The 58193-nt window shown below is 41.7% G+C and overlaps 1 protein-coding gene and 1 non-coding gene across 2 annotated transcripts; both read right to left on the bottom strand.

Annotated features, from left to right (window-relative positions):
- Positions 1-28657: 28657 nt before the first annotated feature.
- On the bottom strand, positions 28658-28729 carry TRNAQ-UUG (transfer RNA glutamine (anticodon UUG)). The gene has a single exon. It is a non-coding gene; the product is annotated as a tRNA-Gln (tRNA).
- A 1490-nt stretch (positions 28730-30219) lies between these two features.
- Positions 30220-35587, bottom strand: HEB1 (ARM repeat superfamily protein). Its single transcript, XM_086509118.1, has 6 exons — positions 34135-35587; positions 33547-34014; positions 32372-33448; positions 32103-32277; positions 31034-31995; positions 30220-30505 (listed from the first exon to the last, which is right to left on the bottom strand). Exons 1-6 carry the CDS (start codon positions 35206-35208, stop codon positions 30362-30364), a joined length of 3900 nt encoding a protein of 1299 aa, XP_086365244.1. The 5' UTR covers positions 35209-35587; the 3' UTR covers positions 30220-30361.
- Positions 35588-58193: the final 22606 nt, after the last annotated feature.

Genomic DNA, 58193 nt, shown 5'->3' on the forward strand with positions numbered 1-58193 from the left:
CTTGGGCTGGGTTCTCACCTCAAATACAGCTCTAGCATCTAAAGCATGTCAAGCACCTCAAGCATCTCAATCATCAAGCACCTCAATCATCAAGCATCTCAAGCACCTTAAGCGTGGGCCCATTTCCCACCGCAAGCACAGCCCTAGCTTACCTAAGGTCAAAAGACTTTTGCATTTATTATTGGAGGTCTTCAATGAAGCTAACCCTAAGGTCTTATGCTCCATTGGTTAACCTTGCTCTTTGATAGACCATCTCTCATTTGAGCCCCTATATAGTTGGCCCCGTGTTAAGATAGATCTAAAAGCACATGTCTATATCTTAACCCCTGTTTCTGTTTATTCTCCCATATTAATTGATCAGTTTAATTTGAGAAAATCATTTGGGTTGGTTAGATATTAGATTTTATGACATCGTCTCTCTCTTGAAATCATAGTCGTCCTCGACTATGAGGTAGACGAGATAAAGCCATAGTCATTAGTCAATCTTACTTAGCGGGTAGAGGATCCCTTTTCACCCTACGACATCTTTCCAAGATGGATCACTAATCCATTTGGTGCTTGGGAGACAGTTGCCCGCAAGCATGTGTGCTCTTTAGTCCATTTCATTCTCCCAAAGTAGTGACAAATTCTACTGGGTGTTTGAGAGATATCGCTATCTCACAAGTATGATTCTAAGCATGCATACTATTTAAATTTGTGTACAATTAAAAAGAGAACTAGTCTTATAAGACAAAAACATGGGTCATTTTTAAAAAAATTGTACATTTGCTTAAGCATTGTAAGCATTGACGAGGTTCATGCTATCCTTAAGCTGTATTCCTTGCATCCATCTAGCATCTTCAAAGGGATAATTTTTGAACTTAATAAGATACCGTCGGATAATCTTACCATGTCATTGTATCTAGTCTTCATGCCGAAGGTTTGTAGCACCTCTTCTTGGTCTTCAACTTCGGGAAGGTCTTCAATAATTGATTCATTTGGTGGCTCTCCTTTGTAGGGCTTGAGTAGGCTCACATGAAAAGCATTGTGTATGAGCCAATGATTGGGTAACATGAGTTGGTAGACCGTCTCATTGATAGGCTTCAAGATTTGGAAAGGATCATAGTATCTTTTTGCTAGTTTAGCATAATACTTTTGATGACCCGTAGGATTTTTGCCCGTCGTTTGCCTTAATCAAGCCTTAGGAAACTTAAGTAAGATCCAATCATTTTCCTTAAATGTGAAGGTCCTTTTGTGCTTGTTAGCAGCAACTTTTGCCTTTGTTGAGAGATGGATATAGCCTCCTTAATCTTTTCAAAAGATTCTTGTAGGTCACGGCTATACTCATCGACGACGAAGATCTTCCCTTGTACTTTGAGTAGCGAGAGACTTTTAGGTCTTTCTTCAATGATCTCAAAAGGTGCTTTTCCTATAGAAGTATGTACTGTATTATTGTAGGCATACTCTACAAGTGGTAAGTACTTTTCCCATTGTGAGTGTTGATCTACTTCGGTAACATAAGTCTTGAGTAGATCGAGTATCGTAAGATTGGCTATCTCACTTTGGCCATCCGTTTGTGGGTCATAGGTCGAAGAGAAATTCAATTTTGTTCCAAGATTTTCAAAAAGACCTTTTCAGAAATTACTGGTCATTCTAGATTCTTTATCTGACACAATGGATGTGGGTAATCCATGGTGTTTGAAAATCTGAGATATGAAGAGAGTTGCCATTTGGTGTACCTTTATAATCATTTTGACAGGAATAAAGTGTGCTTGTTTGTTAAACTTGTCGACTATTGTCCATATTACCCTTGGATAGACTTGGACAATTTAAAGATGAAATCCATGGATATACTCTCCCATGGTTAATTTGGGATAGAAAATGGCTGGAGTAATCCACGTTGCTTCTCTCTATCATATTTGATCTTTTGGCATACTACACATTTTGAAACATACTCTTGTAAGTCCACTTTTATGATAGGCCAACAGAAATACTTCTCTACTCCTCGAAGAGTAGGTTGAATATCTCTATACCCTGCATAGGGCGGAGCATGGGATTCATACATAACTTTCTCACAAAGTGAATGGGTGACACATAGCCCATTGTCGTGGAGAAGATAAGCATCCTTCAAGGTGAATGGTTTCTGTTTCTTCCCCAAAGCAAGGGCTGAAATTATGTCTCTAAAGTCAAGGTTAGTAGCATACTCATCTATAATAGAGGATAGATCATTGTGAGTAGCTATAGACACTACATTAACTTTTGGTCGTAGTGCATTAACTTTTGGTCGTAGTGAAAGTGCATTGGTCACTTGATTGTGCTTACCAGCAATGTGAGCAATATGGAAGTTAAACTGCGAAAGAAAATTTGCCCACCTCATTTGTTTGTCGGAAAGCTTGGTTTATGTCATGAAATACTTGAGACTTTGGTGGTCGGCTCATAGAATAAATGGAGTCCCCAATAGGTAGTGATTCCATGTGTCTAGGGCATATAGAACAGCTAAAATCTCCTACTCATAAATGCCCAAGACTCGTTCATCCATATTGAGCCTTCGGCTCTCATATGCTATGGCATGCCCTTCTTGAAGCAAAGCTGCTCCAAGGCAATCACCACAAGCATCACATTGGACCTCAAATGGCTTTGAAAGATAGAAGCATGAGGACTGGTTGGGAGGTAAGCTTCTCCTTGAGCTTATCAAAAGTATTTTTCTCCTTAGCAGTCCATACATACTTAACGTTCTTCTTAGTTAATTAATGTAGTGGTCTTACTATTTGACAGAATTTTGCTATGGAGTGTCTATAATATGCGCACATACCAATAAAGCTTCTTATCTCATGTAGATTCCTTGGATTAGGCCATGCTTTTATTACCTCTAACTTTGATGGATCCATACGGATGCCATCTTGAGAGATAATATGACCTAGATATCGAATCTCTTGAAGGAAAAATTTACTTTTTTTTGTTGAGAAAAAGCTTATTCTCCCTCAATGCTTGAAAAATCACTTGGAGATGTTGCTTATGTTCCTCCAAAGACTTGGAATAGATGATGATATCATCAAAGAACACTCCAATGAATTTACATAAGGTCTAAAAATTTTCTCCATTAGACGATTGAACGTAGCTGGTGCATTAGTCAAGCCAAAAGGCATGACTAATTATTCATAAAGACCAAACGTTGTGTGAAACGCGGTCTTTAGGATATCTTCATCCACTATCCTTATTTGATGATAGCCACTTTTAAGTTCAATCCTGCTGAAGTAGGTAGAGCCTTGTAGCTTCTCAAGCAGATCTTTTATCCAAGGCAGGGGAAAGCTGTTTTTGATAGTGATATGGTTTAGTGCTCGATAATCGACACACATACGGTATGTACCATCTTTCTTTTGCACTAAAAGGATTGGAGAACAAAAGGGAGAGGAACTAGGCCTCACCATCTCTTTGTCTACCAATTCCTATACTTACCTCATGATCTCCTCTTGTTGAGCTTGTGAGACTCGATAAGGAGGCTTGTTAGAAGGTGAGCTTGGAAGGAGCTCAATGTGATGGTCATCATCCCCTCCTTTTGGAGGTAAGTCCATAGGGATATCATCGATGAACACATCTTGGAATCCTTTTAGAAAATTAGACAAGCCTAACTCTTCTTGATTCCTTCCGTTTTTAGGATCTTTTAGAGACTCTTTGACAAAAATCATGTACACAGAAACTGAGCTCTTCATTGACTTATCAAAAGCAAGAGGATTTAGAAGTGGAATAGTGCGACCACGCTCACTAGCATCTATATACATGTTCTTTTCCCTGTTGGTGAAGTAGATTCTCTTATCAAGGAACTTCATATTGACAGCCATGTGATTAAACCATGGCGCCCCTAGGATAACATCCTCAAGTTGGAGAGGAGAGATGAAAAATTCTTCTTTGTTGACATAGCTTTGGACATGAAGCCTCAACTTCCCAATCAAGGGAGTAACGGAGGCTTGCTGTTTCTTGAAAGCTGTGTCAGCCGTTACCATATCTCCCGTCCTGAAAGCTTGAACGCCCAACTTGGTGGCCAACTCCGTTGATATGAAGTTGTGAGTAGAGCTAGGGTCAAACAAGATGAAGGCATCATGATCTCTTACCTTTCCCCAAGCATAGGAAAGTGACCATTCTTTGCAATGAACATCCTCTTTTGGAGCTTCGATGGTGGAAGTCCTAGGAGTCTCATTGCGAGCATTCTTTTTGGGGCAAGAACGATATCCATGTCCTTGCTCCCCACACTTGAAACACTTATGGTTCTTGCGAAAAGCTTCAAGATCTTTAGGAGAGAGTTTGTTTTTGCCTTTATAAACTCCCTTCTCCTTGGACCGATTGTTGTTGTTGTAATTGTTGGAAGTGCCTTGGGGAAGAATTTTGAGCATTGGTTTTTTCCTTTGCATCATTTTTATCTTTGTTTTTTTAGACTTGACATTCTGTCTAGCCCCTTGATGGAAATTGATGCGTGAAGCAACCATGGTGTACTGGATTACTTTGCTAATAGTACCAAGCTGTTGAGAGTTGATGTGTTCGGCCATCTCTTCAGGTAATACCGCATAGAATTGCTGCCTTTGCTCGGCAAAGTCTATCTTTTGAAAGACAGTAGCCTTGAGATGTAAATCCCAAAACTTGTCTACATACTTGTGGATAGACTCATGAGAGCGAAGCTTCAAGCTTGCTGCACCATTTGGTAAACACTTTGTCTTTTGCATCGCTTGCAAGGAATTGCTTCATGATGGAGACTCGTAGAGTTTTCCATGTCTTTGGGGCTTTTCCGTTGCCACAAAGGCTAGCCCACCATTGACAAGATGATTTTTTAAAGTGCATAGCTTCATGGCGTAGCTTGGAGGACTTTGTGAAGCCCTCGTCTCCAAAGGCCACATCAAATTGCTGGATGAAGGCCAACACTTAATCAGTAGCACCAAAGGTGCCATCATAGGTGAGAAAAGAGATACTCTTTCCTCCCTCCTTGAACCTCTTTAGCTTTTGGGACCTTTGCCATGCAGGGAATGATTTGCGATGTCCTCCCCTCTTGTATTCTCTAGGAGAATAGCCATAGCTTTAGTCGGAAGAGGAGGAAGGTGAAGTAGAAGGAGAAGAGGGTGAGCTCTTCCTAGCCCTTTTCTTCCATTGTTTCCTCTCTTCTCTTTTGGAATGATGAGGAGAGGGACTGCATGTTGATCTTTTGCTCTTGGGAGGAGTGGGCGATTGTCTAGACCGCCGTCTTCGTGGAGGCACATCTTTAGAGGAACTTGAAGTTTAATTGCTTTCTTGTTCTTTGGATCTCTCCTCTTGAATGGGAGAGAGTCTTCTTTTGGGGGTCTCTTCAAGAGGCCTCCTAAGCTCTCTCTCCTCTTGGAGAGGAAGGGAAATTCCATAAGCACGAAGTTGTTGAGTAACTTCGGCTTGCAAGCAGGGTTGCCCATAGATTACTGCAACCTAGTGACGAGATAATTCACAAACATGGGGGCATCATCATTAGCACCTTCATGTGCAAAATCAAAACTATTAATATTCATTCTGCTCTCTTGATTATTGTCAGCCATGTTAACAAAATTTATGTATGTACTTAGTGTATGCTTTGGCAATTCAAAACCTTAGTTGCCACTCCTCTAAGCCTTTGAAAATTGGCTCTGAAGTATCTACAAGCACGGCTCGAAGTGGTTAATTATAGAGAGTAGTGGAGTAGGTCCAACATAGTAGAGTTGCCGAGTGCTAGCTAGTCACCACTTCATAAATTTTATGCATTTTTAGAAACTCAAATGACAAGATGCAAACATGTAACTGTGGAAAGCATCGATAAAAGGAAGTAGTACACTTGATATAATGGAGAACATCTGTTGCAACATGTAAATATCCATTGTCGTTGTTCTTCAAAGGCATCCTTATGTAGTCACAAACTGCACAATAGTCACCACCAAACCTCCACCTTCCAGAGGCACATCAGTGGGAAGAGGTACCAACCTTTATTGAACACAATTAAAAAACATAAGGAACCCTAACCTAATTATTTGCACTCCCCCTACAAAGTCCAGGGAATAGGATATTGTAGAGATTGGGGGGGGGGGGAACCCTAAGGCTAAACCTATATTCTTGGTGTGCGTCGAGAAAAACAAAGTAATCATTTGGGAGACCATATGTGCTATCTGTGTAATCATGTAAATCGTCTTCATCATTAGAGGCACAAATGTTTACTAAGAAGGTCACTAGATGCCTAGTCATTTTGGTCAAGAGGGTAGTCTTGTGCAATGGGAGAGACGCTCTCTACTAAGTATGGATCAATCGTGGTCAAGAGACGTATCAGTCATTCTAGCTCCTCAAAATTCCTCTCACATGCTAGCGTACCTACCAAATCCCATTCACAAGCAAGCACCGGAAAGACCATGTGAACATTTGTGAAAAGTAAAGAGAGTACCTCTCACCCAAGGCAGGAGTGGATGACTCTAGCGTACTAGCCATATTTGTACACACAGATAGATGATGGTTTGAGTGCAATATTATAAGGGTCGTCTCTAAAGGTCGTATCCTTGTGCATAATGTGTTTTTATGATTTTGGGTAATGTAGTAGAACTTGTAGGTTTTCAAATTTTTGTTTGGTGGCTCTTGCTCTTTTACTTTTTTATTTTTGTCTTGTGAGTATAAGGCATTATATATACATTTCCTAAGATTGGGAGATTGAGAGGCCATTCAAGAAGGTTGAGAGGGAAGCAAGTATATGATGGATGTCAGCAAACACTCCCCCCTTCCTTGGGTAGATGATACCTTTTGGAATGATGTCGTCACATTTTGAAACCAATTTCCAAGTTGTTATGGATGAAGACTTTGACCAATAGGTTTCAACCGCCCTAGGAATTTTATTTAGTTGCAAAGGGTGGTAAGGTACTCTCCCATGATTTTATTTGCTACGTTGTTGTAGGTGGTGAACTTACAATGGGATGTGCAAACTCTCCCTTGTTTGTATGGATATGTACAATGGTAGGTGGAGGTTGTGTCACAGCTTCTATTTCCGTATAGGAACTACATGAAGAGCAAGAAGCTTCATTTGACTTCCCTGTTCCTGAGCTAGGTGGAACAAATCGTTCTTTCTTCGGTACCCAAACTAGCTGTGGAGCGGGTGTGTAGCATTTCGTGATTTTTTTCTTTCCGCGATTGTCAATTCTTTTTGGAGCTACATGATTGGGCTCACATGGGTCAGGTGATGACAGGTAAGAGCACATTTTACGTTTTGGCACCTAAATTTGATCATTTTCTTCATAGTAGTCTTGGGCTTCCAATAGTTTTTAAGGAATCCAACGTAATGTTTCTTTAGATTTCTTTGGGCGAGTGGATGTCTCTTACCAGGCTCCTGTCTTTTAGCACTAGCTATGGTCGCTAAAGAAGCTTTAGGGACCCACTTGTATGTTTTCTTTGTTATATTAGGATGGGTCTTGTGTGTCTCAAGCTTTAATTCAACTGCAATAGTTGAAGCTTTAGAGAGTTGAGCTATGGGGACATATGGTTCAACCTCTTGGACATGGAATGTTTTGGGTTTTATTTTCTTAAGAGGCAATATCTCAAGGACTATGGCTTGAGTGGCAGGGCTAAGAGTTGGTTTCTGCATTGTGACACCCCCATTCCCTCCATCAATAGTGTATTTGGTGGTTATCATCCACGTGCGTCCTAGGTTTATATTACCCTCCATAGTTCTCGCAGGCATGACCAAAAAGTATTGAGCTACAACCCCATTATTATAACTGACAGAAGTGTGCCAGATTCCAAAAATCGCAGTTTTTCTCTTGTTGACACCCTTGACTTGGATAATACTCTCAGATAGAGGTGGCTTCCCTAACTGGCACCACACCCCATATGAAGCAGATTATACTTAACACCCGTGTCCAATAAGGCGTCATATAGCACTTTTCCATAGGTGCTATTTAGCTCAATAGGTTATCATAGAGGTGCATCAGAGTCCAACCAATCATCCTCTGTTTCAATGTGGAATGCATGTGTAACTCCAAGGTTGACCTCTCGTTGGCTTCTTATGCATTGTTGTCGCTCTTTAGCCTCAGCTTGAGCTTGTATCTTCTTCAATTCTGTTTGTGCCTTGGCTGCCTTTTTTTTAATGGATGGCACGTAGTTTCTCGGCTTAAAGGATCATAGTATCTTTTAAATTTGCTACCATTGAGGAATCCAATGGTTTCAAATCCATCAAGAGTCTCCATACGAATGGTTCCTTGTGGGGTGATTTCACATACTCTATATGGTCCTTTTTCCGCATATTTCAACTTTTTCTTTTCGTTACGCCACTCCATACATAAGGACTTTATCACCAACATTGATATCTTTGTTCTTTAGATGACGGTCAAACCATTTCTTCCTCCTATCTTTCTCCACAAGTGCGTTTTTCACAGCCAATTGCCTTTCTTCAGCTAACCTTTCAAGGATATATAAGCGCTCAACTAAAGGGTTACCATACGAACCTTCTTGTGAAGATACATGTAGACTAAGAATTACAAACTCCCATGGCATAACTGCTTCTTGGCCATATACCATTTTGAATGGTGTACAATTAATAGCCACTTTGTAAGAAGTACGATAAGCCCATAGAGCAGATGTAAGCTTTAAATCCCAATCTGTACGATGATCTTCCATCGTTTTGGTCAAGATAGAGATTAAGGTCTTGTTGGTACTCTCAGCTTTAGCCATTTGCTTGTGGATAATAAGGTGTGGACTTATGGTGAGCTATCATGAAGTTGGTAGTGAGTTCTTTTATCACTCCATGTCACCCTGGCTTCTGCCCACTTTGTTACACAGTCAGTGGCAATGATAGATCAAGATTTAGTGCTACGAACTGTCGGACTAATTGGGCCTACAAAGTGTAAACCCCATTTTTCAAATGGTTAGGTCACTTTAACAAGATGTAAGGGCATCTTATCCTTTCGTTGTGTGATCTTGTAACGTTGGCATTCATCACATCCTTTTGCAAAAAGTGATGCATCCTTGAATAAGGTAGGCCACCAATAGCCTGATTGCAACACCTTTCTAGCTGTTAGTTCCCTTGAGAAATTTCCTCCGGCTATACCCATGTGGGCTTCTTAAAGTATGTATAAATACTCATCCTCACGAGCACAACGTCTAATAATATCATCCTTCCCTAGCCTGTAGAGAGTTCCTGCGATGAGAGAATAAGGTTCACACTCTTTTAACAGTTTTTGAGCTATGTCCTTACGAAGCTCTTTGGGTGGAAAACCGTTAACTAAAAAGTTCACAATCTTCTCACTCCATTTAGGTATGGTCTCGACTAGGAATAGAGAAGTATCAGGCAACTCATCATCGACTCTAGTAGGGGCTTCACCATTGGGTAAGCGAGACAAATGATCCGCCATGACATGTCTTTTACCAGGTCTCACCACAACGGTAAAATCAAACTCAAGGAGAATTAACAATCATCGTGTAATTCTTTCGATGGAACAAGGTTTATTTACTAGATATAACAAGGCTTGATGATCCACATAGAAAACAAACTTGTTGGCCAGAAGGTAGTAGCAAGATTTCTTTAGCGCATAAATCATTGCGAAACCTTCTTGCTCTGTAGTGGTGTAGTTTCTCTCGGCATCATTCAATTGACGACTTGCAAAGCTAATTGGGTAGTCTAGTTTATGTTCTCCTGGTTGAGCTAGAGCACACGCAATAGCAAAGTTCAATGCATCAATATGCACATGGAAAATTACATTCCAATCGAGCACTCGTAGAATAGGAGTGCTAGTCAAGGTCTTTTTCAATGACTCATAAGCATGGTCACACTCCGCGGTCGAGCGAAACTCAATAAGAAGTTTGTACAATGCATGAGCTATCTCGAGGAAGTTTAAAATAAACCGCCGGTAATTACCAACATGGCCCATGAACCTTTGAACTCCTTCGTAGTTTGTAGGTAGTGGCAATTCAGAAATGGCTTTAATTTTGCTCTCATCTGTGAAAATCCCTTTTTTGGACACTATATGTCCTAAAATGACTCCATGTTCAACCCAAAATTGGCATTTGAAAGGGTTTAAGGAGATGCAATACAATCTGCACTTCTCAAACACTTTCGTAAGCATGATAGATGTTCTTTCCAAGAGAAATAAACACAAAGGTCGTCTAAGAAAGCTTCGCAAAACTCCCTCAAATATTCTCTAAAAGCAGTGTTTATTAATCTTTGAAAGGTAGGAGGGGCATTGGTTAAGCCAAAAGCCAGACCACAAAATGCAAACACTCCAAATTCAGTTATAAAGTTTGTTTTAGCTTGGTACTCTAGCACAATTGTGATTTCATTGTAGCCAGAGTACCCATCTAAAAAGCTATTAGCTTCCTTCCTTGCAACTCTTTCAAGCACATGTTCTGAATATGGCAAGGGGTAATGGTCCCTCCTAGTGGTGGCATTGACCTTCTTGAGATCCACGCACACTCTGAGCTTCCCATTATTTTTTGGCACAATCACTATTGGAGAAACCCATTTTGAGTGCTCAACAGGATATATGAATCCGCATTTCACAAGATTTTCAATCTCTTCTTGAACGATCTTTCAATGCTTAGGATTCATTGGGTAGGGTCATTGTTGAGCTGGTTTAGCCATGCTATTCATGGGGATTGTGTCTTGCACCATGAAAGGTGGAACACCTTTCATATCATGATATGCCCAAGCAAATATATCCATGAATTCCTTGAGAAGTTATTTAAGTACACACTCCTCAGTCTCTGTTAGATCTTGGACAATGAAAACAGGTTTGGACTCTTCTTCTGAGTCTGCTAACTCTATTTCCTTAACTATCACTAGACATAAACTCCATTGCTTCCATCGATAGGTTTTCTTTGAGCCTTTGTATACACAACCTTAGGTTCCTCTGTGGTGTAGGATTTGAAATGTTCGGATGCAGGGTGTAAGTCTGTGGGGTCTTGTTGTTCTGTGGACTGTGATTTCACTTCTGATTCCTTTTGTTGTTGAGCTAACTCTCAATTTTCTCGTCTCCTTACGGTACAACTCAGCTTTGGATTCTCTATAGCCTCTAGTTGTGCGATGTCAATGGGTTGTGGACTGTACACCACATAACGCTTTGAAGGTATTCACCCCAGTTATCTACCAACTTCCGATGAGCATCACATGTCCCTATATAATCAAGCCATTCTCCGGTAGATTTCTTTTCATTTATTCTAGCACATATATTTGCTTGATATCGTCGTCTCTTATATCTCTTACTTTTCTTGTCTAATTTTTTATTAAGGCCGATCTCTAGTGAAGAGTCACTAGATAAATTGCTACTTGTGTCCTCTGCTCCCTTGGATAGATTGTCATCTAGGGTACCACTAGGCCCTGAATGGTTTGTCCCTATATTTGCACAAAGATTTAACTCAGATTCTTCATCCTCATAGTCAATTTCAATTGATGATTCTGACCCCAAATCGTATGGGCTATAGTCTTGTGAGACGCTACTGGTCCCAATGCCAGTTAAACCTTCATCCTGTAGGTCATCAAAAGCTATATGCATTGCTTCTAGCATATTTAAGGGTATGGGTGGTGGCATTTCATTCCCCTCAGGTGTTACCTAGGTCATTCCCATGTTTCTCAAGTGTCTATGGTTGCTGCTAGGTGGACCCAATCCACATTGTCTGACTCGGTCATCCTAGGTAGAACATCCATATAAGGAGAATCTTCCGCAACATTAGTGTCCATTTTACATGTGTTTGCAATGGGGCCGAGTGAACTGCGGTGTTAGATCTATGATCAATTATAAATCTGTTTCCTAGAGGATGTGCTTGACCAGTTACAAGATCCACTCGAATGACAGAATCTTGGAACTGCAAGTAGACATGGTTTTTACACCAGTCATGCACCATTTTTGCTTCCCTCATAAAAGGACGTCCTAAGATCATCTCAGATGTCATAGTGTGCTTGGAGAAATCGATACCAATGAAGGTATTTCTTATTTTATGTCCAAAGACCTTCATCTTGAGATCTTCTAGCATCCCAATAGGTTTAACAATAGACCCATGGGCCATCTTTACTACTATGGTTGTGGTCCTAAGGTGAGGTCTTCCCATAGTTTCCTAGCAATTTTTAGTCCACAATGCTCAATGGACTCAGGTTGCAGCACCTCTTCTTGGTCCTCAATCTCAGGTGGGTCTTCAATAGTTGGTTCTTGAGGTGGTTCTCCTTTGTAAGGCTTTAGTAGGCTCACATGAAAAGCATTGTGTATGAGCCAATGACTTGGCAACTTGAGTTGATAGGCCATCTTATTGGTTGGTCTACGAACCTGGAAGGGACCTTAAGACCTTTTTGCTAACTTAGCATAGTACTTTTGGTATCCCGAAGGATTCTTGCCTGTCGTATGCCTTAATCGAGCCTTGGGAAATTTAAGCAAGACCCAATCATTTTCTTTAAATGCTTGGGCCCTTCTGTGCTTATCAGCAACAACCTTTTGCCTTTGCTGTGAGATAGAGATAGCATACTTAGTCTTTTGGAAAGATTCTTGTAGGTCTCGGCTATACTCATCTGCAACAAAGATCTTCCCGTGTACCTTAAGAATCATGTGACTTTTAGATCTTCCCTCAATTACCTCCAAAGGTGATTTTGTTGTGGAGGTATGTACAATATTATTGTAGGCATCTTCCACTAAGGGTAAGTACTTCTCCCATTGGGACCTTTGATCTACTTCCGTTACATAGGCTTTTAGTTGATCAAGAATTGTTAGGTTAGCTATTTCACTTTGGCCGTCTGTTTGAGTGTGATAGGTTGAAGAGAAGTTTAGCCTTGTCCCTAAATTCTCAAAGAGACCCTTCCAAAAATTATTGGTCATTCTAGGATCTCTATGCAACACTATGGACATTGGCAAGCCATGGTACTTCAAGATTTGTGATATGAAGAGGGTTGCCATTTGATGGGTTTTGGTAGTCTTTTTGACATGTATAAAATGAGCTTGTTTGCTGAACTTGTCTACTATCGTCCATATTCCCATATTCCCATGGATAGACTTAGGCAATCCAAAGATAAAATCCATGAATATGCTCTCCCATGGTAAATTAGAAATTGGCAAAGGTTGAAGCAATCCAGGCTACTTCCTTCTATCAAACTTTGTCTTTTGGCATACCACACATTTAGTAACATACTCTTGTATGTTTGCTTTCATGGTAGGCCAATAGAAATATGTTTCATTCCTTTTTAGGGTAGATTGAATTCCTCTATGCCCCACATAAGGAGGAGCATGAGATTCATACGTTACTTTCTCACATAGTGAGTTAGTAACACATAGTCTATTGCCATAGAGAAGATAAGCATCTTGTAAAGTAAATGGCTCCTCTTTCTTCCCTAATGCAAGGGCTGAAATCACATCTCTAAAATCGGGATCAATAGCATACTCATCTATCATAGAAGATAGATCATTGTGAGCTGCTATGGAAACCGCATTCACTCTCGGCCGTCTTGAGAGTGCATCGGCTACTTGATTATGCTTGCCAGCAATGTGAGCAATATAAAAATGAAATTGCAAAAGGAAATTTACCCACCTCATTTGTTTGTCGGAGAGCTTGGTCTGCATCATGAGTACGTAAGGCTTTGGTGATCCGTTCGCAGAATGAAAGGAGTCCCCAATAAGTAGTGCTTCCACGAGTCTAGGAGTTCCTTTTCATATATGCCTAGAGCTTTCTCAACAAGGTTGAGCCTTCGACTTTGATAGGCTATGGCGTGCCCTTCTTGGAGCAAAACAGCTCCAAGGCAATCACCACAAGTGTCACATTGGACCTCAAATGGCTTTGAGAGATCCGACAGTGTAAGCACAGGTTGAGGGATAAGCTTTTCGAAAGCATTGTTCCCTTTGGCAGACTATGTATTCCTAACATGTTTCTTTGTTAGGTCATGTAATGTCCCGCGATTTGTGAGAACTTTTCTATGAAGCGTCTATAGTATGCACACATACAGGTATAAAGCTTCTTAGTTCATGTGATTCCTTGGATTAGACCATCTTTTTACTACCTCTAGCTTTGATGGATCCATTTGGATGCCATCTTGAGAGATAATGTGACCTAGATATTGGATGTAAGAAAAATTCACTTTTCTTTTGATTAATATAAAATTTATTATCTCATAGAACTTGAAATATTTCCGAGAGGTGTTGCTTGTGTTCGTGTACTAAATTAAGTAGATTATAATATCATCAAAGAACACTCCAGTAAAGGTTCGGTGGGGCTTGAATAGTTTCTCCATCAAGCGGTTGAATGCGGCTGGTGCATTGGTCAAGCCAAAAGGCATGACAATGTATTTATAAAGACCAAACATAGTGAAACGCGGTCTTTACAATGTCTTGATCAACTATCCTTATTTGATGGTAGTAACTTTTTAGGTCAATTCTACTGAAGTACGTCGACCCTTGTAGCTTATCAAATAGGTCTTCTACCCGTGGAACGGGAAACCTATTCTTGATAGTGATCCTATTTAGTGATCTATAGTCGTCACACGTACGGTATGTGCCATCTTTCTTTTGCACTAATAATACAGGTGAGCAGAATGGAGATGAGCTAGGCCTAACCATGCCCTTCTGAACTAACTCATGCACTTGCCGCATAATCTCATCTTGTTGAGATTGAGAAAGTCTATAAGGAGGTTTATTAGGTGGTGAACTTCCTGGAAGAAGTTCAATTGCATGGTCATCATTGCCTTGTTTAGGAGGTAGTTCACAAGGGATTTCTTCAATAAAAATATCTTGAAACCCCTTGAGAAAATTGGATAACTCTAATTCCTTGTGATTGTTTATATTTTCTTTTGCTAAAGCATTAGGTTCATTTTGAGAATCTTTAACAAAAATCATGTGCATGGAAATAGAGCTCTTTATTGACTTATTGAAAGCTTGTGTATGTACAATAGGTAAGGTGTTACCCAACTCCTTAGTATATATGTACATATCTTTTTCCCTGAACCTAAAGTAGATTCTCCTTTCAGAGAATTTAACATTGACAGCCATGCAAAAGCATTAGGTTCATTTTGAGGATGCAATCAAACCATGGTGCCCCTTGGATTACATCGTCGTGCTTGAGAGGAGAGATAAAGAAGTCCTCTTTGTCCACATAGCTTTGGACATGGAGCCTCAATTTCCCAATTAAGGGAGTGACTGAAGCTTCTTGCCCCGTGAAAGCACCATCGGCGAGTAGGACATCTCCCATCTCATAGGCTTGGATGCCTAGCTTGGTGGAAAACTGTGTGGATATGAAATTGTGAGTAGAACCAGGGTCAAAGAGAATAAAAACATCATATTCTCTTACCTTTCGCCAAGCGTGGCATAGAGGAGATCCTTTATGGTGAGCTTCCTCTTCTTGGATTTCGACCAAGGTAGCTCTAGGAGGCTCATGGCGAGTGTTCTTTTGGGGGCAAGCACGGTACGCATGCCCTTGCTTGCAAAACGGTTATCTTTACGGTAACGCTCAAGCCTTAGGAGAGAGTTTGTTTTTACCTTTATAGACTCCCTTCTCCTTAGCTTTGTTGTTGTTGGCGTTGCCTCTAGGAGACTTTTGGACATTGTCCTTCCCCTTAGGCTCATTGTACAGTCCCTGTTCTGTGTGGGCTTAACATTTCTCTTAGCCCCTATTTGAAAATTGATTCGTGAAGCCACCATGGTATGGTGTATGACCACAGATATGGTGCGTGGCCTTTGGGAGTTGACATACTCCTTCATATCTTCAATTTAGCCCGCACAAAATTGTTGTTTCCATCTTTTTGAAGACAGTGGCTTTGAGATGTAAGTCCCAAAACTTGTCTACATATGTGTGAATGGATTCATAGGGAGAGAGCTTCAAGCTTTGCCATTCGGTGAGTACTTTGTCTTTGGCATCGGTGGCCACAAACTGCTTCATAACGGAATCTCTTAAAGCTTTCCATGTTTGTGGAGCTTCATTGTTTGCCCGTAGGATAGACCACCATTGCCTAGCGGACTTTTGAAAGTGCATAGCTACATGGTGTAGCTTAGAGGACTCAGTGAAGCCCTCATCTCCAAACACCGCATCGAATTATTGGATGAAAGCCAAGACTTTGGCCGTAGCACCAAAGGTGCCATCGTAGGTAAGGAAAGAGATGCTCTTTCCTCCCTCTTTGAACTTCTTGACTTGGACAATCTCTTCCACACGCGGCATAGATTTACTATGGCCTCTTCTTTTTGGTGGTTTGAAAGTTGCACCATCACTTTCTTCAGAGGAATCAAGAAGAATTTGAGATGGATGGAGAAGAGGGTGACCTATTTCTCGCCTTTTTCTTGCCTTGGTCTTCCTTGTCTCCACCATCCCTTTCTTCATAAAAGGAAGAAGATGAAGAAGAGGGTGACCTCGTTTTCGCCTTTTTCTTCTCTTGTTTTTTGTCATCCCTCTTTGAATTATGGTGTGGAGAAGTAAGCGATGGTCTTCTCCATTTAGGAGGTGATGGAGAGCGTTTTACCCGCCGTCTTCGTGGAGCCATCTCCGTTGAGGTGGTAGGAGACTCACTTCTTTCTCGTTCTTTTGGTGGGGGCTCTTGAATTCTCCTTTGGGAAGGAGATACGTCATCAAGAAGTAATTTTTTGAGCCCTTCATATGGATCCTTTCTTCTTCCCGAATCGGAGAGAGGAATCTTTTGGAAGTCTCACAAGGAGGCTTCCTAGGTACTCTCTCTTCTTGGTGAGGAGTTTGAAGAATCTTATGAGCACAAAGGTGTCGTTTTACTTCACTTTGGAGGGATGGATTGCCCGTGGCTTGTGGAAGCCTAGAAACAAGGTGGTTAACAAGCATAGGGGCATCATTAGTATCTTGCTCATTAGCAAAATCAAAGCGATCAACATTAATTTCACTCTCTTTATTATTGTCATCCATTCTAACAACTCTTAGGTGTAAAATTTTTTAGGTGTACTTTGGCACTTCAAGCCCTAGTTGCTACTCCTCTTTACCCCTTTAGAAAATCACTCAAGCTCTTGTACCCGTGGCTCAAATATCATTAATTACAAGGAATAGAAGAGAGGGTCTTTCAACACCAAAACAGTACCGAGTCCTGTCAAGCTTCTAATAGCTCAATAGTGGTTAAGCCGTAGGCAAGCCCCGTAGGACTCCACTATTAAGACCATAGCTCTCGACGGTGATGCTCCGTTATCTGCATGAAGCAGGCGCACTGCAAGGCTGAAAAATCCCTATTCTACTTACTTAATTGCAATTAATAATACCAACCATTTATAGCTAGCTTGAAGACCTCCCTTCTTGAGCAAGAAAAGAGAAACCTCGTGCTCTGATGCCAATGTAACATTTAATGGCCTAGTAAGTTGTGTGTAGTGGAAAATAGCATAAACATAGTGAGCATTTCATTAGAATAGATTCCTAATGAGCATAGAAAGAGTGCTTGGATGGAGAGAGCAACAAAAAGCATAACACCTAGTTAGATAGGCATTAACAATACTTCAAAAGAGAGAGAAATTAAGCTATTGACAATAGTTGAGGACAGGATTTATATGGAGCTAGTCCCCCCTCCAAAAGGCTTTGTATTATAGGTTTCCCCCATCAAGGGAGACATTTTACAATACAATTCTTGGTGTTCCTTCAATAACTAGCTAGTGCAATGAAGATGGAAGCTTCAAGCACTAAGAAAATACTTTAAAACACAACATCAATTCCTTCACGATCTCAGACCCAAGACCTCACACACCTTCAAAGATTGTGAGAGCTAGCGGGGTATGAGAGTACATTGAGAGGAAGAAGGAGTATCCTTATGAGAAAGAAGTATATCTCCTCTCATAATCACTCATAATAGCTTAGCATAGCTTAGTAATTAGCATGGTAGAGGAAATGAGCATGCATTGAAGCTTGGCTCTTGGTTGGATTTGCATCACAAAGCCAAGAGTTGTTGATGTAGGCCTCCCTTCTCACAAGCTTGGAGTAGATGATGAGCTTTCCATTAAAGCTTGAGAAGGAGAGAGAGTCTTCTTGCTTCACATGTGAGATTGTGTGTGTGTGTGTGTGTGTGTGTGTGTGTGTGTGAGATAACACCTTGACAAAATCAGTCCCCCTCTCTCTCTTGGTCGACCCCTCTTGGATTTTACTCATGCTGGCACCCCATTGGACCCTGCAAAGCTTAGCCAATGACAATTGAGAAGCATAAGTGATAGCCTTTTCACATGTGTCCCCCTTTCCCTTTTTGTGAGAGATTTGGGTAATTAATTAATGTAATTAAACTCTCATTGGACCCCTTTGTCTTCTGGCCAATAGGAATCAAGCAAGCCATTGGGCTGCTGAATGCTCATTGGACCCCTTGGGAGATTGTCCAATAGTCTTCTAGAGAGCTTAATTCTTATTGGTTCTTTTATCAAGTTTTTTTAAATGAATTAAACTAGATTTACTCTAGCCTAATTCTTATTGGTCCACCTCTATGGCCATCCAATAGGATCTGAGTGCACCTTGGGGGCAACTGGGCTAGAAAGCTAACATGTGTCCCTTGTGTAAAGGGCTTGCAAGTGTGTGTGTGTGTGTGTGTGTGTGTGTGTGTGTGTGTGTGTGTTTCTCTCTCATCCCATACTAAAAGGGCTCGCCCCCTCCTATGTAGGGATCTAGGAAGACTTTGTGTACACTTAAAAAGCATCCAATTTCCCTGAGGTTTGACCATTGGACTTTACATTGAATTTTGGAACCTTAGCATTTTGGAAGTCTTAATGGGCTGAACCTTAGGGTCTTTGAAGCCCATTTTGCACATTGCTCTTTTGCAGATGGCCCCCCCTTTGGATCCCTATTTTCCCTCCTTTGGATCCCTACTGTGGCCGGTCTGCTAGCTTAACCAATATTCTAGCTTTTTCTCCCCTGATACTTCCCATATTAAATTATCAGTTTAACATGAGAAAATCATTTAGGAGAATTAGATATTAGTTATTATGACACCCATGCATGCCTGGAGTAGTCAATGAAAGTCACAAAGTACAAGTACGTTTCCAAGGATGGAGTTTGCACTATGTACAAGTTGCAATCTGCATGTAGCACGAACTGACCCATCCTTTGGAAACTTAGCACGTTGCATTTTACCCAAAATACAACCTTCACAAACATCTTTGACAGGTGCTTCAAGAGGTGGCAAAGAAGGAACCATATCAGATTTTTACAAACGCAACAAACTAGCAAAATCCAGATGCCCAAAACATGCATTCCACAGTTTTGCATCTGAAACACCCCTTGAATTTGCAACTACATTTGCAAAATTTTGTCCACACTTGTCATACAAAGTGAGCTTATACAACCCACGACACAAAAGGCCAGATGCAACAATTTCATCACCAAAACTGCGATCATGAACTGTACATTTTTCCTCCACAAATTTGACTACGAGACAAGGTCTAGCAAGTGCAGATACAGACAAAAGGCTCTTTTTTATCCCAGGTACATACAATGCATCAACAAGTGCGAAATAATTGCCATTTGCAGCAGTAAGCACAATCTTTCCAACTCCTTGAATAGGATAAGAGGCATTGTTGGCACAAGTCATCGTATTCCCATGAGAGATAGACTCAATAGAGGTAAACAAATCACGATGCGAGGTAATGTGCTTTGTAGCACCATTGTCAAAATACCACACTTGTGAATCTGCAGCAGCTGACATACATGCATCATGGACAATAGGATCATAAGTGCACTCTGCACTAAATGCCCATTTCTCATCAACATCAGCATCACAATCTCCTTTGACAGAAGACTCTACAATCACTGCACTTGTATTGGACCCTGTAGTGGATCCATCCTCTTTCTTCTTAGCCTCTTTTGCCTTCAATTTTGGACACTGCTTGATCAAGAGATCATTAGCTTTACAATAATGGCAATGCATCTTCTTTTTGCCATTATCACCAAAATTGTTAGATGAAGTGCTGCCAACAAAAGAATTAGGAACATAATTTTTTCTACTCGCAGCAGAACCATAAGAAGTGGTTACATTGTTGTTCCCACATTTCAATAAAACCCTGTTCAACCGCATGCTGCCTAGTCCTTTTTTTTTTTGGAAAGTGAGACTTGCAACAACAATGTAATGCATCAAACTTGACAACTTCAGGGTTTCCTTGGGTCATAAGTCTCCAAGTACTATAAAAAGTCTGGTAAGAATCTGGCAAAGCATCAAGAATAGTCTGCACAAGTGAACTGTCAGAAATGACTTCTCCTGCAAAATTAGTTGCTCATTAAACATCCTTGACACCAGCAAGGAAAGTGTCCATTTCATCTTCCTCATGCATAATCTTCGATTCTAGCTCTTTACACAGCAAAGCAATTTTAGCCTCATTGGGGCTTGCGTAAAGACCTACTAGAATATCCCAAGCCTATTTTATAGATTTTGCTACAAATTTTGCTGAACAGATGTGAGGAGTGATAGTGCGCTTCACAGACAATGCAATCAATGCATGAGCCTATGCATCTCTTACATCCCAATGAGCGTGCTCAACCGTAGGCAAAACAGCTCTGGCAGTAGCAACCCTAGCAGCATAACCTCGAGCATCCTCAACATTGCATGCATCCATAGTACAAGGACGTACATCAATGCCCTGCACAATGTTCCAAACTCCCTTTGATACAAGTACATGTTGCATCATGTAAGCCCACATAGGGTAATTGTCCCCATCCAATATGTCCTCAACAGCAAACATCTTGAACACATCTGTGTTGTTGTCAGCCATGGTAAATGTTACACATGATGTGAAAACTATACGAAAAGAGGAGAAACAAAGCGAGAACAACACGTGCTATATAGCACAAACCGTAGAAGACTGTAAGGTCATGTTATGCAGAAAATGGGACTGGAAAAAATTCTGCACAAAATGACGAAATAGCATGTGCAATACTTACTGCCTGTAGTGGAAACGGAGGCCGAAATGAGCCCAAATCAAAACTCTGAGTAGAATAAGCTCTACAAGCTCGAGCTAGCCCAAAAATTTTGTTGACCTGCGAGCACTCGCCAAAGCTCACTAAAATTGGAGAAAGTGAGCAGGCGTGTGCTGGAGCTGTTGGTGACTAAGTCCGGGAGGACGTAACTTGCTCTGATACCAATTGTTAAAATTAGGGTTGTAGGGAAATGCACACACCTTGGAGAAGACGAAGGAAGCTGAAGACACACAACAAAGAGTGTATTACTTAGTGTGCAATGGAAAGATAGATAGCCCTAGAGTGATGGACGCATATACAATGCACGGGGAAAAAAAACTCCTAAAGAGGGAAAAAATGCCCTGGCGGTCCTAGTGTGTTCACACACATCACTACCACATGTATATGGTAACAGTGTGTCCTCTCATCTCATCCAAGAAATTTGACACGTGCGATAATTGTCTATTTGCAGCACCCGATATGTAGTGATGCGCAAACTGCTTTAGAGGTGGTCAAAAATAGAATTTTGTTATGTGATAGTGAAGTTTGAATATCAAGAATTGAGCCTATAAAATTTGGTGGATTTTGGAGTCTGTTTTATGTTTTCTCGTAAAAAATGCCCATCGAGGGTCCAAGCGGACTGGAACTAGCCCTAAAAAAGATAAAAAATGGTAAAAAATGGCCGAAAGCTTTTGCAATGGTTTGAGAGAGGCGTTTTGTGGCTGAAGTTTTTGAGTTTTTGATGGTTTTTCTTGTGTCTTATGATCGCCATCGAGTGTGATTCTAAGCCTTGATCAACTCGATTCACATGTCTGCGGGCAGCAGGCAAGGGCTTCTAGGTCGAGATGTTTGGAGCTTGAATTGGGTTTGGGGGGAGGATTTTCATTGAGTCCTCGAGTTTTTGTGTGTGAGGTGAGGACAATAAGTGAATTCTTTGTGTTGTGTTAAGGTGCGAGGGTGTGTGAGAGTGCGAACGGTGTCTTTTGCTCTATCAATTTCGTCACGAAATCGCAAGGGCGTTTGCGAAAATCCAACACTACTAGAAGACAATAGAGTTGTCATTTGTGAAAACCCCTTTGCTCGCATGATGAAGGAGCCTAGTGCTTCAAAGCTATGGAAATGAATATAGAATGCAAGCCATGGTGCTAGAGGCGATTCAAGAAGTTGTTGAGGCCCACATCATTTTTGTGTTAGAGGATACCAACGTTTGTGACATACATACAAAGAGAGTGACTATATAACCAAAGGACATGCAACTTGCATGCCGATTGAGGTGCGACTTCAAGCATTAGCCAAAGTGGAATATATATTTTTGTATTAGCCTCCCTACTTTTGTATCCCAACATTTTGTTGATGATTAAAGCAATAGAATCAATGTTCAAAATCATTTATGCTCTTCAATTTCCTCATGTTTTAAAGTTAAACATTGTCTTCTCGTTGCACAACCTTTGGGTCCACCGGTGTCAATGGGAGGGGGTAAATGTATGGATGAACACTTGAAATTAAGTGATTTTTGTGATTTTTGGTGTATTCGGGGCCACATAAGTACTCAAAATGCAAAAAGGCAGGGTGGCCACAAGGGTGCGAAGCAGTTGTGTGGCCCCCAGTACACTAGAAAAATACAAACTTTACTTAATTTCAAGTGTTCATCCATCCATTCACCCCCTCCCCCTTTGACACTCATATCGATTATAATAAGTAGAATTTGCAAATGACAATTCATAGTTAACCACGCTTATAAAACATAATTGAACATTTTCCTAACCTATATACTAACTTATATACTAACCTCATGGTCTGTATTGCCTAAAGGCGCGTTTCAAATCAAATGTTCTATTACCGACAGACCATGAGGTTAGTATATAGGTTAGTAAAATTTAAATATGCCACCATGTGGCACTTTTAAAAAACCCTAGGCTCTTGAGCAGTACGCAGGCGAGGCGAAGACCACGTCTCACTAGCTCGCTCTCGGCTTGTGTGCGCATGACCATGCTACCCTCCTCTGTCTTTCCGTGGTGCTGAGCACCTCATACAAACGGACCTCGGCACACGAGAGAAACAAAGAGAGAGCCTGCGGCAGTTTATCCAAGCAGCTCGCTGTTCCCCTCCCTCACAAAGATTGGGGCCTTGCTACCTTGCGCGCGCGCAGGCACGAGAGAGAGAGAGAGAGAGAGAGAGAGAGAGAGAGAGAGAGAGAGAGAGAGAGAGAGAGAGAGAGAGAGAGATGCCTTCACACAGGACACAGAAGGGCAAGCATTTTCGTCAAACGGTTGGAGAGAGAGAGAGAGACGATTTGGGGGGCGGTTAGTTTTTTTCAGCCTTCTATTTTTTTAAAAATAGAAACTTCTCCACCCTTTCAATTTTGCAAATTGAAACGGAGCACTCAGCTGAGGATTGCCTCAGATTCCATGTTACCATATACATGTGGTAGTGATGTGTGTGAACACACTAGGACCGCCGGGGCATTTTTTCCCTCTTTAGGAGGTTTTTTCCCCCGTGCATTGTATATACGCCCATCACTCTAGGGCTATCTATCTTTCCATTGCACACTAAGTAACACACTCTCTATTGTGTGCCTTGAGCTTCCTTCGTCTTCTCCAAGCTGTGTGTGTTTCTCTGCAACCCTAATTCCAACAATTGGTATCAGAGCAGGTCACGTCCTCCCGGGCTTAGTCGCCAGCTGCTCCAGCACACGCCTGCTCACTTTCTCCGATTTCAGTGAGCTTTGGCGAGCGTTCGCAGGTCGACAAATATTTTGGGGTTGCTCGAAGAGCTTGGTCTGCTCAGAATTTTGATTTGGGCTCATTTCGGCCTCCGTTTCCACTACGGTCAGTACTGCACAGGCTATTTCGTCATTTTGTGCAGATTTTTTGTCAGTGCCGTTTTCTGCATAACAGGTGCCTTATAGTCTTCTACGGTTTGTGCTATATAGCACAAGTTGTTCCCGCTCCATTTCTCCTATTTTCGGGCAGTTTTCACCTCAGGTGCAGCATTTACCATGGCTGACAACAACAACACAGATGTGTTCAAGATGTTTGCTGCTGAGGACAGGTTGGATGGGGACAACTACCCTATGTGGGCTTATATGATGCAACATGTTCTTGTGTCAAAAGGTGTCTGGAACATTGTGCAAGGCATTGATGTACGTCCTGGTGCTGAAGATGTAGGCGATGTTGAGGATGTTGCAGGTCTTGCTGCAAGGATTGCAGCTGTTAGAGTTGTTTTGCCTACGACAGAACAAGCTCGTTGGGATGTTAAGGATGCGCAGGCTCATGCATTGATTGCGTTGTCTGTGAAGCGCACCATTATTCCTCACATCCGTTCAGCAAAATCTGCAAAACAGGCTTGGGATATTCTAGCAGGTCTTTATGCAAGCCGCAATGAGGATATCAATGAGCAACTCATTTCTGCAGGTGAAGTCATTTCGGACAATTTCCTTGTGCAGACTGTTCTTGATGCCTTACCAGATTCCTACCAGACTTTTGCTAGTACTTGGAGACTGATGACCCAAGGAAATCCTGAAGTTGTCAAGTTTGATGCATTATGCACATTGCTGTTGCAAGAGTCACTTTCTAGAAAAAACAGGACTAGGCAGCGTGCAGTTGAACAGGCTTTTATTGCTTCTCAAAGAAAGGGTGGTAACAGTAATGCAGCCACTTCTTATGGTTCTGCTGCGAGTGGCAAAAATTCTGTTCCTAATGCTTCTGGTGGCAGCACTTCGTCTAGCAATTCTGGTGATAAGGGCAAAAAGAAGATGTGTTGCCATTATTGTAAAGCCAATGATCACTTGATCAAGTCGTGTCCTAAGTTGAAGGCCAAAGAGGCTAAGAAGAAAGAGGGTGGTTCCACTGCAAATGCTGGTTCCACTACAAATGCAGCCATTGTTGAGTCTTCTGTGAAAGGAGATTCTGATGCTGATGTTGATGCAGAATGGGCTTTTAGCGCAGAGTGCACTTTCAATCCTGCTGTCCATGATGCATGCTTGTCAGTTGCTGCAGATTCACATGTGTGGTATTTCGACAGTGGTGCTACAAAGCACATTACCTCACATCGTGAATTGTTTACCTCTCTCGAGTCTGTCCCTCATGGGAATTCAGTCACTTGTGCCAACAACGCCTCTTATCCAGTTCAGGGAGTTGGAAAGATTGTGCACATTGCTGCTAATGGCAGTTCCTTCACACTTGTTGATGCACTTTATGTACCTGGGATCAAGAAGAATCTCTTGTCTGTATCCGCACTTGCTAGACTTGGACTTGTAGTCAAATTTGTGGATGACAGATGTACAGTTCATGATCTCAGTTTTGGTGATGAAATTGTTGCATCTGGGCTTTTGTGTCGTGGGCTGTATAAGCTCACTTTGTATGACAAGTGTGGACAAAATTTTGCAAATGCTGTTGCAGATTCAAGGGCTATTTCAGATGCAAAACTTTGGCATGCACGTTTTGGTCATCTGAATTTTGCCAGTTTGCTGCATTTGCAGAAATCTGATATGGTTGCTTCTTTGCCGCCTCTTGAAGCACCTGTCAAACATGTTTGTGAAGGCTGTATTCTGGGTAAAATGCAGCGTTCTAAGTTTCCAAAGGATGGCTCAGTTAGGGCCACATGCAGGTTGCAGCTTGTGCATAGTGATGTTTGTGGGCCCATGCAAACTCCGTCCTTGGGCAATTACCTGTACTTCGTGACTTTCATTGATGATTACTCTAGGCATGCATGGGTATTTCCGCTTAAAGCGAAGTCTGAAGTTTTTATGTGCTTCAAACAATTTTTGGCTATGGCTGAAAATGTCTCAAAATGTACTATGGGCACCCTCCGTTCCGATAGAGGGGGGGAGTATATGTCTCATGAATTTAATGCATTTCTGGCTAGTCGTGGGATAAAACACCAATGTACAGTGCCTTATACACCTCAGCAAAATGGTGTTGCTGAGAGGAAAAACAGGTCACTAACGGAAATGGCACGATGTATGGTCAAAAGTCAAGCTTTGCCGCATTCTTTTTGGCTTGAGGCCATCATGTGTGCCACTTATGTACTTAACAGGTGTCCTACGAAAGCTTTGCAGTCTATTACTCCATATGAAGCATGGCATGATAGAAGACCTTCTATTGAGCACATGCGTGTTTTTGGCTGTTTGGCATATGCTTTGGTGCCACAAGTGCAGCGCAGAAAATTGGATGATAAGGCTGTCAAATGTATTTTTGTTGGTTATAGTGCTGAAAGCAAAGGTTACAGGTTGTATCATCCGCAAACAAAACGTATTCTGGTTTCACGGGATGTAGTGTTTGTGGAAGACTCTGTTCAGCCCTTGCTGTCATGTACTAGAGACAGTAATGTAAGCTCACAGGACATTTATGACACTTTGTTGCCTCTTTTCAGTGGTGGAAATACGAATGTAAGTTCCAATGAGGCAAATGTACAGCCTATGGGGGTTTCTGAAAATGTTTTAGAACAGCCTATTACTGATGCAGATGTACATGATGTACTTGATGAGAAAAGGGCTGAAAATGAGCAGGCTAGAGGTATGCCAAAATGGCTAGTGCACACTTTGCGTGACAGTAAATTGGATGCACCTTTATCTAGTCGTACTCGTTCAGGCTCTCGCCATAAGTGGATTGCTGCCATGAAATCAGAATATGATGCACTTATAGAGAATGACACATGGACTTTATGTGATTTGCCTCCTGGCAAAAAGGCCATTGGTACGAAGTGGGTTTACAAGTTGAAACGCAAGCCGGATGGTGAGATCGATCGCCATAAGGCTCGACTTGTTGCAAAGGGTTATGCACAACAAAAAGGCATAGATTATGAAGAGACTTTTGCTCCCACTTGTCGTATGACTACTGTGCGTTTTCTATGTGCATTGGCAGCTCATTTTGGTTGGGATGTACATCAATCAGACATTGTTACTGCTTTCTTGAATGGTGACATATTTGAGGAAGTTTATGTAACGCAGCCTCGCGGTTTTGTCATAAAAGGACAAGAGGACAAAGTGTGCAAATGTAAGAAGGCTTTGTATGGGTTGAAGCAATCTCCTCGTGCTTGGTATGAGAAAGCTGACACTCATTTGGCTAAATGAGGCTTTCGTAACAGTCCAACAGAAAGCACATTGTATGTAAAGCGTGAGGATGATGTATTTCTCATTGTGGTTCTTTATGTTGATGATTTGCTGATCACTGGACCAAATGAGAGACATATTGCTGAATTTAAGGCTGATTTGAATGCTACTTTCAAGATGAAAGATTTGGGGCTGTTGCATCATTACTTGGGTATACAGTTTAAGCACTGTGATGGTGGTATTGCCTTGTGTCAGAAAAGTTACATAGAGACATTGCTATGTATGTTTGGACTTGAGGATTGCAAACCTATTGCCACTCCCATGGAAACAGGTTTGAAGTTGAGTCTACATGATGCTGGCGATCCTGCTGATGTCACTCTTTACCAAACTGTAGTTGGCTACCTCATTTATGTATGCAACACGAGGCCAGATATTCAGTTTGCAGTCTCGCAGGTCAGCAGATTTATGCATAGCCCAGGGTCTAAGCATTGGCAGGCTGTCAAGAGGATTTTCCGCTACCTTAGTGGCACTTTACATCTTGGCTTGTTTTATCCCAAGGGGGGAGCATTGCCGCCAGACTTACATGCTTTTTCGGACTCAGATTGGGCTGGTTGTTTTGACACGTGAGTGTCCACAAGTGGTTTTTGTTTCATGCTTGGCAGTTCATGTATATCATGGTTGAGCAAGAAGCAACCTACTGTGGCCACTTCGAGTTGTGAGGCTGAGTACAGGGTAGTCTTCACAGCTACGGTTGAGTGTGTATGGCTCAGACGCCTTATGGCTGACTTGGGTGTTGGACAGGACACTGCCAACACTATCTACACTGACAGTCAGAGCGCATTGGCAGTTGCGAGGAACCCAGTTTTTCATGCTCGCACAAAGCACATTGAGGTGCATTACCACTATGTCAGGGAGAGGCTCTCAGCAGGAGAGATCAGCTTGGCTTATGTGCCAACACAGGACAACCTTGCAGATCTTTTCACAAAGGCATTGTCTCGTGAGAAGCTTGAAGCTTTCCGCAAAGCTTTGGGCTTACTCCCCTTTGTGGACTGATCCTGTCCTCAGGGCATGGCACTTCCCTTTACTCATGTGCCAGCTCTCGTTCACCGCATCACTCCAGGGGGGATTTGTTACCATATACATGTGGTAGTGATGTGTGTGAACACACTAGGACCGCCGGGGCATTTTTTCCCTCTTTAGGAGGTTTTTTCCCCCGTGCATTGTATATACGCCCATCACTCTAGGGCTATCTATCTTTCCATTGCACACTAAGTAACACACTCTCTATTGTGTGCCTTGAGCTTCCTTCGTCTTCTCCAAGCTGTGTGTGTTTCTCTGCAACTCTAATTCCAACATTCCACACAAAACTTCACCTCCATGATGTGGCTGCTCTATTTAAACATAATGTGCGAGATAGAGAGTCAATTGCATATATTTCATTAATACTTCAATGGAGAGATATTACATCATTCATCTGGGGTGTCCATAATTTTCTTGGCCATTTCTCTTGTACATAAGGCGACTCCGTGGAGTAAGAGGGAGTGTGGGGTTAGTCGAGCCAATAGAAGCATGTATCCCTATTTGGGCTAGCACCTTGCTGTAGAAGCCAATCCCAATTGCAGTATATGGCGGGTACTTAAAATACACATTATTTAGTGAAATGAACATGTTAAAATTTCATATATGAGCAAGAAGGGTACATAAAGTAATGGGGTTCTTTCTTAAAATACACATTATTTAGAGAAATAAACATATTCAAATTTCATATTTCATATATGAGCTCAAAAAAGGTCCCGCTGGGATTCGAACCCAGGTCGCTGGATTCAAAGTCCAGAGTGCTAACCACTACACCACGGAACCAAGCACGCCCGTAACGAGGACAGTTTGCTATATAACTATTATATTTGCTCTACCTACATAAGCGACTTTGATAAGGTTGATTCAGAGGCTGGAAACCCTACAACTGACTGCGCGTCTTTGAAGCTTAGTGGACATGGTAGAAAGTTCTGCTGCTGCGGTTTCGTGATGTAGTTCAGGCACATGCGGGTCCTTGCGGGAAGAGGTTGAAAGACATGCTTCAATTTAGTGAAGAAGGCTCAACTCTTGTGACTGGCTGCCATGCCCACTAAGTCGCACTTGGTGCTGTCTTGATGGCATTATCTGCATTGGATGGATTTCACAAGAATAGACATAGGCCTAGATACGTATGTGCGTATGCAGAAACCTTGCACGAAATCAAGGATTTGGGTACATCTCTATGTATACATTTGTGCTTGATCAAAGATTTGGCTAAGTATCCATGTTGAATACAGAAAATTATTAAATAATTATAATTATTATTATTTAGTAGCAAATCGCACATATCCCGTGCGAGGCAATACAACCTTATGAGCGTTTTGTCCATGAAAAATCACCATTTTACGATCACAAAAATGTCTGTGAAGCCCAATTTTGAGGGATAATCTGATGACAAGCATTTTTGGTGAAGTACCTTAGGCTTCAATGTTCAAACCCTTGGCAGATTTCATTTTGATAAATTTTTGGCTGATTATTATTATTATTATTAATCTTTCAAAGAGACCTCGATGCCCTATCCAACACATCTTGAACCCCAAGAGCTTGCACTGCACAGAGAAATGGGCCACCCAAATCAACTGCTCCGGCGATATCCAATAGTGGTGTTCTGCCGGTAGACATAGCACTTTCAGCCATGTGGTTACTCTTCTGCCCAAGTCTGGTTTGCACTAATACTCTCCAATTACAGGCATTTTTCGACCAATACATATGAGAATTAATTTTGGGGTCATGTGTTTCTCTTTTCTCTCGCCAGAAGATCTTGGGCATCTACAATCAGCCTCAGTTTCAATTAAGAGGAGAGAAAACCTACAAAAACTCAATACTTTAGCATAGAACCCCTCCAATCCAATGTAGCCAGTTTACCTCTAAAATTTTCCACAATACTGTTTTTCAAAATTTTGAACAGTACCAAGAAATGCCTTCTCTATTTATGTTTTCTTAATTTGTTGGAACTGCCGGAGGCAGTTGCTAATGCATCGTTTCGATGTTTACTACAAAAATGTGGCCTTGTATCTAGGGCCACAAGTAGAATTTTCTAGTTGGCCCCCTCCCCCCCCCTCTCTCTCTCTCTCTGTGTGTGTGTGTGTGTGTGTTCAAGCTGTGTCTTCATATCAATTGATTTTCCTCTTTCTTCATCTCTACTCCATTTGTCCCTATGGACACCTTGTTTGAAATGTGACCACTTTAATGGTGTAGGGAATGGTTCCTTCCTGATCATTCCCAAAAATCCATGGCAGAGGCCGGGAGTCGTGCGGAAGCATTAATTTCCTGGGGAATGGTCAGCAAGGGATCATTACCGGCTGTCAAGCGTCAAGGCTAGGGGGGTCAGTCACAATGATAACAGTGCTGCAGAGGGGCGACAGTTATGCACGGGGAAGGAGCTTCAGAGATCAGAAAATTCTCCGTGCTGAGTTGTCACTTCTGATTGAGATCCCTCTGCCAACACTGTTCTTGCTTCATTCCAGGTGCTGATGTGTCAAACGGCGATAACATCCCCGGTGCTGAGGTGTCACCCTCTGAGTTGTGGCCAGCAGCTGACATGGTTAACATCCACAACGGCTGCAGCTCTGATTACAGCATTTAATGACTGTCTGTTTGACTGCAATGACATGCAGTCCCCCAACCCTCGACCTTGACGGTAGAATCAAGCCTCTTTACTCTTGACTGATGGCTACATTTCGAAGCGCTTAGCTTGCTCCCACAAATACAACTTACAAGGTATGCAAGCTAACTCCTGCTACATACCATCAGATTTTGTGTACAGCTTTCAAAGTGACCTTTAAAACATATTGCCATTACAAGCATTAATGCAACAAGCAGACTCATGGAAAGTGACACCGAATGACACACAGAGATTTTGATTTCTGGACACCATACCCAAATGAGCTATACTCCTCTTTGTAACTTAACATAGTACATTATAAAGGAAATCTCTTCAGCAGAACTTATGCAAAGCTAATTTCCACCCTAAAGTTCATTATAGTCTGATATTGATACAAGAACGGTGTGCAAAAGGTCCTTTACTTTGTGAAGGTCCTTGCTATCGAAGTGAGACTGTGATTTCCCTCTATCCATCATCATATTTACCTGTTTGTCCATCTCCTTGAAAGCTGCTACAAATGGCTCTGAAATGAATGTTTTTGGGCCTCCTTTCTTTGGGAGCCTGCAGCCCAAGAACCTTTGGCAGACAATGCGCAGCGCCCCAACTGCTGCACTATAATCCTCAGTATTTAAGGAGGCTGCAGCATGCCATAAGAAGAGAGAAGATATGCCTTCCAAAACCAGACGGTCTCCCCTTTGTAGCAGTTTGCCGATCCTGCCAAGAATTTCCCTTGAGAAAGCAAGCTTCTGATCCACCTTTGAAGCAGGTTGCAAGTATTCTTCAGGCTCTTGACGATCTTCTTGACCAGGGTGCTCATCTTCTGCCATTGGAGAACCGGGTTCATTTTCCTCTTGATTGCTTGTTTCAGAAGCAGACGCAACAAGACTAGCAACCCAGGGCTTCAAAGATTTTTGGCCGAGGCAGACCAAGTCATTGAAGCAAAGGCACGAGGCATCGGCCTTCTCTTCACTTGAGATCAAAGCTACTGTCAAGGATGATATGCTGATTAAGAGGTCTGGGAACCATGGGTTTAGGGCTGCAAGCAAGGACATTGATCCCTTCGAGCCAAAAATGGATTCACTGAAAACCAAAAATTTCAGAAGGCTATTTGCTAAGTCTGCAAACTTGAGAGCTTCTTCTGTGTTGTTTCTCAGCGTAAGATACAACATCTTTCCACAATGAGATACACAAGTTTTGATGTATGGAAGGATGTCCTTGGCTTTGAAACCCAAAACCTTACTGCTAGCCTCCACCACTTCCCATTTCCTCAGCCAGCTCATTATCCATTCCATCCACTTCATTGGATATTCTAAGCAAGCTCCCAGAAGAGCACCATCTTTCACCAGCTTCAGTGAGACAAAATATAGAAGACTCTCAAGTGAAGTGTTCAATAGATTGACCCTGCTTACAAACACTTCAGCCTCGGAGCTGTTCTTGGTGCTTGCACCTGTGAAAGAAACCCGTTAAAACATGTAAATGCTCTACAATGAATCAATACAACGTTAATTTGAAAAGATGGCAAGAAAATAGTGCTTGACTTGAAAGGGCCTATACCACAAGGAGTGTTGTTTGAGATGTCTGTAAGAGCCTCTCTACGTTGAGCTTGGCAATTTCGAGAGCGTTTGGCTCGTTTTTTCATTTGGAACATGGGGGTGGTTGGTTGAGGAATATTTCGTAGACTTTCTGTCCATTCAATCAGCTCCTTAGAAACTTGAAGTATAGAGTTATTCTGCAAAATTTGGGAAGCCATATGGATGAGAAAATAAGTGACATGCAGATCAAGACTTGGGATGTTTGCGTAGAAGTTGCTTCAAGCTACTCACTTGCTCCATTTGTCTTTCCTTGGCATTTCCTGTCTTCTGTCCAGCATTCTCTTTCAGCATCTTGTGGACCGCTAAAGTTGCATAAGCCCTTATTGGAGACCCTTTTAAGAAGTCAGAAACAGGAATCTCCATGCTGCTATGCAAAACAAAATGCACTGCGTTCCTTAAGCCCGATACAAGAGTAGGTAAGCTTTCATGGGCAAGAAGTTCCTGCCTTGTTTCATCCACCTCTACAAGGTTCTCAAGATGCCAAGCAGCACCTAAGGCACTTTGAAGATTATCCAATGGTCTAGGGACCTCCACACCCTTCTTGGGTTTCCCTAATGTGACTTTTTTCTTCATAGACTTCGTCCACGGAGACTTGCTGTCAGATTTCTTCTTCTTTCCGGACTTTGCAGAAACAAAGGTCGTACCCAGCCCTTCATTCCCCTCAGAAACTTGGGCAAGAAGTTCAACAAGCGTTTTGACAAGGTCATCAAAGCCACCCCATGCAAGCATTAAAGAGTGAACAGACCTAGCTTCATTGCAGTTAATGGAGCTAAGAGTAGCCTTCGAGAAATTAGTTATAATCTGGCTACAATACTCAAAAAGCTCAGGCACGTCTGTTGGATTGATGATCGAAACCATCTGTACAATGGAGGTGCGTGAACTGGAAGTGGCAGCACCGCTCAAGAGTGCCCTCAATTTTTTGCTTGTCAGAATTTCACCCAGTAACATCTTCAATTCTTTCTGATTTGCAAGGGTGTGACAGAGCTGGTTCAGGACAGCAAAAATACTTTCTTGCGCTTCAGCTTCTAGCCCATGTGGAGAGGTCCCATCTGGAGAGGTCAGTAGATCAACAAGAACCCTGACAAGCTCCAATAGAGAGCTTTGAGTAACCCCTTCAGCTGAAGCCCACTCGCAGAACCTTACTCCAGCCTTCGGTGACCGCTTTATCAAGGCAACACAACGATTGCACGCTTCGAGTACAGGGACTTTTGAAGGAAAATAAGAAGGGATTAACAGCTTGGTGAGCCGCCTTGCAACTGCCGGCTTGTCGCTTTCAAGTGCAGATAATAGCAATTCCAGACTTGTAACCTGCGGCAGATAATCAATGACGCAACATGCTGATTATTTGAATGTGTTTAGGTAAACAGAGGAACGACAAAGAACGCATAGTTAGCCAAGTGATTTACCTTCAAGAATGAGATTGCTCTGATGCCTTTCAATGCTAGGAGCATATCCGCCATCTCAATACGCACAGACAGATTACAATCAGAAAGCAAAGGTGCAAGCCTTGGGAGGATTACTTTCAGAAGATCATGACTCGCTGGATTTTCTAGCAGGTATGTGACTCCTTGTAGGACTGCACACCTTACTGAGCTACTGGAGTAGTCATGGGCAACCTCATCAACAATCTTGGAGAGGAGTTTAACAGTTAATCCTGATGGAACCACTTCCCAAAACAATCGGAGCACCCTACAAACACCTTCTACAGCTGTGACTCGAACATCTGGACATGAATCAGTTAGCAGTTTTTCCATAAAGAATAACTGCTTCTCTAGTAGTAGATCATTCTCCTCTTTTGAAGCATTGGGATTCTCCAAAGGAAACATATCTATCAGCAAAAGCAGAGCGTTCCGCCGAACATTTGAATTTGCTACCTATCACATTTTCCAAACCAGAACAATTAATATGATTACTTGCAAATAAACAAGTCGTCTGTGCTAATACTAACTAGAGCTTGTTACATACAATGACTCTCGGACCAAGAAACCGCTAACCTGAAGGGATCTAAAAAGAATGGGCTCTTGAAGCGTGAAGAGTAAAGTTTCTACTCCATCCTGAGCTCTCTGGCAAGTGAATGCCGCCAAAACCTTTCGGATTGAGGATGCCAAAGTTTTGGAGGACGCATAGACAGCACCTTCTATCAAGCCCTGCACACATGAATCCTCGATCTCTTGCAAACAAGGGCCTGAAGCTGTTCTCCATGCTCGAAAAATTATATCCCCATAAGCCTCAAGGATTGACTTTCGACCAAAAGGAATCTGAGACCTCACCATCACAATAAGCTCCTTCGTGAGTTGGACATTGATGTTGAAGAGAAATGATATAAAACGCCAGCCATCAGGAGACCGCAGATAGGCAGGTGTGAGCATGCATCTCATGAGAAGATGCTTCAAGTCCTCTATGGTCTCATCAACAAAATCAAACAGAACAAATGCTTCGCGCATGCCGTATACACGATGAACATTCACCTTGCGACCAACCTCCAATGACTTTGAAAGCAAAAAAGGCAGGGACTGTGCAATTAGGGACTCTCTTCCAGGGAGGTTATCTTTCCACCAATTCTCACAAAGTGTAGCTATGATATCCTGTAGCTCCAAATCGTCTTCAAAGAAGACAAGCTGATCATGGAGTGTTTGTACTGTAGGGAATAGATCACAAGGCTGAAAAGCCTTGAGAGGATGTGAAAGCCCAAATTGAGCTATCATGGCACACGCCTTGAGGCTGGCCATGACAAATACTCGTCTTCCACTATTTCCACTGTCCTGACCTCGGCCTTTTGCCCCTGCTGCGGGAGAAGAGCAAGCTCTCTTTCTTCTCTTGTGCTTAGGAGAGGGTGTTTTGAAGCAGTCAACATGTTCAAATTGTGAGTTACCTAGGTTTTGAAATGCTAAAACTTGGACATTTGCAAAGCGGGCAAGGGCACTGCAGAGACTAGCAGCCTGCTTCTTGGAGCTTCTGTGGATGGCAGACTTGAGAGCAGCTTTGTTTGGGCGTGTCTGGTTCTTCACAATAAGAAATAGCAGCTCATCAGGAGATGAATCCAAGGCAGCCAAGAATATCTCCTCCATTTCGCTATGCACAGTATCAAAAGCAGCTGAACCCTAATTTCTATCTGTTGTTTGAATCTGCATAGATGTGGAGAAAGCGCCAAATCTAAGCACAATGGAGGAAAATTATATTTCATGTTACCGAAATTCCCACTCTGCATACAGTGGCGTCCACATACTGGCGCTCCTCAAGCTGCATTGCCGAAATGCTTTAGCCCCTACTTCCGTCCAATTCCGAGCCTTGTAGACAATTGAGGAGGCTCCAGCATGCTTTAAGCAAACATTAAGATATGGCCTGAGTAGCGATGGATTCGAGCCAGCAAGAAAGAAACTGTAAGTAAAGTTCACCTCTGGGGCTGTACATGGCGAGGGAACAATTTGAATGCTCCTTTTGAGACGAACGGTCATTACTCAAACAAGGTGAAAATACACGGGGGGCCTTCTAGACTTAAGAAGACATTCCCTTAGCACGGCCTCAACACTAAGGGGCACGGGAGCTTTGAGGAAGTCCAAGTGGTGGGATCAAGGGCGCGAAAGTGGGGCATCGTGATTGAGGTCATCCGGGCGCTACACGTGGCTAAAAAAAGTAAACTTGGACGGGGTTTGGTAAATGGGGACGTAAGGAGGTAAACTCGGACGGGAGGATGACGTGGGTTGGAAACGTGGCGCGAATGGGCTAAGGTGGAGTCCTAGGTGGCATATAATGGGGTGGGGGTGGGCTGAGGTGGACGGCTTGCATGAGGCCTCATGAGGGTCTACCTCGTACCGCGTGATGGGGACCTGAGGATAGGGGCTGAGTGAAAGCGTTCTGGGTGCGGGAAGTTTTGCTGCTAGCTGATGCGAGAGGGCTTGGGGGAGGGCCTACATTGCGTTGGACGAGCAATTTGGGGCCTCTATACTAATTTACACAGACAAAGATTGGAGCCAGGGCGCAGGCCTCGCAGGTCCTCTCGGAGGTGGAGATTGTAGCGCAGGTGCAGATTGGGATGGTAGGCAGGACTACCAGGTGTGTGTGTGTGTGTGTGTGTGTGTGTGTGTGTGTGTGTGTGTGTGTGTGTGTGTGTGTGTGTGTGTGTGAGAGAGAGAGAGAGAGAGAGAGAGAGAGATGTGTCCCTCTCCCTTCTCCTTCCTGCATATTTTTGCCCGAATGATTTGTCCTGCTTGTCCGTGTATGGTGAGGATGCCCATTATGGTGCTTGCATGTTTCCATGCTATGATGAATGGCTGTTGGTGTTTCTTACAATAAAAGGTTCATTCTATGGTGATCACCATAGGAAAAACTATGGAGCCAAGAAGGCCACATCAAGAGGTGCATGCAAAGAAGCTGGTTGGAAAGAAGCATGGGCCAGATCCTGGCAGGGGCACGGGGGAGGCTTTGCCTGTAAAAATTGCTCGTTGTAGCCCTCGGCTAAGGGAGAAGGAGTTAAAGAAAATGGAGAATCAGCCTTCTCCATGCTCAGGCAAGATGGCCCAAGTGGGGACACCAAAATCAGCGAATCCGCGCCCAAGAAAGAAGTTGGAAGGCATGTTTGAAGGGCATGATCAGAATGAAAATCTAGTGGATGAGAAGAAGGTTGGAAGGACTAAGGAAAACCAAAAGAATCTTGGTAAAGCAAAAGTTGGTGAAGGCAAGAGGGATCAACCGTGCGTCGAAATGGTAGGCGACGGAGTGCAAAACAATATGGATTCTTTGAGGGGAGAAGGAAACAGAGGGATTGGTGCATCCTTAGCCATGGCTAAACCCTTGCCATATGTTGAGGTCTTCTTGCCTAATGGAAGGCTTGCACAGCAATGTCGGGTGAGCGACAAGTGCCCTCAGCAGTTCCACTTTGAGTTGGTTCGATTACGGATGGAGAGGCATCTAAAGATAGAGCATGAGCTTGATGTGGCCATTCCCCTTTGCAAGGGAGGTAGGCATTCCAATGCTGAATTGGGCTCAAGAGCAAAACCGCCAAATGCAAGAGACAATGCACAGTGGCGCAAGCAAGCGAAGATGCGATAGAGATAGAAAGTTTGCATTAAATCTGAAATAACAGAGCGCCTTCATCGTCTTTGAGCAGCTGAGAAGTGGGATAAGCTCAGGCCTGAGTTTAGAAGAGTCTCAAAGGTAGAGTTTGTTGAGAAGATTGTGAAAGAGCGCATGGACCGCAACCAGCAGCGAATTGACGAAGGCTATGAAAAGAATGTAAGCACCATGGACACTCCATTGAGTTTACATATTATTGCATTGTGCTTCATTATTACATTTGTTGTGGCATGTTTCTTTGTTAGTCCTAGTTCACTTGAAGGTGGATTGTTTGCTCGAATGCGGTCCTGGTTTATTGAGACGGGTTTAGGTCCACATTCAGATTTCTCTCGTTAAATGGCTGATTTAGGCATAATCACCTTGGAGGATTATCCTTGCAAACCATTTACCATTAATGAGTTGAGGCATGTTTGCTTGCCTAGTCCCAGCTTATCTTAAGGTGCATTGTTTGCTAGAAGTTGTCCTAGTTTATTGAATGGTCGATTTAGACACAACGAAGTCTATGATTACTTGTGTTGAGGCATGTTTGCTTTCTTGGTCCTAGTTTACAAGGCAGTGCATTGTCAACGAATACTATCCTTGCTTATGATTAATTACTTGTGGTTGAGGCATGTTTGCTTTCTTGGTCCTAGTTTACAAGGTAGTGCATTGTTTGTTGGTAGTTGTCCTAGTTTACCAGTGGCTTTTGGAGGGATTTTAAGCTAATTCTTGGCGTCTTGATTGAAATCATTTTATGTAAAATTGATGGTTTCTTACAGGCTGCTTGTGGTGTTGGTTTTTTGGCTACATTCATCTAAACATGTTGGGTTGAATGGAGGCTAACACTGAGCTCAATCCTCGATGTTGTTATGTATGAAATGTATGCATGAATGGTCTAACTTGTGGTTTCATTTGGTTGACTGAATGCAGAGGCGGCTTAAGGTTTTACCTCCTTGGTTAAATGTCATGATGGACGACATTAAGGACAGGAGCCAGCCCATGGGCAACTTCAAGGGCAAGGAGCTAGAGGAGGATGCGGATGATTTTCAGTCGAACTGAGAAGATGAGAAGGCTAGAGATTATGAGTGGACTCTAATGGAGGATGAAGACATCAAGGAGGATATAGATGGCCAAGAAGACGAAGAGGAATGCAGGGAGGAGGAGGGGAGAGCAAGCAACACAAAAGAGGGCTCCGCTGACTCGACTTCCCTTGGGCTTGGAGATACACCGCCCTCACTGCCTCTTGAGAAAGACAAGAGGACTCTCAGATTGTGGAAACAAAGGAGGTGCTTGTTGTTGCAGATACAGATACATTTACCCAATTTGCATCCATGACGCTGATAGCCGTTTTTCGGCTCTCCATAATTGCCATAGTAAGCTACCTCACCCTACCAAAATCACCCAAACACTATGGCTATCCCTACCATTTCACTGTAAATAGGCGTGTGTGAGTTAGGGGACTTTTTCCATATTTTCTTAAAAAACCCTCAGCTAGCTAGTCACTGGGCTAGTTGAGTCAAAAAAATAAATAAAATCAAAAAAATAAAATATATTATGGCCTCTTTGTGTGTAAATATTTCATTGTATATATGGCCTAAATATAGGGATTTTTTATAATTATTTTGGTATTTTATTTAAATATTTCTACTTAGGTGTGTGTTTTATTAAACCTATGTACACCTTCTTTCATCCTCTTACACCATAATTATATTTTTTGCCAATATGTATATACTCTAACCTCATATTTTTCCTTTATACAAATCACTCCCACATTTTCACCCTCACCCTCGTGAAAACAAAAAATTGATTTCTACTCATTGGTTACTTTTATTATATTATTTACTTGCATACCTTTTCCTCTTTCACCCAAAATAATTCAAGGAGGGACCATATCATATGATTCCAATATCTTTCCATATCCATAACTCCTCCATATTTTTATTATTATTTTTACTCATTATTCTAACACCATGTGCTCATTGAGCTAAAGTCCATGAATAGTCCATACACTAGTCCCACCATGTATATATTTCTTTATTCACCAATAATCCTCCTCCATGCATGGGTCAAGGGCAACTTGGATGCTTTGTATTATAATATGACAAAGTAGGGGCTCACTCTTGGATGCATTGTACAAATTCAACAAAGGAGGGGGCCAGTAAAAGACTTTTGCAGGCATAAAAAACAGGCTTTTTGGTGAGAGTTTTGGCACCTATCTCCACTCCGAATTTGGAGCAGTGGTCAAAAGAGAAAATGTAGCCCACGCTCTGAATAATCACCTCAAATTTTTTCATGATTTTTGGAGCTACCAACGGTGAGCTATGATTTTTTTAGTGGACCCCAATCTGCCCACTTTTCTCACAAGTAGCCCATAGTCTTCTCTCACCTCTTTCCACACTTCTACACACACACACACACATTCCTCTCAATCCCTCACTCAAACCTGCACCTTCAATGGTTTCTCTCACCTTCTTCACCATTAACCTCCCCACTTACTTCCATAGCTCTCATATGAGCTCTCCATGTATATACACCATCTCTATGCCTCTCTCTATTACTTCCAAAGTACAATTCCATCTTACCCCTTATATATATACATAAATTCAGCATGTGTACCATGCTTAACCTCTGCAAATCAAGAGATCTCATCAACGGAATTACCATTTTCATCACGATAATCAACCTTGGCGGCGGTGGCGTAAAGAAGGGAAGACGAAGAAGAAGATCGATAGTCATTTTGAGAACCTACACAAGTAAGTCCAAAACTTCTTCAAGCTTCATCATCACAAGGATTTGCTCACTTCATTCAACCATCTTACTTCAACCATCCACCTCATTCTACCCATTGTAAATGTAACATTAACTTTCTAGTGATTACTAACGCTAACCACTAACATACTAACACAAAATAGAATTGACCTAACCATAAAAGACACCTCACCTCAAGACATGTACAAAGTAACTCTCTCTCTCTCTCTCTCTCTCTCTCTCTCTCTCTCTCTCTCTCTCCCCTTACTTAAAACTTTACTTTCACCTTATCTACCATCAATAATGCTCTCTTTTGAGCCCACATCCATGACTCAAGTAGACAAAGAAGGCCTGCAATGTTTTGATATTCAAAAAAATCAAAATCCTGATTTGTTAGCTTGTAAATTAGGATTTCTAATAATCTTAATGAGGGGTCTCCAACCTATAAATAGGCCCCTCTCCTTCTTGTAAAACAACCTCCAATATCTCACATAGCACCCCAACACTCTATGCGTGAGGAGAGACTTAGGTGTAGCAACCACTTGTGAGCTTCACTCTTGGTGTGAGAGAAGCCTTCAAGCTACACATTGCAAGTGAGAGAGCGTGAGTTCCACAAATCTCAAAACCACTATTGTATATGCTCCTTCATCATCAATAAATTGAGGTTTGGTGCATCAAAGGCGTGATTCGACGTTCAAATCTTCGTCCTTCCATTTGTGCAATACGGTTTGGTGAATTCAAGGTGACTTGTGTGTTTTGAGTTTTTATCGGTTGATCTTGATTTTAGAAAGTGTTTTAGTGTGTTTTTCATTGCCAGTTTTTTGTCCATTGTAAGAGGGTATTGTGGTGAGAGGTCTCCCACACCCTAAGACAGTGTGTGTGTGTTTTGGCAATGTTTAGCAATCACTAAGCATTGAGTGAGTTTTGTACAAGTTCTATGATAGCATCATAACGAACCATCTCCATTTGCAAGTCACAAATAAGGTATTACGCAAGATCCTTCCCTCTCTCTCTTCCCTTAGCTCTAGCTCTCTCTGGTCCATTTCATGTGTGTCTTGGTGTGAGGTTGCTTGTGTGTGTTGTGTGGTGCATCTTCTTGGTTGTGCCAAAATCTCTCTTGCGTCCTAGTTCGCATACCATAACTAGGTGGTGCCCCTATCTTGTTTGGGTTTGGCTGTGGGTTTGTTGTTGTGTTGTGCTTGTGGTTGCCCCAGCCCCAATTGAGCAGCACGGGAGCCTTGAGGGGTGTTTAGAGGTCGCCTCTCTTGTTGTCCGCCCCGGACCGCCTCGCCGCTAAACATTGATCTTTTGCACGAGGAGGTAGTGGGACATCTTCCTAATTGCAGTAATGGCATGCATTATTTGTTTGTTGTTATTCTTGGCAGGTTTAGGGTGTCAGATATTTTCGAATGATTCAACGTAAACTCTTCTTTTAACCATGCAAGGAATTGTGAAACAACATAGATCAAAGCTGCAAATTCATTCGTCAATGAAGACCCGGGTTGTTGTTGATGTCTCATCCCCACCTGGTGCAGCTCCAACCAGACATGTGTTTCTGAATTTTGCCATACAAAATGGACAATTAAGAGTTATGGAAGAAGGGGGAGGTAGGGCTGTCACGACACGAGGAACATCGCAGCTGCCATGTGGTTACAAGTCATGAGCCAGTTCTTAATGTTTGTTTCCTTGCTGGTTTTTTGTGCCTCTTCTTCTTCTATAAAACTTGTTGTTAGCAGCAAGATACTATGGATACCATTTTTTAGAGTTCTCTTTGTAAAACACTTATTATTTTGATAAATCGAGAATATTGTAACTCTTACTTTCTCGGATAAACTCTGTAATTAATGAGCCGGGGCTACAAGCTTCCAGATTGTATCAACCTGTCATTTCCCAGCTTTGGTAGAACTCCAGATTATTAGCTTTGACCACCCAAAAACCTTGGCTTAAGGTATAAAAGCCAATTTTTGTAAGTTTTTAATAAGTTTTGGATAAGAAATACACAACGTGAGCTAACGGCACTCACTCCTCTCCTTCTCGCGCTTCCTACTCCCTCCCCGGTTGTCACATTGCAGTTGCGTTTGTTGCATTGCAACTGTAGGTAAGAGCTCTACGCATTGACATAAGCAGTTCACAGTAATTTGTAGCTTTTGGTGGTGTCGACCCGCGGCCTAATTTCATCATAACTAAGAATTTACACTTTCAAATAAAAAACTAAGCATAGGCGGGGTATTGGGGCATCATTACTAAGCATTTAGATGCATTCTGGGTCAAAAACAACTAGGTCAAAAATCCACTGCTGTTAATTATCGCGATTTTGGAACTTGACCTAAAGTGGGGTTTGAGACCATAAGCATGTGTGCTTAGGTCTTATAAACATGTCCTAGAAGTTGCGTTATGTTTGGATGTCATTTGATGCTATAACAGATGTGATTTGTTTGCCGATGAGCGATTGGCTTTTGGTGATTTCAGTCACTTGAGTGTAGCTTGAGTTAAATGCGAGTTGTTAGTTGTTTTCTGAGAGATTGACAACCTCTTGTAGCCTCTATGCACTAGTCGAGTCAGCTTCGTCCCATGGATTGACAATTTCGTGGTTCTCGCTAATACTGCAATAAGATAGGATAGTGAGGTTAGACATGCGTCCCACATTAGGCGCCGTTGTTGGGGATCAAAGAGACCTAAACTAGAAAAAAGCACGAGCGTCTTATGAAGTTATCCTTTAACTTCCTCTAGGTACGGTGTAGAGTTCAAAACTTTCTTTTAGAAGCTGTGTAGAGGTAGCTTGGAAGTAATCGTACTGGCTGAGTGCCTTTAGGATCGTAGGATTGTAGAAATAGATTAGGATTTTGAGGATAATTGGTAGACTAGACAAGTCTTAAGATCAGTGCTCAGAAAATCATAAAAAACAAGAAAACGAGTGTTTGTGGACACTTTCCACAACCCCATTGCATGAGAATCTAGGAGTAGGGTAAGTAGGATCCGAAGTGGATTTCAGAATATTGCTCTCTCTGAAAGAATCAAGTGTGAGTTGTTATTGGAAGTTGAAAAATTTCAAGTCTACGGCTAGAAATAGCTCGAAAAGACTCGAAACCACTCAATCCGACTAGAGAGTAAGCTTAAAAGTTGTCTAAACCAGTTGGTAAGCTCAAAGACACTTCGAGGTAAAAATTTCAAGAGTTGGCCAAAACTCAGATTATTTACTTTTTTTTGACATTTAAGGCCAAATTAAGTTTTTACTTGATTCATAGGCTTAAAATAGCTCATATAAAGACTGTCTTTGAAAAAATTGCAAAAAAAGTGTTCATTTCAAGCCTGAAGTTAATAATCACGATTATTAACTTTCTGCTCTAAATTGACCAAGGTTCATACCGTTGACTCATTACATGTGTACAAACAACTTTTGTAAAGGCCCAAGAAATGTGGATCACTAAACTGGCAAAAAACTGGGTAAAAACTAAAGTTTGTATTGACTTTTTGAATTTTGAGTGTAAATTGGGAGAAAATTTGTCCAAACTTGTTGAAAATTGATTCATATGTTTATATTGATGTGATAAACATGTGCACATCCTCAATTGACCAAAAAGATTCAAAAATTTGTCAGTTGTAAATAATAGGAATTATTTACATCTGCCCCATTTTTCAACTTTTTTGACCAAGTCAACATACCACTAGTTTTACCATGTTGTAATAAGTTCACAAACCAAATTTGGTAAGATTTGGATCACTGGATTGAAAATTGTGACCAAATTTGTAAAGTTATAGTCCGCGGACAGATAATTGATGACCATTTGACCGTGAAATCTGGAGGATCCATTCTGGTTGATTAAATTTTTGAGCCTATTAACGCCGCATTCGAAGCCTACCAAATAGAACTTAAAGCAAGCCAAAAAATGGAAAACAAATGGAAAAACTATCCTTCACCAGACATGGAAGTAGCTAAGCTGGAAGCTTATCAAAATTTAGTAAGGATCACGCAAGAAATATTGAAAAAACAAAAACCCAGCCTTGAAGTATTGCAAAACGTGAAGATCTTGTGGTAAGAGACACTAAAGAAGAATCCGATGCGGTGACAGAACCCCACCTTGAAACAAAAGAACCAGAGCTTATAGTGCCGGACAGCGAAGATGCCTTAGCGGAGTTCCATTCGTAGAGGAAGACTGGCCAAGACACTTATGGGAAAAAGTGCCAAGAGATCAATGTTGAGCCTAACTCTAAAGTCAGCTCCTATAGAGGAAGTCTGGTGGGATAACCTACCTTCTGATGTAAACATGGATGTACAATCCTTGTATGGGGATTGCGGATCTGAAGCTTCAGGAATGTCGAAACCATTGACCTTGAAAACATTACCTTCTTACTTGGGAGATAACGAAGACGAATCCATAGTGTGTAAGACCACTCAAGTAAAAAGAGCTGAACAGACCTTCAAAGAAGACAACACATTCAATCATGTCTACACCCATCCAATGCACTTTTACATTGGGAGAACTATTAAAACTCAGACCATACTTAAGGAATGATTTACAGAAAACCCTAAAGAAGGTGGGGATAACGGAGATAATCTCAAAAAATTTGAAAAATTTGAAAAATGAAATAGACAACAAGGAGATTCAATCTGTTTCCATGAACAAAGTCGGAGAATATTACGAAGGGGAAGAAGGAAACACCACCCTTCTAGTGAAATATACTGACATTGAAACCATGGCAATACTGGATAGTGGAGCTGGCATAGCCATAGCCACTAAAGCAGTATGGGAATCCTGGGGACAACCAGCCATTAGACAAACGCGAATGAAATTGCAATTGGTTGACGGATACATTGAGAGACCATTAGGGCTGCTTGAAAAAGTGATAGTCAATTCTTGTGGAATTGAATATCAACACACTTTTGCCATAGTAGACTTTGGGAAAAAACTCAACGATGAAATCATATTGGGAAGACCTTTCATGCGGTAGGTATAGCTTATCCAAGATTGGGGAAACAATTTTATGTACTTGAAGCAAGTGGGATCTATAACAAGAGTAAATCTAAAAGATCACACTTATAGAGATGTTTTGAAAACACCCATACAGGAGTTTGATTCAGTCTCTTCGGCTGAAACTAAACTTCCATCCTGGTTAAACAAAGACACTCCTATTTGGATGTGTGGAGCTTCAGAAAATAGAAGCTTAAGACGAGAAGAATGTATCTTAGAAAGGGATTGCACAGACGAAGCCTATGTACCTGAACCCTTTCCAGAGCATTTGTTTGAGCCATTTGAATGGACTCAAATTTTAGTGACAATGGATACATGTGTGAATACGTCTATGCCTACTCAATTTTGCAATGAGGATGGCTATGAAATAATTCCCATCCAAATGATTCCAATCCTCAACATTGAAGACGAAGATGAGGAACCCAAGGACTTAATGAAAGTTCAACAAGTCTTTTTAGACCTCTATTATGATGCAATTGATGAGTTAGATGAACACTCAGCTACCTTAGAAGGTTCGGGGTCAGAAAAAGAATATATGAGAGCTAAGCTACTCTTAAAAGGAGGGGAGGAAAAGTTTTTTGACTTTCCAATCCAGAAATCAAGAAGACAAAAATGGTATAGATAAAAAAGAGACACCAGAAACGTGAAAACACGACCTATGCCATTAGTCTCCAGTAGAACACAATTCCTAATGCAGATAGATGCAAATGATTGTGTCAAGGACAAAGTGACTGGCAGATATCCTTCAAAAAAACATTCAGAAATGTCTCAAACATCGAGAAAAACAAGGAAGGGTACTCTAGCAAACGCACAGGATAAGAAACCACTCATGACACGAGCTGAGCGGAAAAAGAAATATCAAGAGTTAAAAAAAGCTCTAAAGGAGATATACACTACCGAAATGGAAACCACGGAAGAGGATGGTAAGGATGTAATGAGTGTTCCATCCCATTACAAAAAGTATACTCTCCAAGATAAAAAAATCATAGTCGAACAACCTGTTAGGGAACTACGAAAAAAGGACGAGTCTTACGAAGGGCCTAAAAACACTAAAAGGATAGACTTGACTGAACCAGGAGAAGAGCCTAGATCTGCTTACATTGCGAATGACCTAATAGAAGAAGAAGAAGAGCTCTTGCTGAGCTTGTTAAAGGAATACCGAGATATCTTCGCTTGGTCTTACAAGGATCTCAAGGGTGTTGATCCGGAAATCTGTCAACATACCATACCCATGAGAGAGGATGTGAAACCAAGTAGACAAAGGCCATATACGTATAATGAAACATTTGCCAGGAAGATAAAAGAAGAGATTGAAAAACTAAAGGAAGCCGAATTCATTTACGAAATTGAACACATAGATTGAGTGTCTCCAATTGTGGTAGTATCCAAGAAGAATGGAAAATTACGAGTGTGTGTTAATCTCAAAAAGGTGAATGCAGCTACCATTAGAGACAACTTTCCTTGTCCAATCACTAAGCATGTTTTAGAACGAGTTGCAGGAAAAGAAGCTTTCAGCTTCTTAGACGGCTTTTCTGGATACAATCAATGTTTGGTTGACCCAAAAGATTAGCATAAAATTGCTTTTGCAATAGAATGGGGTATATTTGCCTATCGGGTTATGCCGTTTGGGTTAACTAATGCTCCAGTCACATTTCAAAGGTTGATGAGCCATGCTTTCAAAGAATATCTTAGGAAATTCTTAGAACTATATATGGATGATCTATGCGTACATTCATTAATTCGAGCTGATCATTTTGAACACCTCAAAAAGGTATTCGAAAAATGTAGACTTTATAGGATTTGCTTAAATTTTGAAAAGTGCACATTCATAGGTAGGCAAGGAAAAATTCTTGGACACATAGTGTCTAAAAATGGCATTGCTACTGATATTGAGAAGATTCATGTCATTGCTCATTTGCCTAGACCAACAATAGTAAAGGGGGTACAAGCATTCATGGGGCATTGTGGATATTACCGACGATTCATCTACATGTATGCTATTATAACAAAACCCATGTATAGCTTGATTACGCACTTTGAATGGACCGAGGCATGTGAAGAATCCTTCATGAAGCTTAAGCAAGCTCTTACCTCAGCTCCAATATTGAAAGCACCAGATTGGAATAAGGTATTCCACGTACATGTAGATGCTTTCAATTTTGCTATTGATTGTATACTAGCTCAACCAGGAGACAGGAAAATTGACTTTCCTATTTCTTATGCTAGCCGACAATTGAACATGGCAGAAAAGAATTACACCACCACCAAAAGGGAAGGATTAGGAATGATCTATGCCGTTAAAAAGTATAGACATTACCTATTAGCCAACAAATTTGTGTTCTTTGTGGACCACCAAGCTTTGTTGTATTTGGTCAACAAGCCATGCAACACAGGAAGAATAGTGAGATGGTTCATCATTCTTCTAGAATTTGATTTCACTGTGGTTGTAAAAAAGGGCACTACACATCAATGAGCAGATCATTTGTCAAGGATTGTTTCAAGATAATCACCTAAAGGGGTAGACGATGATCTACCAGATGCCTATTTGTTCTTTGTGGAAATGATACCTAGATGGTCGAAAACATTGCGTCATTGATGACCATAGATCAAGTGGATTCATGAATACCACTTTCTATTACGATCAGATTAATCGAGCAATCGGCTATGTATCAATTACTAGCTGGTAGGCTATACAAAAGAAATCGAGACGGGGTATTGCTCTTATGCATTAGTCCTGAAGAAAAAGAACAGTACCTAAGTCAAGCACATGTTACCATAGTAGGACTTCACTTTGCGGAAGACCAAACTATGCAACAAATCTTGAGACTTGGAGTATTTTGGCCGACTATGAGGAGAGATATTAGATCTTTTGTAAATGATTGTCCTAAATGTCAAAAAAAAACACCCATACCTCATGTAACATTGTTTCAAATGTCACCTATTCCTAAGTGGAGTAACTATCTCGTTACTTACTTATCAAGCCGAACATTTCCTGCGGATATGAGTAAACATCGTCAAAGAGCAATTGAAACTGAAGCAAGAGACTATGCTTTTATTGGAAACCAATTATATCGGAGAGGTAAAGATCAACATTTGCGTCTTTGTGCAAATGAAAACGAGTATATTCCGATTAAAGAACAAGCACATGCTGGATTAGCTGGAGGTCACTTTTCTAGTGAGACCACCACAAGAGCAATCTTGATGGCAGGCATATGGTGGCCAACACTTTTTGCAGATGCCAAAGAATATGTTCGAAGGTGTGATGCTTATCAACGAGCAAAAATTCCAACACGTGTAGATAGCATGCCCTTAAGATCAATGATGGGGGCTAAAGCTTTCGCAAAATGGGGTATAGATTTTGTTGGAACAATATAGCCACTTGATTATAGAACCCAAGCTCAATATATCATTGTAGCTTCGGACTATTTGACCAAGTGGGCCGAGGCTAAAGCAACTCAAAAGAATGATGCCAGAACCACTGCTGCATTCTTATATGAGTATTTATTCACGAGATATGGACTGCCAATAGAAATTGTCAGTGGTCGGGGAACTCATTTCCTCAATGAGGTAATTGAGTGGAAAAGCTAGATGAGCAAAGGCTAACTATTGTAGCTCACATCTATACACAAAAGCCAAAACAAAAACAATTTTTTGATTCCCACTTAATTACAAAAATCTTCAAGAAAGGGGACTTAGTTTTAGTCCATTCCCTTAAGCAACACATTCCCAAGTTTAAGAAAAAGGGAAACGGACCGTTTATCATTGAAGATGTATGTCCAAGTGGAGCAGTAAAATTATCCAATGAATTGCTGGAAAGAATGCATGCAGCCAAACAAAGAAAGATCAAACGACAGCAGGTTATTGATGAAGCCCAAGAGGAAGCTCCGCTTCGGATACTCAAACGGAAAGCTGCTCTCAAGAATCAACAGATATTGATTCCCTTCAACACTTTGGAAATAGATGACCGACAATGGAAATTACCTAAAGACGCAGTTTCAACAGATGATGACTGGCTAGACGGAATGGACCTGCGCATCAAAGTAGAGCTCAACAATCATAGCACCAATGCTTTGGTTGACACAGGAGCTAGAGTAAATGCAGTCAGTTATTCCAATACAAGAAGGCAACAAGTCAAGCATTGACGTCCGGAATAGCGACAATCAAAGGATGCAACAAGAACCCAACTCCAACATTGGGAGTAGTCAAGTTGAATGTGATAGTACATGGATGTTCATTTCCTCATCAGTTTGTATGCTTACTGAATGAACACATGAATGAGACGATGATTCTTGGAATTCCCTAGATGCGGACATATAAAGCAGTACCAGATTGGGATACAAATCAGCTAAAGCTATCACCTAAAGGCGGGCAACTCATTGTTCCAATTGCACCAAGCAAGGAGGAATGAAAAAGAAGCAATCAGCAGACCAAACCACGAATTAGTCAATCTTCTCCACCTCCTCGACCAGCAAATGCTACAAATAGCAAGCAAGGAGTCAGGAAAATTTGGGTACCCAAAGCACAGCTTTGGGTACCCAAAGCACAGCTTAAGGATAAATGATTCAGATCTGGGTGCCTAAGACTTCATCGACAAAACAAAAGAAGGTTCCAAGGGATAAAACACAGAGACGAGCAACTCTGAGCAAGGAACCTAGCATGAAACTGGTTTGGAAGAAAAAGGAGCACTTATCTTCTCCACAAACCATAAAACCAATCAAGCAATGGCAAGTTAAGTCTCAAAAGACTCCACCACACCATACAACACCAAGCATACCAAGCTACCAAAGGCAAGAAAAAGCTCGATAACAATCAAAAGTGCTACTGGCAACTCAAGCAATCAGTGTGCCGAAGCATCCTGATGGTACAATTAAACAGAGAGCACACAAGCTACAAGATTTGCTCTTTGGAAGACATCAGCAACAAATCTCGACATCAGAAACCCTTGAGTTGATTACTCAAGACCCAGCTCTTGCATAACATATTGATTTGAATTGCATTGACCTTCATAGCATGGTAGAGCCAACCACGGCTATGCATAGACACGATTGTTAAACCCATGCACACAGTCGTCCCGGAGTACGCTATCTAGGAGGGGTGGAAGGGCACTAAGTACTAAGTAATTAAGAGCAGTGTTTGAAGAGGGAGGGAAAAGTTCGATGTTAACGTGTGATTTTTTGCAAAATTACCTAATAATGCCCTTATAATTCGTCATCGAGGAAAAATTCATTGATAATATCTTCCCGATGAGTGTAAATAGTGTATATACTATCAGAAAATCATTAAAAATAGTCATTTTTTGGATATTTTTTATCATTTTTATTGATAATGAGGCTTAAAAATAGAAAAATCCAACAAAAAACAATAAAGCCATGTTTTTCAATGGATTTTCTTAATTATTGGATTTTCACTTTACTTTTTTAGAGCATTTTTGCTATTTTCTTTGATTTTTTCAAATAAACAAGTCAAAATTTAATAATAAATAGCAGGGAAGCTCAGATGCAGGACGATACGATGGTGATAAAAAAAACAAGGCCGACAAGCACAAAAATTTCAATGAAATCAAAAGATGGAAGCGGGAAGCTTAAATTAGGCGGCCAAGCCTACTTTTGCAAAATTCTTGCAGAATGAGCTACAAGAATCAGATCGGGGAAATTTTTGAGTTTAACATAGATTTCATGGCCTAGTAGGACTAATGGGAGAATCTAGGAAAAATTGGTTCGGGAAGTCCGGGTATAGATATCCAAGGTAAGCTAAAACCACCTCATTTCCACTTGCAGCCTTTGTAGAGAGAGATTTCGACCTCTTTCGCACGACTTTTTCGGAGTCCACAGTAGACTGTTTTTAGTGCCGTCTCACACAAGACATGAGGGGTAAGCTCTTTACTCGTCAATGATCCATTTTGTACGGCCGGTAGGTAGTCTAAAGCCCTAGAAAAAACCCTAGAAATCGAGCAGTGCACGAAGAATTACAACCAAAAACTGACCGTAGCGGCCTGTCAGCTCGACCAAATCAGATGGGATTTGAACCATAGCATGCCCTAACATAATAGAACCTTCCTATATCATCAGTTGACCATTCGACAGGGGTCGAGGGGGTCCCCAATAGAAAAGCTAGGTTTTTGGCAGATGCCAGAATTCCGATCTGACTCCACAGATAGCTTGCCTACGAGGTTCATATACAATGTATATGATTGATTTAGTGAAATCAATCTAGCAAATCCCTTGAAAAGCAGAAAACGGCTCTAAGGTTACAAGGCATCAAATTCGAAAAACGGGGTCAAACTGACTCCAAATGAGCCAGAATTGGACGAGTTGCTTCACGACTATGTTGCGGACAAGTCCAAAGCCTCAAAGTTGACCGACCAACCCAACAGGCAGTGTAGTCACAAAAAACAGTGAGTTCAGAGTCGACAAAGCACAAAGTGATACCGGCGTGACCAAACTTGACCAAATTTAATTTAGGACTTGTTTTAGGTGTATAGAATATGTCTAGGTCAAAAGTTGTAAGTTTTGCAAAGAATTTGTCACTGTTGTAAATAATCGCGATTATTTACTTTTGCATCTTTTTTGCTTGGAAATTGTCACATCACCCCACCTATCATGTGTACACACCTAATACATGCCAAAAATCAAGTATGAGCCAAAATGAACACCTATAACTTGAAAAATTGCCAAAAAAACGCAAAGAAGTCTTTGCAAGCCAATTTTTGGGTTATGGACAATATTTCTTGATCCAAATCACCTTATATCTCATACACAGGGTCTATACAATGCCTAAAACCACTTTGTACCAAAAAATGTTTATTTTGGTAGAAAAGTTAATAATCGCGATTATTTAGTTTCTAGCCAAAATTGGGGAGTTTTGATATTTTGCCATCATACATCCAAACTACATGATGTGTTAAGCCCACTAGCCAATTTTGAACCAATTTGGAGCTCAAAATCTCAAATTTCCTTTATACCTATTGTTTCAGAAACCTAAAGCCAAAATCTAGTACCATTTTCACCCTATGCATTCAAATGAGCCCATATTTCATTCAGAGCGTGTATTTGGTATATACTTCAAGCCTATGAAGCCAAGTTTGCAAAAAGTTGAAAAATTTGCTCAACTGTAAATAATCGCGATTATTTATTTTGGTTGCAATTTTTTGTTTTGACTTTACAGTTTTGTTCCTCGTATGTTTTTATGCATCTATGCTTGTTCAAAAATTGATTTGAAGCAAATTGGACCAAAATTGTGAGCATTTCAGACTAAAGGACATTTCAGAGAAAATTCTCACAAATCTGCTAACTTTGACACTCTATTCACTGAACAGGAGCCATGCAAGCAGCAAAGAGGGCCAAGAAAAAGCTCAACCAGAAGGAGAAGTTGCAGGAACTGTCCGCTTATCAATTGGATTGAGACTCAGTCAAAGCAGCCAAGGCAACATACCTCTCCAAAGAACCACTAGAATAGCATCATACCACGGTCTTCACCGACAGATTCAACAGTGAAGAGGGGCATCAAGTGGAGTTGCAACTCCTACCTAAATAAATTTATGATGTTGCCGCGAAGCCCGAGACCAAAGAAGCCAACCGCGCAGGCTGGGACTTAGAGACTTCTACGAATAAGAGCCTTGCGGAGTGGATTTTCATAAAGCTTACGAGCTCTTATCCATAGTTGAAGAGGATGAAACCGCACAAATATCTAACACACAGGGGAACAAGGTCGAAATGCTCATAACCAAAGATATAATGGTGGAGGCACTCAGGCTTCCTATAGAAGGAATGACCATGAGAGCAAGAGACAGGAAAATGGCAGGCACCTTCGCCAAGGAGACCGACGCGGCTACCTTTGCAGATTCACAAACAAGTGGAAGAGTCAACTTGATTATACCACCAGCACTTCCACTTCTTGGCAGGAAGAGCCAACCAGATTGTACCACCAGCACTTCCACTTCTTGGCAAAAAGACCACCAAGGTACACCACGCCGAATCACGCAGTTGCCACCACATTTACCCAAGTTCTCAAATCAACAACCAGGCAACCAGTGGACCATGCTTAGTATGTCTTGACCACCTTGAAGGGCACCAAGAAAGAAGGCAAAATCACTTGGGTGCACCAGAAGTCTTGACAAGAATTGCGTACCACTGATAATCTACCACCTGCCCTTGACCAAAACACTTGAATATTGGCAGCACAACCGTCTCCTAGAGCTACAAGGTCGGGAAAGAGATCTTATAAATCCAATGAAGAATCAACTGACAGCTCGTCGGAAAGGCACATCAGCGAGAGCTCTGATAACGAGGAGAAGAGAGTGAGAAGAGATGAAATGAAGAGAAAAGCTATGGCAGTCCACCAAGAAGAGCCCGCACAAAAACAAGCTCGCTTTGAAAGAGAAAAACACACCTACCAGCGCAGCCGACAAGCACAAGGGAAGGACCCTGAGAAATGGGTGCCTAGCGGACTTAAAGGCCCAAGAACAAAGCATCACACCAGAAAAGAGGCTGAGGATCCGAGAAAGACATTGGAAAAGGTGTACCAAGAAGCTGAAGCCCTCAAGCTGAAAGAAGCCAAAGAAGCGGCTAGAAAGGCAAAAGAGGTAGAAGGACAGAGACAAGCCGAGGAGACGGCTAGAGAAGAAGCACAAGAACAAGGCTATGAGTCTCCCAGACCCACCTCACCACCTACAGAACAACATGACCATCCTATGCCAAGCACACCACCATCACCGGTAGGGAAAGACACCGCAAAAGAGCCAATTAAAGAAGCTGAACCTGAGAAAGAGAGAGCCAAAGAATCTCAGTCCACCAAAGAAACAGAATCTGCACAAGAGGCTGACCAGCAAGAGAAACAAAAAGATAAAGAAGCAGAGCCAGAATAAGATGCTACCACTGCACAAGAGGCCACTGCTACACAAGAGCAGCAACAACAGAAAGAACCTGAGCCGAAAAAGGCAGTGAGCCCTGCACCTGAAGGGACTACATAGTATGATTCAACACCTTCTACTTCCACTCAGCATGAACCGGCCAATGCATCAAAGCCTGAGGAAGACAAAGAAGAAGAAGACCAACTTTCTACCTCCACGTAAGAAGAACCAGCAACCACGACGCATCAGAAGGATACACAAGAGGCTGCAGGCACATCCACTCAGCAGGTAAGACATGAGGACTGGCAGTCAAATGACGAGGTCATATTGCAAGTAAACGAATATGCAAGATAGATACAAGATATGACGGAGAGACTTCGATCAGCAGCACTTATCCGCAACACAAAGGCTAAAGAGCTCCAAATGGTGATTGACGCCTCCAAGAAGAGTTAGAAGACAAAATGACTGTCATCACCGATCTTCAGAGGCAAGTGCAGTAGCTGAACAACATCAGCTAGCTAGAGATAGACATCAGAAAGAAATGGAGGAGTTAGGTGATCTGATCACCAAGTTACTTGATGCTTGCAAGGCAAAAGACGAACAACTGACAGAAGTTACAAATGAACTTCTTACGACATCCCTGTCAGTTCAAAAAATTCGAGTGCAATTGGATGTTGCAAATGCTTCTTTGGAATACTCTGAACAGAGAATAAATGATCAGGCAATCTTCTTACGGCAAATCAAAGAAAATCCACCCATGGCCTCGATCAAAGGGACAGATGAAGTATACAAGGCACTAGAAAAGAAGAACAAGGACCTCGAGTTAGAATTAAAGCTGGAGCAATCATAGTGCAGGGACCTGGCATTGATGCGGGTCCAAAGAGAAGAAGAGCTCCTAAAAGAATTAACTGAGCTCAAGAGAGTTAACCAGTTCCTAAGGGAAGGAAAGCCGGATACGCAGGAAGAGGCAGTCACTTCAGAGCCATCGCAGATAGATATACCCTCGGTATCATTTGCTGAGTTGGAGACACAGTCCACGGCAGAGCCGAGTGGGAAAGAGGATTTTCATATTAACGTAACAGATACAGACACAGTGCCTATGGTCCAACTATCAAAAGCTGAAGAGGACGCACTAAAAGAGAAGATCACCCAAGAGGTGGATGAGCAGTGGAAAGCTGCGATGGATTGGGAGTTGAGAGTTCTATACTCTGTCAACGTCACTCAACTCACTCCCACTCATATCAATGTGCAATGGCATCAGCAATCCCTGCCATACCCTCTCATAAAAGTGGATTACGACAGGTAAAAGAGAGACTCTACAAAGACATACAAGAAGATGACACAGATAAAGACCACCCAAAGTGGAGGTTAAGCTGGTTGAACAAGAATCCGAGATATTTGATTCTGTTCACAAGATCACCTGCATCCCTGCAAAGAGATCCCACATTTTTTCATGTATCCAGAGTAAGGACATGGCAAGAGCATGAGGCACTGACAAAGAAGCGGTCAACCTGGCTGAACTACCCAAGACTGCCATCTCTAGAGAAAGAACAAGCCACAGAGGAATACATGGTGAAAACCCTAACAAGCGCCATATCTTTCTTCAAGAGTCTACCAGATCTCTCTTGCGCCATGTTATATAAGATAAGCCGAATGCTGCTCACTTGATTGAAGTATTTCATGAGCCAAAGCAAGTAGGCGCCTTGCGGATGTCATTCCTCGAGGGAAATAAGGGGTTATGCTATGATAATAGTGGTCAGCCTTCCGAAGAATTACTCTATGACTTCTACGCCTAGTGTATGTTCTTGACATCACATAATATGTTGGCATTTGAGGAAGCTTTCTACATTGGATTCTTTACTTGGCGAACGAAGATCTTTGCGCCAGTGATCAACAACCTCACATCTAGATTTGTAGGCTACTCAGCAGTGGAGCTGAAGAACAGAGTGACCATGCAATTTCTGCTAGTGCCAGATAAAGAAAGAAAAATCAGATACCAGAAGGCACTGAATGCGCTTAAAGACCGCCTCGCCAATCGGTCGTCAATCCGAAGATTATTTCAGCCCATAAAGCTGTGTCAAGAGACGACACAGGCGAGGAGGGGGGAATGTTAGCAGCAAGCTAACACGGATACCATTTTTCGGAGTTCTCTTTGTAGAACACTTATTATTTTGATAACTCGAGAATATTGTAACTCTTATTTTCTCGAATAAACTCTGTAATTAATGAGCCGGGGCTACAAGCTTCCAGATTGTATCAACCTGTCATTTCCCAGCTTTAGTAGAACTCCAGATTATTAGCCTTGACCACCCAAAAACCTTGGCTTAAGCCAATTTTTGTAAGTTTTTTACAAGTTTTGGATAAGAAATACATAGTGTGAGCTAACAGCACTCACTCCTCTCCTTCTCGTGCTTCCTACTCCCTCCGCGGTTGTCACATTGCAATCGCGTTTGTTGCATTGCAACCGCAGGTAAGAGCTCTACGCATTGGCATAAGCAGTTCACAGTAATTCGTAGCTTTTGGTGTCGCCGACCCGCGGCCTAATTTCATCATAACTAGAAATTTACACTTTCAAATAAAAAACTAAGCATAGGCGGGGTATTGGGGCATCATTGCTAAGCATTTAGATGCATTCTGGGTCAAAAACAACTAGGTCAAAAATCCACTGCTGTTAATAATCGCGATTTTGGAACTTGACCTAAAGTGGGGTTTGAGACCATAAGCATGTGTGCTTAGGTCTTATAAACATGTCCTAAAAGTTTCGTTACGTTTGGATGTCATTTGATGTTGTAACGGATGTGATTTGTTTGCCGATGAGCGATTGGCTTTTGGTGATTTCAGTCACTTGAGTGTACCTTGAGTTAGATGCGAGTTGTTAGTTTTTTTTCGAGAGATTGACAACCTCTTGTAGCCTCTATACACTAGTCGAGTCAGCTTCGTCCCATGGATTGACAATTTAATCGTGGTTCTCGCTAATACTATAATAAGATAGGATAGTGAGGTTAGACATGCATACCACACTTGCACGCTAAGCCTTGATTGTTGTCGCATGTTAGGCTTGTCTCTATTGCATTGCATTACCTTCACCTTCGACCGGTTCAAGTTACCAGTTGATGTAGATCAACAATTAGTAACTGACATATTGCTTGGTGAGGCCAGTAGTAGGACTGTTGACTTGTTTGGCCAGTAAGTTCTCTCTTAGGATGGAGAGACGTATTCTGTGCGATTTTCTTAAGCGGAAATTTAGAGGTGTTGACATGTCAGAGCTGGTCTTTTACTTTTGGCCAGTCATTTGCAGGTATTTTAGGGTGACATAATGCTTTGTATGATGAATTCTGAACTACTTCTCAATTCTAACACTAACAATGTGTGCTTGAAGGCATCACTGGACTCTTTTTGCTCTCTACGTGAATAGGGGAGCAAGGCTCCTCCGATTGCCTGGCAAGAAGCACTATCTGATTCATTTTGATTCCCTCAAGGTTTTGACAAACCCTTTTGAGACCCTAGAGCAAGCACAAAGGTTAGATCTCATCACGTGATTGTTGTGCCCAAGAGATGAGGTTACATTCAGCTAACCTGGCTTGTTGTATAGCTGCACCTTAGTGGCCTTCAAAGCCTAGAAGAATTTGTACATGACAACAACATTCGACGTGCTTTGACTATTGAGATCAAAGTTGTGGATATGCCTCAACAGACAAATGCGATCGATTGCGGATTTTATGTCATGAGGTGAGATCATTCTACACTATGCAATAGTGTCGACAGGTTGGTAGGAAGGGTCATTGCATGGGACTAACATAAGGCAATGTTCTGCAGGGAACTAATTGCAAGTGGATTGGAAGACCGGGCTGGGCGACATTGGCTTACAAAGGATTGGTTCAAGGATGTGGATGTATGCACTTTGAGGGTGCAGTTGCATGATTGGTGCTTACATTGTTTGGCGGAGGTCTAGAGATGCACAAGCAATAGCACGCTTGGGGGCTGGTGTGTTGGGAGCATATCCAACATATGGACTCATTGACACTATACTTATGGATTTTGAACCCTCTAACGTTTCAAGCGGATCTAAGTGAATGTTTTTTTGGTGGATGGCTTACCTAGCAATGCATTTATGTGCAATGTAGCACACCCTTTGGATGTTTTAAGTCTATGTAATGGTCAATCTTACATTTCAATCTCATTGTCAATTGATCGATCATGGTGCTATTGTTTTTTCAATTTACAGCAGCTCATTATGGTTTATGGTATGCGATAGTACCATTTATGAATGTAATGACCCTGCTTAGGTGTTGTTGTGGTGAGATGTTACTGGTGGCTGTTAGTATTTGCTAAGGTGTTTGGAACATGCATATATTTTGTTTTTGTATCTCTTTAAGGGTGGTTGTTGGCTCGGATTGCATTGTGGGTGTTGAGAAGCTCCATGAGTGGTGAGAGA

Source organism: Adiantum capillus-veneris, chromosome 3, assembly GCF_014529385.1.
Source record: "Adiantum capillus-veneris isolate H3 chromosome 3, ASM1452938v2, whole genome shotgun sequence".
In the NCBI taxonomy this organism is placed as follows: domain Eukaryota; kingdom Viridiplantae; phylum Streptophyta; class Polypodiopsida; order Polypodiales; family Pteridaceae; genus Adiantum; species Adiantum capillus-veneris.

What these genes read in the sequence shown, in the direction of transcription:
- HEB1 (XM_086509118.1), bottom strand. Translation starts at nt 35,208, where the DNA reads ATGGAGGAGATATTCTTGGCTGCCTTGGATTCATCTCCTGATGAGCTG. An exon ending in GAGCAATCTCATTCTTGAAG is followed by an intron (nt 33,449 to 33,546) that starts GTAAATCACTTG and finishes TATCTGCCGCAG; the next exon opens with GTTACAAGTCTGGAATTGCT. An exon ending in AGGAAAGACAAATGGAGCAA is followed by an intron (nt 32,278 to 32,371) that starts GTGAGTAGCTTG and finishes CAAATTTTGCAG; the next exon opens with AATAACTCTATACTTCAAGT.